This window comes from Pan paniscus, chromosome 3, assembly GCF_029289425.2.
Source record: "Pan paniscus chromosome 3, NHGRI_mPanPan1-v2.0_pri, whole genome shotgun sequence".
Lineage (NCBI taxonomy): Eukaryota > Metazoa > Chordata > Mammalia > Primates > Hominidae > Pan > Pan paniscus.
In genome coordinates this window covers 71,201,451-71,273,539 of record NC_073252.2, presented here as the reverse complement: position 1 = coordinate 71,273,539, position 72,089 = coordinate 71,201,451, and the positions used below count along the sequence as shown (strand labels likewise).

The 72,089-nt window shown below is 34.3% G+C and overlaps 1 long non-coding RNA gene across 1 annotated transcript; it reads right to left on the bottom strand.

The window, feature by feature from the left end:
• Nucleotides 1-29,930: 29,930 nt before the first annotated feature.
• LOC130541490 (uncharacterized) lies at nucleotides 29,931-41,733 on the bottom strand. The gene is made up of 3 exons (XR_008955545.1): nucleotides 41,679-41,733; nucleotides 34,610-34,671; nucleotides 29,931-30,240 (listed from the first exon to the last, which is right to left on the bottom strand). It is a non-coding gene; the product is annotated as an uncharacterized LOC130541490 (long non-coding RNA).
• Nucleotides 41,734-72,089: the final 30,356 nt, after the last annotated feature.

Genomic DNA, 72,089 nt, shown 5'->3' with positions numbered 1-72,089 from the left:
AACCTCCCCAGACTCCAAGGAGCACTAGGGCCAAACAGTACCAAAGAAGGGTGCCAAACGTTAACCAGGCCCACTGCTCGGAAGAGCAGCACAAAAGCCTGTATACATGCAACATCACCCCACTTTCCAATTAGACAGTCAACTTCAGATTCCAAACAATTTTGGGGCCAAGCAGCATTGCAACTGCGAGAAAAAATTCTAAGGAGGTTTTAATACTAGACCTCAGAACCTCTGCCAAGAGCATACTCTTTGGAGAGTTTGAGGTTTGCAGAACCCACAGACTGTCTTCCTTTGGGGTCCAATCTTAGAGTTCCAGATGTCTCTGGCCTTAGGGGAGCGCCACATGCAGGTTTCCCCTCCAAAGCATACTATGAGATTTTTAAGAACAGCCATGAACTGTAATGAGAACTGGATGTCCTGTGAGCCTTTTGTTCCTTAGCCAGTTAAGTATGGTAAGGTAAGGATTTAGCATATGAAAAGAAGGTTTAAGTTGCCTGAAACACGTGTGAGTTTGCTCAGAGCTGCATCACCATAGGGATTAGGAACCATGCTCAGAAAAGAATTTTTTTAAAAACATCCTTACCCCTTTGGGGCAGAGCAATTATTCCCATTTGTTCCCAGGCCTTCAGGCAATACTGGGGAGTGACCCCAGCCAATTGCCCTCAATTTCCAAGGAGAAACTAGGAAAAAGCCACTGTAGGACTGAAAAAGAAAGAGAGGAAAAAAATAAAAATAAAAAAAGACCCAGATTCCCTTAAGCAAAGCGGGCGGTGCCAGTTAGGCCTCTCCACATGAAAACCCCTTAGTTTCATTGGCCACGGCCAGAAACCTGCAGTTGCTTCAGTGTTTAGGTGCTGCCTTCCAAGGGTCCCAAGTTGGAAAGGAAACCAGAGAGAGAGAAACAGAGAGAGAGAGAGAGAGAGAGAGAGAGAGAGAGAGAGAGAGACCCTGAATGAAGCAGAAAGGAAAGGGAGAAAAATGAATTCCAAACTTAGGGCCTACCTCTTCCTCCAGGATGCCTCGCCAAAATCTGTTAATGGTGGAGGGGGTCCAGGTTCTTGGCATCCTGAACAAAGAATGGGACAAAACACACAAACAAAGCAACGAATGAATGAAGGGTTTCATTGAAAAAGAAAGTACATTCTACAGTGTGGGAGCGGGTCTGAGCATAGGGGCTCAAGGGCCCTGTTCCAGAGCTTTTGTGAGTTTAAATACCCTCTACTTGGGATACGGCTTATCTAAATGAAGAGGATGAAGTACAGTTACAAAGTCACTTACAGTGTATGCCCTATAGAGAGGACATTTTGTGTTACAGCTGAAGTGTGAATGGGCCTTGTGTTTCCTGCCTCTAGATTCTATTTCCATCCTCAGTGCCATAATTTCACATTTATAATGCCAGGTATTCGTTTAATTTGTCTGCTGGTATATGGGTTACCTTTTTTTATTTTATGTATTCATTTACTTATTTAAGAGACAGGGTCTCTCGAGGTTTGCTGAACCCATGGAATGTCCTCCTTTGGGGTCCAATCTTAGAGCTCCAGATGTCTCTGTCACCCAGGCTGAAGTACAGTGGCAATGTTATGGGTGGGTCTTTGTTCTTAGAGCTCCCAGGATGGTGATGGGCCGCTCCCAAGATAGTGGCGGCCACTCTCATGATGGCAGCAAGCCTTTTGTTCTCTGACCTGAGGTTCTTGGCCTCACGGATTCCAAGGAATGGAACTTTGGGCCATGCGGTGAGTGTTATAGCTCTATTAGAAGCCGTGGGTCACAGAGAAGAACCGCGAAACACAGCGATTAGTCTTTAGCTCAATTAGGACGAACGCGGGCCCTTAGCTGCTCAGGAACAATGGTAAGCCTCTAGCATGAACGGGAGCGGCAATGGGCGCCTCCCTAGATCAGAAACGCAGCGGACATCCTGCCAGATCCAGAGGGGTGGAAGTCAACAGCGGGTCTGCAACAACCGCGATCAGCAGTGGTGGACGGCGAGCGATAGCTCAGCTCAGGCTGGAACAAGCAGGGAGCAGAAGAATGTGAAGTGGCAAGATTTAATAGAGTGAAAACAGAGCTTCCATACAATGGGAGGGGACCCAAAGGGGTTTGCCCATCTGGCTCAAATGCCTGGGTTTGTATACCGATCATTGTCCCTCCCTCTGTGCTCTCAGGTGATAGATGATTTCATTATTTCTTTACCTCCTGCTTTTAGCCTAATTGGTATTTTAGTGAGCCCTCTTTACTACCTGATGGGGCGGGTTTGAGCTGAGTTACAAGCCCGGTGTTTAAAGGTGGGTGTGGTCTCCTTCCCCAGCTAGGCTTAGGAATTCTTAGTCAGCCTAGGAAATCCAGCTAGTCCTGTAGTCCAGCTAGTCCTGTCTCTCAGCACGATAGTGGCTTAATGAAGCCTCAATCTCCCAAGCTCAAGTGATCCTCCCATCTCAGCTTCCTGAACAGCTAGGAGTACAGGTGTATGCCACCATACTGGCTAATTTTTTATTTTTTTTAGAGACAGGGTATCTCTGTGTTACCCAGGGTGGTCTCAAACTCCTGGGTTTAAGAGATCCTCCCACCTCAGCCTCCTAAAGTATTGGGTTTACAAGCGTGAGACACTGCATCCAGCCCCTTTACGTTAATACTGAGTTTGTTGTACTCTAATGTGTAATATCATACCTCAAAGCTGTAACTTTGAAAGAATAATGTGTCATTTCTCCCACTGGATTCTCAAGAGTCTCCTCCCCCTTTCTGCCATGGTGATTTAACTCTGGCAGAAAAAAGATATTTATATAAACTGTTTAATTTATTTAAATAATCTGCTTTTACTAGGTTTTAAAATATTCAGTAGCAAAATGGAAGCCTCTAAAGCATTGTACACTTCAAAAATAAATAAAATTCTAACTGTTCTCCACTTTAAAATCCACTGCTCTTGGTTTTAATACTACAGTGGGTGTCTAATTCATTCTTCTTTCACCTTTTTTGGTGTGTCTCTTTAAACTTACTCTTTCCATTTGAGGGACTTTCTTTTTTTAACCTATGATTTTATTAACAACATATTATTAGAAAAATGGAGCACTCTGTTGATTCATTTTTATTCTGTACAATCAGATTTTGCACAGGTTTTTTTAAAATAAAAGATAAAATTTAAAACAACAAAAAATAGGCATTCCTCTATGGTAACATCATATGTTACTTCTTAAATGTGTGTCTCCTAAAATAATATGGCATCCTTTTCCAAAATACTAAGCATTGTCAGAGGAACAACCCAGGGACTTACAGGATGGGAGGCATTTTCATTGGAATCTGCAAAGCTAGGGTATCTCAGCCTATTTTTGCTTTGTATTTATTTTTGCTGTAATTTATTAAAGTAGCACATTCTAAGAGACTAATATTAATAAATTAAAAAAACAACAAAGAGTCTTGCCAGATGCTTAACTCTTGAGGTCAAGGTTCAGGGAAGTCTTATTCTTAAGTTAGCTCCTTTGCTTAAAGTAACATAGAGAAAATAGGCACAAAGCAGGGTCAATTCCACTCTAGATGAATCATGATGAAGTAGATTATGCAAGTTCTTAGGATAGCTGTAGACAAAATATACTCTCTTGGAGTATATTTTCATTTTGGAAGTAGCACATGCAATTAGACAAATTTCATAAAATCGTCTATGTGAGTTTCATAGGCTCGTGTAAACGGTTGTTCTTCCCATAAAAGGCTGATGGGGTTAATAGGTTGTGCCCTCAAATCAAATAGTTATATCAGTCTGAAAAGGCCAAGTTATGCTGTCATGATAAACAAAATCCCAAACCTTAGCTGCCTAAACCAACAAAGCTTTGTTTCTTACTCTATGTGTTATTCACCGTAAATTTTGATTGCAAGTTAGTGGTGGCATTTTTCAGTGTTTCCATTATTCTCACCATGGGACCCAGGCTGTTGGAGGAACTGTAATCTGGAACAATTCCACTTGGTCTGATAAATAGTAAATAGCACTCCAGAGTATGTTATAGAACCAATTAAATTCTCAACTCAGAAGTGACACAGTTCACTTTCTCCTCATAATTCATTGACTAGAATGAATCATGACCACTAGAGTGGTTGTATGGTTTCCCCCAAGTACAGAGGCAGAGGGAGTGAAATGCTACCAGATGACAGAAAAATGTAAATATCTAGTAAACAATAGTATTCATTCCACAATAGGCAAAGGTCTTTGTGTCCCTTATGGCCATTTATTTTGTATAGTATGTACAAATCCTTGGTTAACAGCACTTTTGGTGAGAAATTAAGTTCATTCTTTTTTTTTTTTTTGAGATGGAGTCTCACGCTTGTCAGCAGGCTAGAGTGCAATGGTGCCATCTCGGCTCACTGCAACCTCCGCCTCCTGGGTTCAAGCGATTCCCCTGCTTCAGCCTCCCAAGTAGCTGGGATTACAGGGACCCGCCACCATGCCTGGCTAATTTGGTATTTTTAGTAGAGATGGGGTTTCACCATGTTGGCTAGGTTGGTCTCAAACGTCTGAACTTAGGTGATCTACCCACCTCGGCCTCCCAAAGTGCTGGGATCACAGACGTGAGCCATCATGCCTGGCCTCGTTCATCTTTGTGTTTTTATAAAATAATTCTTAACAACAGTGTCTCAAATATTGGAAGAATACATTTGAGTCTTTTCATAGACTCAAATTTTTCTGCCTTGGATAAAGTAATAAAAGTTGTAAGTTCACTTTTTTCTTAGAAAGTCATCCTATTCCCCCACAAAAGTGAACTATGTCAATTGTTGACTTTAGACAGTCGGGTATTTGAAGAATTTCACCTTCAGACACAGGAAAGGAACAATGTGAGCAATATGTGGATACCACTTGACACTGCATTTGAAAAGGAATAAAAGAAGAAGAAAAATCATTTTAGATGTTTTCTGTCTGCTTCTCTATTGGCATTTCTAGCTCCTTAAAAAAAAAAAAAACACTGAGCTTTGCAAAGGGGTGAGAAATGCTTGATTTTCATTTTGATGGGATCACATAGAAATTAAATGAAAAGAGAATTACCTTTGTAATGTAAAAGAATTATGTTCTAGCACGATCCAACCAGTTACATGTCCTTAGGTAATTATTTATCCTTTCAGAGCAGAGGTTGGCAAATTATGTCCTGTGAGTCAAATTCAACTTGCTGCTTATTTTTGAATGGTTCTCAAACCAAGATGGATTTTACATTTAATAATAATAATTTTAAAAATCAAAAGTAATAATATTTCATGACCCATGCAAAACATATGAAATTTAAACCTCAATGAAACACAGCCATGCACCTTCATTCGCATATTGTCTATGACTGTTTTCATGCTACAGTGACAGAGCTGAATAGTTGCAACAGAGGCTATGTTATTGTAAACTCTAAAATATTTACTATCTGGCCTATAGCAGAGTTTTCCATCTCTTGTTTTAGAGTTTTACTTTACTTATCTATGCAATAAGAATGACTTATTTCATAATATTGCAATATTTTGGAAAATTGATTTTTTTCTAATTTCATTTTATGATTTATTCTGGCTCTACTCAAAATTATGATTTAATCACAAATCACAGATGGTTTTTCCTCTGTTTATAAGAATTGAATATCCATTGTGCTTTTTAAGTTTATGATTTAGATAATTAGGCTAAAAAGGGCACCCTATTCCACACATACTTTTATGTGACTTTGCTCTGTTTCCCACTTGGGAGACACTACTGCACCTCTTACTATAACTAAAGCCCATGGAGGAAAAAAAAGAATGAAGATATCCAAGTTTTGTGATTAAAGATGGTAGTTGTCTTGACTGTTTTAATTAAAATTCCTTATTCCTTCCATGTGAAGTACCACACCTGACAACAGTTGTATCGTAGTTTACATTTCTTGGAGGTAAAGAGAGAGGGAAGAACACAAAACCTTACACCTCCTTAGAATAAAAGAATGCAAAAGAATGCAAAAGAATAGGTGTAACAAATCCATAAGTGGGTCATTGTTTGCATTAAGTGTGATAATACAGAGGCCCCATAATCAGGGTTGTACTTGAGCCACAGGTAACGTGTAATGCTAAAGGGTCTTATTGCTAGGTAAAGTGGTTAAATCTAATTTCCCAAAATGACAGCCATAAAAACATATTAATCCAGATTTTCAAAAAGACAAGATAATAGATTAAAAATAATGAGAAATAACACATTTTTGGAAGGAAAATTGGCAAAAAAAGTAGTTAATAACCTAGAAGCAGAGAGAACATTAAAACTAATGTCTGTAAACTTTCATGCCAACAACAAGTAAACAAAATTGTCTTCTGAATCCTGAAAATTCTTAGGAATTAATGGCACAAGCTACCATATATGGCTAAAGTAAGATGTAAAGTTGAAAATGTACTTTTATACACCGGCCTCTTCCCTTTTCCTTGAATGCACCATTTCTCTGCATTTGTAATTCCTTTGTACATAATGCCTTTTCCACAGAAATTCCCATGGTTTCCTTCCTCAATATTTTTCAGGAATTTATCCGATTATTACTGAGAGGATAACAAAATATACAGTCACTTCAATGTATCATCCATAATGTCTTATAACCAATAAAAATTTCTAGACATTCAATAGAACAAGAAAATATAATTCATAATAAAGAAACCAATACGATGATCAGATATTGGAACTAGTAGACAAAGAAAAAGCAACTATAATAAATATGAGAAGATTAAAAGAAGAGATATTTAAAATAAGTATATGGATATAACTATTAGTAGAGAAATTAAAATTATAAAAAAGCAAACAAAATATAACATTTATTATATGGGTTTAATGATTAGTTGCAGACAGCAAAACAGGGAAGTCAGTGTATGTGAAATTATATCAATAGAAATTATCGGATCTGAAGAACTAAAGTGTTATATATAGAGAAAACTGAAATGAACAAGAGTTCAGTGACCTCTGAAAAAATATGGTTCAGTCTAATACACATTTAGAGTCCCAGGAGGAGATGAGAGGACATTAAAAAATATTTTAAAATAAAATTGCTGAAACCTTACAAAGTTACCCTGTATCAACTTTTGATTAGGCAACCTCAGCAACAATTCAGCATCTTAAACCCAGAGAAGACAATGTCTAGACACGCTGTATCTAAACCGCTGAAAAACAAATAAAATAAGAAAATTGTTGAAAGTGGCCAGAAAGAAATGCTACATTACATACAAAGAAATAACTGTACAAAAGATAAGAAACTGGTAGTAAATAATAGCATCATGTCAATGTTGTATTACTAATTGAATAATTATATTGTGGTATATTACAGAATGACTTTGTTCTTAGGAAACACATACTGAAACACATAAACAATACAGTGTAACTTTTAAATGAGTGTGAAAAAATATGTAGGTATACATGCATGGGAATACATTTCTTTTTACTATTATTGCAACTTTGTTATAATATGAAATTAGTAAAAAAGAAAAAGAACAAAAAACAGCAAAAATATAAATGTATAACTACATGTGTATAAAATAAAAAGTAAATTAAAAAATGTAATGCGTAATGGTAGAAACTATGAAAACCTTAGCAGAGTAGGCAGCTTCTTTTGAGCTTGATTGTTGACATAGAGAAATATGTGTTCATGATAGTTAGATCTTTTGATTTTTTAGATAGAGAAACCTGAAATTTACAATTTTATGTGAAATTTCATAATTTTATATTTCAGTACAGTATACACTGAATACCTGATGCCATGATTGACTGTTCATTAAAATAAACACTTTAATTTGGAAACTTTCTATATTAACATATATCAGTAATTCTTGAATAACAAATGATAATTCTGATATTATTGTTTTGGTTGCATCTCTAAATGTAGCTCACATGCTTAATATTGTCTGTGTATAAGAGATAAGCTAGTAAAAATCATGTCTAAGATTTTCTAAATTCTGTATTGTTTATATATTTTGTATATCTATATCAATTTTTTTGTATTATTTTATAAACATGAATTTGCAATCTAAGTTATCTACATCCCATATTTTTTCCATTCTTTTCTTAATTTTAAGGGCAGTGAAGGTAGCAAAGATTAGGATGAGGAGGGAAGTGCTAGGGAGTGTATCTAGGACTTTGAAGACAGTACCACACAGGCCACAGAAACTGAAGATGGGAACTAAATCATAATAATTTCAGAGACTAAAGAGTCAGATGGAGACAAAATCAGTGTTATACATTGGTTTATAGAGTCTGGCTTATGGCCCAGAAAATAAGACAATACACAAATAGGGCAAGAAGAAGTCAGTGTGTGCTACTGTCATCATAGTGGTGAGTTAAGGCGATAATCAGGTATTGAAGAAACAAGAAAATTCTGATCAGTTATGGAAACACCTGTTAGTGTGTCCTTGCCTTTGTTTAAAAAGCTGGCATGAAGTGTGGTGTATGGATGAGTCAGCCTGACTTAGAAAGCCAGAGGTAAAACAGATACTCACACTACAGATAACACAGCCAATAAAGTAAGTCAAATCCGTTTACCCATATTAAACTTCAGAAGCTCATCTGATAGCAGTGATGTGATTGATGAATTCCCACTGTACTTTTATATGTAGGGCAGGTGCTGGCTCTGTGTAAGCTGTGACAACTGTGTCTTGTTCTATAATCTTAATAGCCTGATTGATGGTATGACTGTCAACATTATGATGCTGTTTTGTGAAACTTGAGCCTATATTATATCAAATTCAAAATACCTGTATCAGTCTTAATATACTGTAAAGTATGTAGCATCTGTCTTGTCTTTCTTATTAAAATATCTCTTACATCTTTACCTGCCCTAAGTCTATACTCAGAACCCCTAAGGCTCTTAGTTCTTGGGACACACAAAGGGTCTGTTTACATTACTAAGTATTCTCCACCTTCAAAAATTGTCTATTCTTCTTTCCCCATTCCTGTATATTATCAAAGTATTTCTCTTTACTACAAACTTAAATATATTCATGTGATTAAAAGTTAAAGTGATTTATCTCTATATTTAACAACCATTCCTCTACTTACCAAATGGTTTAAACATACCAAACTATTGCTTAACAACTAAATATATTCTGAGAAATGCAATGTTAAGTGATTTCATCATCATGAGAGCATTATAGAGTGTAGTGTACTTACACAAATCTAGATGTATAGCCTACTACACACTTAGGCTATATGGTATGGCCTATTGATCCCAGCCTACAAACCTGTACAGCATGTTACTGTGCTGAATATTGTAGGCAATAGTAAGTAACACAATGGTAAGTATTTGTGAAGCTAAACATATCTACACAAAGAAAAATTACAGGAAAAATACAGTATAAAACAAAAAAAAAGGTATACCTATATAGGGCACTTACCATGAATGGAGCTTACAAGACTGAAAGTGGCTCTGGGTGAGTCAGTGTGTGAGTGGTGAGTGAATGTGAAGGCCTAGGACATTACTGTACTCTACTGTAGACTTAGGCTACATTAATTTATTTAAAAATATTTTTTTCCTGGAAATAAATTAACATTAGCTTCCTTTAACTTTTTACTTAATAAACTTTTTATAAACTTTAAATCATTCTACCATAAAGACACATTCACATATATGTTTACTGCAGCACTATTTACAATAGCAAAGACTTGGAACCAACCCAAATGCCCATCAAAGATAGACTGGATAAAGAAAATGTGGCACATACACACCATGGAATACTATGTAGCCATAAAAAACAATGAGTTCATGTCCTTTGCAGAGACATGGATGAAGCTGGAAACCATCATTCTCAGCAAACTAACACAGGAACAGAAAACCAAACACTGCATGTTCTCACTCATAAGTGGGAGTTGAACAATGAGAATACATGGACACAAGGAGGGGATATCACACACTAGGGCCTGTCGAGGAGTAGAGGGCAAGGAGAGCAGAGCATTAGGACAAATACCTAATGCATGTGGGGCTAAAAACCTAGATGATGGGTTGATGGATGCAGCAAACCACCCTGGCACATGTATACCAATATAACAAACCTGCACGTTCTGCACATGTATCCCAGAACTTAAATTATACTAGTAAAAAACTGTTTCAACTTTTGGACTCTAGTAATAACATTTAGCTTAAAACACAAATACATTTTCCTTTTTTTTCTTTTTGAGACAGAGTCTCACTCCTTCACCCAGGCTAGAGCGCAGTAGCACAATCACGGCTCACTGCAGCCTCAACTTGCTGGAGGCTCAGGTAATTCTCCCAGCTTAGCCTCCTGAGTAGCTGGGACTAAAGGTGTGCACCACCCCACCAGGCTGATTTTTTTTGTATTTTTGTATAGATGGGATTTTTTCACGTTGCCCAGGCTGGTCTTGAACTTCTGGGCTCAGGCTATCTACCCACCTCATCCTCCCGAAGTTCTAGGATTAGAGGTGTGAGTCACTGCACTTGGCCTAAGGTTTTTCTTCATATCCGTAATCTATATGTGGTTTTCTATTTTTGATTTTATTAATTTTTACTTTTTAAAAAATTTTTTAACTTTCTTGTTAAAACTCAGACAGGAGTCGGGCGTGGTGGCTCACGCCTGTAATCCCAGCACTTTGGGAGGCCAAGGAGGGCGGATCACTAGGTCAGGAGATCGAGACCATCCTGGCAAACACGGTGAAACCCTGTCTGTACTAAAAATGCAAAAAAAAAAAATTAGCCAGGCGTGGTGGCGGGCGCCTGTAGTCCCAGCTACTCGGGAGGCTGAGGCAGGAGAATGGCATGAACCCGGGAGGCGGAGCTTGCAGTGAGCCAAGATCGTACCACTGCATTCCAGCCTGGGCGAGAGAGCAAGACTCCGTCTCAAAAAAAAAAAAAAAAAAAAAAAAAAAAAAAAAAAAAAAAAAAAAAAAAAAAACTCAGATAGAAACACGTACAGTAGTCTATGCCTACATAGGGTCAAGTCATCAATACCACTTTTCCATCTCCACATCTTTTCTCACTGGAAGGTCTTCAGGGACCATAACATGCATGGAGCAGACAGGAATGCCTTTCTCTGGACCTGCTCGAGACTATTTTACAGTTAACTTTTATTTTAGTAAGTAGGAGTGTACTTTAAAATAACAATGAAAATGTAGTATAGTAAATACATAAACCAGTAGCATAGTCATTTATTATCAAGTATTATCCACTGTATATAATTGTATGTGTTATATTTTTACACAATTGGAAGTGCAGTTTGTTTACATCAGCATCATTACAAACATGTGTAATGCATTGTGCTATAACGTTAAGACGGCTACGACATCACTAAGCGATAGGAGTTTTTTAGCTCCTTCATAATCATATGAGACCACCGTCTTAAGTACAGTTTGTCCTTGACTGAAATGTTATGTGGCATACATTTGTGTATATCAATATATTTATGTATGTATATTTGTCTGTATATATATGTATATAAAATAAAATCTGTGTGTACGATCCTCTACAGTAATATAGGACTTCCATTCAAAGTCTCTGAGTCTTTTTGAAATCTAAGGTTTTTTTCTATTCCTGCCTTTTTTATTTTTTGTTTATTTTGAGACTGGGTCTTTGTCACTCAGGCTGAAGTGCAGTGGCACAATCATGGCTCACTGAAGCCTTGAAGCCTTGACCCCCCCAGGCTCAAGCCATCCTCCCACCTCAGCCTCCTGAGTAGCTGATATTACAGATGTGTGCCACCAAGCCTAGCTAATTATTTTATTCTTCATAGAGATGAGGTCTCACTGTTTTGCCTAGGCAACTCTTCAGTTCAAGTGATCCTTCCACCTTGGGCTCCCAAAGTGCTGGGATTACAGGAGTGAGCCACCTCACCCAGCTGAAATATAGGATATGTATGTGTGTGTGTGTGTGTATGCACATGTATATATAAATATATAAAATTATTTATGTATATATAATCAATGTATAAACATATACATTTAAAAATATAATTGGACCAGGCATGGTGCTGTAATCCCAGCACTTTGGAAGGCTGAGGTGGGAGGATTACTTGAAGTCATGAGTTCAAGACCAGCCTGGGCAGCAAAATGATACCCTATCTCTACAAAAAGTGAAACAAAATCATCTGGGCATGGTGGCATACACCTGTAGTCCCAGCTACATAGGAAGCTGAGGTTGGAGTATCCCCTGAGCCCAGAAATTTGAGGCTTCAATGAGCTATGATCCTGCCACTGAACTACAGCCTGTGCAATGGAGCAAAATTCCCATCTTAAAATTAAACAAAAATTAAAAATAAAAATAAATAATGAAAAAAACAAAAATATAATTAATCAACAAATTATTTCTGTTATTCAAAGGCTTTTTAATATTACTGTAATATGCAACAATAATATGAATGGTCTTTAATTTGAATACATTTGGATTTATCTATGTACATATATATATATACACACATCTCTTCTCTCATATTCCTTTGTCACAGAGACACATACACACACACAAGCACAAACATATGATTTCAGAGTCCTACTTTTAATAGGGATTGAAAGTATATAAAGAACAGAATAGCAAGACACTCTTTAGACATTCCTTAGTTCTTTTTTTTTTTTTTTTTTTTTGAGACGGAATCTCACGCTGCCGCCCAGGCTGGAGTGCAGTGGCTCACCACAACCTCTGTCTCCTGGGTTAAAGTGATTCCCCTGCCTCAGCCTCCCAAGTAGCACCATGCCTGGCTAATTTTTGTATTTTTATCAGAGACAGGGTTTCACGATGTTGGCCAGGCTGGTCTCTAACTTCTGACTTCAAGTGATCCACCCGCCTGGGCCTCCCAAAGTGCTGGAATTACAGGCATGAGCCACCACACCCCACTCATTCTTTAGTTCTTTATTTGGCAGGAGGTGTGGTTAACTCCCTGGAATACATATGTATTAGAGACTGCAATTGTAATTAAACTTAACCCGGGCTTGATGGAGTTGTTGTTGAAATAGGAGAGGTATCAGAAAAGCTGATTTTTCTATGCCTTCTAATGCCATTAGAATTGATATTGACATAATTATTAAGTTAAATGGGACAGGTTAGAAAAAAATTAGTTCTTTCACCTTCTGATTGCTTCCTGTTACACCCTGGCTCTTGGAAGTTTCTTGTCACATAGAAGTCCTGAGAGCAGATCACTGAGGAGATTTCAGAATGGGCAAATACAAGAGGCACATAGCAGACACCAACTATCCGTAAACAGGACTGATATTGCTAATCTATTATAGAACTTTTTCTTAGAAAAACAGTATTTGCCCACTCTACTCAATATGGAACTCCAATCTTTCAAGTCCACAACCTATTTCTCAGTCTGGGAGGACTGAGAGTTCAAAATACCGTGGTACAAGGCTTGATGTTTTTTCTGAAGTTTGAGCCTGGACTTTTTCTTATGACTCCATTAATGTAAAGTGTCTATGAGAGAAATTCCTTGTACATTCAACTGACAGAATATGCAAAATCAACCAAATAAAACAGCACACAGAAGACTGAGTTGCCAATCATGGGTGATTTAGATAGTTTAGAAAGGGCTCTCATAATTACATACTTTTTCTTCTTATGCAAAATAAACTGGATTCTAAGAATTTTATCTACCTCTATTTGCAAAATAGAAAGTGTCTGGTTGTTTCAGTGATTTGTGCAGGTAATTTTCTAACTATTTATTTAAACTTCATATGCATAATGAATTTATATCTAATCCTAACCATGATTATAAATATAAATGTATTGTAAATTATCATATGAAATACAAAACTAGAGAATAATATCTTACAACTAGTGCTAAATATAAGAAGCAAAAATGAATACTTACAAGTTGGTTAATTATTGAAATGATGACAATAAATATGTCTCTATTTTGGATGGACTCCTGCTTCTGATTATCTCATGTTAACTTGTCCCTCACTTTTAAGAACTCATTTAATTCAAATGAATCCTATAGTGCAGAGAAAAATCATTTTAGAATAAAACATATTAATTATGTGCCAGATTTTAAAGGTAATGCTGCACTAATACCATTCTAAATTGTGAAGAATTGAAATAAATATGTAGGCTAAATGAGACAGACATGTGGCACCCATACATACAAATATAACTAGGAAATCACAGAACCAAGTTTTCAAACTTGGCCAAGATAAAAGACTAGACCAAGTTAACCATGGAAACATATTATTTGTAAATTTTCATTTCATCAGGATTGCACACATGCACATAGACACACACACAAACCCATACACACAGGTTCAACCATTGCCCTTTGCCCATCATTGGCAGTTAGGACCACTTCACCGTATACCAGTTCATTTATCTCATTCCAAAGCCTGAGTCCTACTCTGACCTCAGCAAAGCACAACATAAGTAGTTCTAGGTTAATAAATAATCAATAACATGGATAATTATGTAGGAACTCTTCAATGTGTTATGGTCAGACAACCGAAAATATAGTTAGCTTGTGAGAGTTAGTCTTTAAAATATACGAGCATGTGATTAGTAAGATTAGTGACTTTTCTAGAAAGCATATAGATCTGTACTCAAATCTTTGCTCCCACACTCCATGTTGGCGACCCTGGGTAAATTAAACAGTCCATTTTGGACTTCATATGTTTAATATATAGAGTACAGGTATACATTTCATACAAATATATCAATACATAATAGTTATCCCATGAGGATTTTGTGGAATTTAATTAATTAATTTACCTAGCATGCTCATTACAGTCTATAACACGTAGTGTGTGCTCAACAGGTTTTCTCTCTTAAGGCCTGATGGCTTCCTAATCAAGAGAGAGAACAGAGAAAATATCATAGACTTGATTGTGAAAGGCACTATTGCTTTTAAATGGCATAGTCAAATTATTAAAGATAAGTAAAATGAAACTTTAAAGTAAGTAATTTTAAGTAAAGTGAGATAGATAAAGTAAAACTTATGAACAGCAAAGAACTTGACAAGGGGACAGTAAATGTTTGGCTGTTTATCCAGCACAGTTTAGGCAAGAGGTACAATGAAGCCAGGGATATGAATGTTTTGCTGTGGGGTAATGATAGCACATCTGGCTTTTCCAGTGGACTGGAAAAAGCTTACATCCACATGACATTATGACATCCTTGATTCCTCCGTTTCCCGCACATGCCACATGCAAACCATCAGCAATCCGGTTTTCATCCCTTCTACCTGCATTATTCTAGTCCAAGCCAGTAGTATCATCACAACTTCTAGATTGGCTCAGGTTATTCTCAATGCAGCCACCGGAGCTGTCCTTTTAAAATGTATGTTAGATCGTATCGTTCCTCTGCAATAACCCTTCAGTGTTTTCTCATCTTACTCAGTAAAAAGCCAACATTCTTTACAGTAGCATACAAGCCCCTTTTAAACCTGGCTGCTTTGTCACCAATGTTTCCTCATTCTCTACCAGTTTCTTGTCCATTTTGCTTCAGCTGTGATGGTCTCCCTGCACACTCTTGCCCTAGAGTTTCTGCACTCGCTGTTCCTTGTGGCTTCTCATTTACTACAGGTCTGAACTGAGATGTCATTTTGATAAGTCTCTATAAATAGCATCCAGCCTGCCCTGTTAATAGACACTGTAATTTCCTCCTCTGACTTTTTCCCCTCTGTTGTATTTATCTTCTTCTGACATAATACATATTTATTTATTTATTTTTTTGTTATATGTATCTCTACCTGTCCCCCATGCATGCCTTCACAAGGTAAGTTCTATTATGCCAGGGACTTTGCATTGTTTATGATTATATACTTAATACCCAAAAGAGTTTTGGCTAAACATAGGTGTTTACTAAATGTTTGTAAAATTAATGAATTGAGATTATACAACCCTCTTTATTCTGATGACACGTTCTAAGAGCAATATTACAATTATTTTTTCCTTCTTTCCAAATACCATAATGTAGGAAAGGGGCACAGTATACTCCTGGCGCAATTAATCACAGGAAAAGAACACATCTTTTTTAAAAATATAAATTAGTACATTAACAAAAAGATTGCAAGAGGAGGGAAAACAAATGCAAAACATCCATTTGATGAATTGGTGGAGGAATTTCAAGATCAAGATCTGATGATATTTGACTAATGAAATTTTTTTCTTAAAATATAAAAAGGAACATCCAACACTTTCCCGTAAAGTTACTTGAGTAGAAAGTTCATAAATCAGATTTTCATAATGAATTCAGTCTATCCTTTCAACCTTAGCAAGGTTATATCTAATTATTCCTAGAGTGATTAGTATGTATTATTTTTAGGATTCTCTTATGTATCTTTTATATCTTATATATCTTTTCTAAAAGATGTAACCATTAGAATTTTAAAACTTACATGTATGACGTCAGTATCCTTAGGAGGACATGTATTTGGATGCACAATGACTTTCATAAATCACATAATAATAATCACTAAATGTGTTTCAGTCTTACCAAAGTTCTTAAATGTTTATTATTAGCACTTCCGATACCATCTGGCTTATTAACTCCCTGCTATATACCTTGCTTAATTTGTTTTTTGGGTTATAGATATAATACTAAGTAGATAAGATGAGAATAATTGAGAACTGGTTCTTAATTATTTTCATGAATGACAGAATTTACCTTTGGTATGCCTATTTCATACAGCGAAAACTGATGGGAAGGACTGGAAAAAAAAATCTCAGGGGAGCTTGGCTTTTGTGTCAACTTCCCCAAGGGGTGACTACATCTCGATTAATTTTGTTGCTGCTACACTTCTGTGGAGTTCAGGAAATTACTGCCCCTAGAAACGAATATCTGAGATCAGGTAAGATATTGGCTACAGGATTTTCTAAAGAATAAAGGCCAAACTTTCTAATTTACTCAGTGCACAGGATTCGCACTTTTCTAGGTATTTTGTAAGAAACAAGTCAAATACATAAGCTACTATTTAAAGACATCTTCACTGTATAAAATTAAAAGCATCTGCTATTTATATTAGCAGACTTTTCATTGTTAAGGGGGCTTCATTTTCTTCAAGATTCTCTAACTACCTCTCAAATATATATTAAACAGATTTGCAATGTTTTAGTACTGCATACTTGCATGCCAAATACAGAAATATATTAAATGTAACCCATGTACTAGATAGTAGTTTAGGAATTTTATATCTATTAGTTCATTGAAAATACACACACACACACACACACACACACACACGTACACACACAAAAAGTAAAGAAGAGGGATTGAAGCTCAGAAATTAAATAGTATGCTCAAGGTCACAGAATCAGTGTGTTCAGAGAAGGTATTTGTGCTTTGATCTTCTGGCTCAAAAAATCCTGTAGTATTTCTCCTATATCATATAGATTTAGATCTTTTGATGATCTAAAATGGAATAAATACATTCACACTTATATTTCAATATTATGTTAATCTTGCTAGTATTTTCAGTTATTATTTACCTATGTCCTATCATGTCCTTGCAAACAGTATCCTTGCTTTACCTGGGGAAAAGTAATTGTCAAAGTTTGTTGCTAATGATATCATTTCTTGCTTGTTCTACTTCTGAGTTATTTTTATCTTGTGGTTTATTTATTTTGGCACAGCAAGATTCACAGCTTCCTCCACAATTTCATAAAATGTTTCTTGCTTCATAACCTTGTTGGCTGCCCTAATTGCAATGTTCCTTTAAAATAAAGTTAATTTGGACCTTTATTTAAGTACTCGTAAAGGTTTTTGTTTAATCTCATATGCTTTAACCACATATAAAATAGAGTATATTTCTAAGTGTAATGCACAATCATTTTCATGGAGACTACTATATCCTAAGGTTTTGGCTTCAGATAATGTCTAGTACATATTTTTGATTAGTTTCTACATTGGATTGAAATAATTTATTTTTATAGTAGCAGAAAACATTTCACTTTATGAATTTCAATTTTCATTGCTTGTGTGTGTGTGTGTGTATATATATATATATATATTTTTTTTTTTTTTTTTTTTTTGAGACAGAGTTTCACTATTGTTGCCCAGGCTGGAGTGCAATGGTGTGATCTCGGCTTACCGCAACCTCTGCCTCCCGGATTCAGGCAATTCTCCTGCCTCAGCCTCCTGAGTAGCTGGGATTACAGGCTTGCACCACCATGCCCAGCCAATTTTGTATTTTTATTAGAGACCGGGTTTCTCCATGTTGGTGAGGCTGGTCTTGAACTCCCGACCTCAGGTGATCCACTTGCCTTGGCCTCCCAAAATGATGGGATTACAGGCGTGAACCACCATGCCTGGCCCATTGCTCTATTTTTGAAAATGCTAGTTAAGCAGAATTTATTACAGCAGCTATATGGTCATACTTGACATACCTGTTTAACACTTGTATTTTATACAAATGACTATCCACCTTTGGAGGATACTGCCCCATCATCCATTCAGCAAATGTTTGTTGAGTGTCTGCAATAATGAAAATTGTGGGAAGTTTTGGGAAAGTAAAGATAAATAATAAAGATCTACCCTCTCAAGGCTTATGGTATAATGAAGATGGATGTATGTTAAATATTGCAATGCGGTGTTAAGTCCATTTCAGGTCATCATACAGGGTGTTGTGGGTTTACAGAACAATTGAGAAGAACAGCAAATGCAGGAGAAAATTGATGTGTAGAATGCCAGATGTCTGAAACAGAATTTTGATGTCAGGAATCTGCAATTTCCTTTCACTACAGTGAAAGTTGCATGTGCGTAAATGGGAGACTTGACTAGAGCTCCAGAACCTAAAGCATAAAATTTAAATTTTTATAAAAGATAGAAAAAGCTAAATATACTATCTATGGGTTTACTTGAAAACTTTTCTATGTATGGTAGAAGGGCTGATTTCCCAGTGTGGTTAGCTTTTTGATGATTAATCTATAATAAATATCTGAACTTTCCAATTCTCCCACTGTACACTTGGCTAGCTCTATCAACTCCATTGAGGCCTAATTAGAAATACAAAATTTATTTTAATACTAACTGCTGCAATTGGGATTTAAAATAAAAAATTGGAGACTTGAGCTCCAATAATTTGCTACTACATGGATTAAGGAAAGGATATGTGTCAGACACCATCTTGGGAATTTATAAACATTTTTATTTCATTCTTACCACCGTTCAGGATACTGGCACTATTATCTTCATTGCGTGGATATGGAGGTTTTCTCAAGCAATTAAGTGTAAGTATCTTCACCAGGTTTGCAAAAGTAATAGGTGACAGACGAGTCTTAATCCAGGTGTGCTTGATTCAGAGTCTGCACTTTCTATCCCTCTTTCCTTCCATCCCCAGTAAGCCTAATTACTTCTGCAAAGTCATAAATTTTATTACATCAATAGTTCTTCAAAATGTAATTCCTAGATCAGCATCATTTGGGGACATTTAGACATAGAAATCCCTGGGCCATATCTCAGACCTACAGAATAAAAAACTCTGGAAGTGGAATCTATCAATGAGAGTTTTACAAATCCCTCTAGCTTACTCTCGTGCAAAACAAAATTTGAGAACTACTGTATCAGGGTTTTACATTGTGTTTCTCAACCCTGACTATACATTGGAATCATCTCAAAGGCCTGAAAAATACCAGTACCATGGCAACCACCTCAGCGATTATGATTTATAATTATTCGGAAATGAGAAATGTGTGTGTGTGTGTGTGTATGTGGATAAACACACACAATACAAACATACACATATACATACATTTTCCAAGGTGATCTTAAATGTGTATTTAAAATTGAGAAACACTATGGTATATCAGTGTTTCTCAAGTTTAGTGTGTATTTAAAGCACCTGGGGATCTTGTTAAAATGCGTATTCTGGTTCAATGCGTCTGGCTGAAGCTGATATTCTGTAATTTTGATGCTGAAATTCCACAATTCCAAAAACCTACCAGATAATGGTCATTCTGCTGGTCCACAGTACACACTGAATAGTAAAGTATTATATTTAACATGCCACTCACTGTAAGTGAAATATATGATTTTTGAAATCTTTCAATTCATTGCCAAAAGGAGGCAATATTGCTTTGTCTATGAGTGTGGGCTGTGTTGTTAAAATGGGTTTGAGATTTTGCTTCACTGGGGATTAGTTGTATAACCATAAGCAAATTTTTTACTCTCTCCATTTCTCAGTTTCTTTATTTTTAAAGTAATTTTCAAAGTTAGTTTTTAATGATAATAATGGTAACTACCATAATAATTTTCTGAATATTTAATACATAAATCAATAAAAATGATTATTACAGTGTCTGCCATTTCATAAGTGGTTAATAATTCATTATTATTTTTATTAATAGTATCATTATAAACTTTTCATTTCTAGTTTGACCTTCATTAGAGCAATTCAATACTGACATATGTTCTTATGACTTATATTAAGAACAAGATTATACTGAAAAATTACAAACATAATTGAATTAAAAAAAGGAGAAAGCCACAGAAATTTATTTATTCTCAGCACCAAAATGTTAGACACTCAAGTGGAAGTATAACATTCAACAATGGATATTTTGCAAAACAATGTAATTTGCTACTAGGTACAGCAATTTTAATCACCCTACTAGAGCTTTAACAAATTTAATATAACTCTTGTGACCTGTTTAGATATGTAATCTGTTCTAAAACTACTTAAGTCTGGAGACACATGGCTTTTAGCAGAACTATTCTTTGATCCAAGTGCTTCCCTATTATAAAGGATTTCTTAAGCATTTCTCCACAACCAGTGGTCCAAAACAATATTAATAAAAGTTTGTTGAATATAATAACTAATTAAATTCATAGTTTCTGATTTTAACAGACCCCAAATTGCTTTATATTTTCTATTAGAGAGTTTGACCTACTTAGTAGATTAGAGAACTTTGTGATCTGGATGATATTCCTGCCTGACAGCAGGAATTCACATTCCTTGAGGACTTACCTTAAGTAGGACTCATTAGTCCTCTGTAGTCCAGTGCCCCAGCTGCCTATGCTGAAGACAAAAGGGTAGCCAATTTAATTAACCACAGCCTCGAGGAGCATAATTCATTATCAATTTTTCCAAGTAATTTAAGACTGTATCAATGCTCCCAACGAAAGGATAGATGGAGCCAAGTGGTCTAATAAAGAAAGAAATCCCTTAAATCTAATTGCTCTTTTGACTATTTAATTGAAGGTAAAATTAGAGGCCATGACAAGACCACAAAACATATCATCAGAGTAGAGAGACCTATATTTCTTTTATGTGATAAGAAGTCAATAAAGTACACAACCAAGCTTTGTGGGGAGAATTGTCTGTGACTCGTTGTACAAAATACTGTAGCCTTTCTACTGCCCTTAGCTTATGTAACTAATTTCATAGCAAATGAACAACAGTTGAAAAAAAAATAAATACATAAATAAATAAAAATGAATTCTAAAAAAAAATTTGAAACATTTATTTTCATGTTATTTACAACAATTGACACAAATCAATAGCTAGAAATAGCTTCTCAATGACTAATTTAATTTACTTACTCGAATATTAAGTGCCTACCTCGTGCTGTGTTAAACAAAGAAAAGGCTAAGTAAAATATTTTTATGCCTTTGAAATGCTGACACTTTACTAAGTGATGAGAGGTAATCATATATAAAATGATATGGTTAAAAATAAGAGAAATGATAAAGTTATAAGGATTGTGAGAATTGTAGGGGAGACAACTTATATAAAGTGAAAATTATTTGAGTTGGGCCTGAAACAAATATTTATAATTTACAAGGGAGAAGATATGTAAAAGAGATGGCTGAACACAGGGAATACAATGCCCCTAACTTTTCTTGTTTGAACGGCTGGAGAATGAATGGGAGTAAGATAGATAGAAAATTAGACTGTTGACACCAACTACACCCTGATTTTATGGATCATGTGCTTGAATATGTTCTTTCCATCAGTTAGTTCATTCTATTCCCTCAACAGATATTAAGGTATGCAATCTTATCTTCACCTTGATGAACTGAGAATTAATTTGAGAAGGTATGTGGAATGCCCAATGCCATTTTCTTGATCAGTGGAATCCCAAGGCTTAACTCACAGGACTTTCTGCTTCAAGCCTGCAAATCTTTTTATATACCATACTAGCAAGAACTTGTATGTCATATTAGGTGGAATGGAATTCATTCCATAGACTACTATTAATACATTTTAATTAGGAGATCCATGATTATACTTGATTTTAACCAACATACACACACAAACACACACACACACACACACACACATAACAAAAATGACAAAACTAGAAATCTAGCAACAGATTAAATATTGAATGGAAACGGTGTTGATTTTTAAAGGTGTATGGTTTTTAAAAAATACATTGCTCTTGTCATCATGAAACCAGCATTGAATAAGCAAGAAAGACATAAAACAAAGAGATGCTCTAGTCAGTACATTTTCATATAAGTCTCATTGACTTAAGAGAGCAGTAACAATAACATGCTGTGTGTTACTCAACTAAGTAGAAGTATAACAACAGCTTTTGGAAATTCAAGCACAATTTTCAAACACCTCAAAAGAAAGTGCTAGGAATACATCAGAAGAAGGAATTAAGTTTTGCTGCTTGTTTTCTAATAAATAACAAACTCTGTAATTTTCCTAAAGTAACTAGTAAGTAAGATTTGAGGGCCTATATTGATTTTCATCTACATTTCACTAACTCTTTGAAACTAGATGTGATTATTTCAAATTGGGGCATCAAATCTCAAAAATGTCTGCGTGCATGGTCTGACAGAAACGTAATAATATAAACGATTAGGAAAAACTAGTTCTGACAAGCTCCTCAACTCAAGAAGTTCCAGTTTATTTATACTGAGCTCTGCTTCCTCCTCAATCCATAAGCCACTGAAATGTGTGTTATCTCTCTCAACTCTCCAACCTAATGTACAAGCATCTGTTTCTATAATTACAAAAATTTAGCAGTAATCGTATAGAGTTGTATAGTCAATAATATTAAATTCTTGCTACAGTAACTTGAAGATTGATTAGATAATTGTATTATTGAATATACAGTGGCTATGGCTTCACTAGATAAAAAGAGAAGAAAACATGGGTTTAGAATTATAAAAATAGAGGAAAATATTTAAATAACGTAGTTGAGTGGAGAACACTAAACAAAGGTGGAAATTCTAAATATTTTCAAAGATGGAATCTGAATTTAAAGGGGCCTTAGTTATCTATCGTTATATAGTAAATTACACCAAACTTAGCAGCTTAAAACTACCCATCTTTATTGTCTCATAATTTCTGTGTGTCAGGAATCTGGGTACTGTTTACCTAGGTCCTCTAGCTCAGGGTCTCTCACAGGCTGCCATCAGGTGGAGGCCAGGCCATAGTCATCTCAAGTCTCAACTGGAAAGGGCTCTGCTTCCAAGCGCCTGTGGCAGGATTAAGTTCCTCATGTATCTCTTCAACATAGCAGCCTGCCTTATTAAAACATGCCATCCATGAGTGCAATAAAGTCTCCAGCATTACAGAAGTCAGTAACCTAACCATGAAAGTGATGTTCTATTATTTTTGCTGTATTCCTTTGTTTAAAAGGAAGTCACTAAGTTTATCCTATGCTCAAGGTATGAATAAAATTAAGGAAGGGAACCAGCTTATAGTCTACCTACTACAGTGCTTTTGTGTATATCTATGTTGTAAGAACTCTCTAGAGACTATAAATACCCACTGGTATAATTTTGGTATTGAAAAGCAGAAATACTGTAAATTACCACTTACCAATAAAAAATCCAAATTATTGTTTGAACTTTTAAATGTAAAAATATTTGCGTGTGTGTGTATTTTTTATATATATATTTAATCTGATACTTATCAATTATAAGAATTTAGAGTTTTTTTCATTTTTGTAATTTTAACAGCAATGAAAACATAGAATTACCTTAAAGTTGTAGTTATTTGAAAATTGCAAGGCCAGACGTGGTGGCTCGTGCCTGTAATCCCAACATTTTGGGAGGCTGAGGTGGGTAGATCACGAGGTGAGGAGTTCGAGACCAGCCTGGCCAAAATAGTTAAACCCCATCTCTACTAAAAATACAAAAATTAGCTGGGTGTGTTGACGTGTGCCTGTGCTCCCAGCTACTTGGGAGGCTGAGGCAGGAGAATTGCTTGAACCCGGGAGGTGGAGGTTGTGGTGAGCCGAGATTGTGCCACTGCATTCCAGCCTGGGCAACAGAGTGAGACTGTGTCTTAAAAAATAAATTAAAAAAAAGTAAAAAAAAGAAAATTGCAGAGATGGATATTTGTGATTATTTATTACGCCTTTATGCATTGCTATAAAAAATCTGTGACTGGATAATTTATAAAGAAAAGAGGTTTAATAGGCTCAAGATTCTGCAGGTTGTACAAGTATGGCACTGACCTCACTTGGCTTCTGGGGAGGCCTCAGGGAGTTTTCACTCATGGCAGAAGGTGAAGTGGGGCAAGCACATCACATGATGAGAGCATGAGCGAGAGAGAGAGAGAGAGACGGGTTGGAGGTCCTGCCCACTCTTAAAGGACCAGATCTCACAGGAACTCACAATTACAAAGACAGCACCAAGCTATAAGGGATCTCCCTCCATGATCCAAACACCTTCTACCAGACTCCACTTTCAGCATTGGGGATAATAATTCAACAGATTTGGGCAGGCACAGATATCCAAACTATATCATTTATCATTTTATCAAAGCAACTGCAAATGGGATCAAATCTCTTTAAAATTTCATGCATAGGTTAATTAATATTACTTTAAAACTACATATATATGTGGATGTGAGAAATATTCAGGGATACATAGTTAAATGTTTGCATGTATTAAACAGAAAATAAATACCATTGCCTATTACTATGTACCAGAAACTGTTTTATGTGTCTATCAGTAAATAAAACAGAAAAGGTCCCTGTTCTCATTTTACTTGTATCCCAGAGTGGTAATAAGACAAGTATTGAACAAGTAAAAAGTCAATTGTAGATAGTGATATGAAGAAAGTAAAATAGTCGATGAGGGTGACAGTGGTGGGCAATGCTACTGAAGGAAGTCTGGGTATTGCAGGTCTCTGGGGATAATGGCATTTGAATGGAAATCTGAATGATAGCACTGTTAATATCTGGAGGCTGAGCTTTCTAGAGAGAGGGAAAAACAAGTCCAATGATCCTTAAAGCAGAAATGCTACGAGCCTGCTTAAGGACATGAAAGAAGAGTAGTGTGGCTATACATAGTGATAAGTAAGGGATGTGGAGTAGTCAAAATGAATTTGGAGAAGCCCCGGGGTGTACTTTATAGAGGTTATTGTAGGCTGTGTAAGTATTTTGAAATTTATTCTAATTCAAAGCGGAAGCTATTAGAAAGTTCTTAGGAGGAGAATGGCAAGAACTGGAGACAGCCTTTTAGGAAAATCTTGTTAGCAGAGCACTTGTGTTTTGAAGAGCTGTGAAGTAAAGTAGATATTTGTGAAGACAGAAAAGTCTAGAGCATTTTGTTTAATGATAGAAATGACTCAAGAGAAAACGATGTTCCAGAAGAGAGGTGGCCAACTGCAATTTTGAAGGATGCAGAAAGTAATTTCCTATTACAAGTGGAGAAGTTGGGCTTTAGAGACCCTGAAGGTCAAATCAGTCATTGAAACAAGAAGACAAGTAGAGTGGTGAGGGTGGATATGAGATATTGTTGTAAAATGATAAAATGATAAAATAGCTTCTTTTTTTTAGCAAGCAAGCAAGATATTAGATTTTCAATATTTCCTTATAGGTTGAGATTCTATGATTCTCAGGTGAACATTTCTTTAATTATGCATTCATTGAGATTCTATGACTTGTAAGATTAACATTCCATTATGCCATACATTTTAAAATGGAGGAATAATCTAAACCAGCCATTTGCAAATCTTAGTATACAGCTAGATGCACTATGAGAAATATGAAAATACTCTTTGGTGAATTTTTCATGCAGCAAATTTTTCATTTATTCTGAGATTATGCTCTTTTCACTACTTGTGTCTTAATGCCTTGTTTTTATTAAATGATGATGATAAAAGACAGGAGATATGTTCAAATGTCGTTAATTTGGAAAGGCTTAATAAAGCTGATGTTCATAGACAGAGGGCACAACCCTTCTTTTCTTTTTTATTTCTGAGCATCAAACATTTTTTGCCATAGTGCTTTTTTATTTGGGTTTTAAAGAAAAATAAAATTAAATATTTAACTTCTTTTGTAGAAAATAAAACATTTTGAGATAATATAAATTAAACAGAAAATAATTACTTCATGAGAGAACAAATGAAAAGTAAAAAGTTTAGTTGACTAATTTCAGTACTTCCATTATAACTTGGTTGTTCAGAGAGGCCATTCTAGGTTCTCATTTTTAAGCATTTAAAGCATCAGTCATTGAAGAAATAAGACAACTGTCACACTTTAGCTACCTTTTCCAGCACATGAAATTTATTTTACTACCTAAAACTGATTACTTGTCAATAATGTAATTCATCTGTGTCTCTGTTTAAAAATCAAGAAATGGAAACATGCTATCTTAAAAGGAAATGTTTTATTTTCCTTTTCTATGAAAAAAAATGCAGGGTAAGTAAATACCCTAGAAACGATTAGTATGTGTCTATGTATATTAGAATAGAAAACTATCAACTCAGGGTGTCCCATGTATTTAAAACACCCCACTAAGAAAAAAAAGACGTATGATTATTGATATAGTTTGGATTTTTGTTCCTTCTAAATGTCATGTGGAAATGAGATCCCCAATGTTGGAGGTGGGGCCTAATGGAAAGTGTTTAGGTCATGGGACAGATCCCTCATGAATAGCTTGGTGACTTCCCTGTGGTAGTAAGTTCTCCTTCTATTAGTTCACGTGACAGCTGGTTGTTTAAAAGAGCACGGCACCTCCCCTCTCTCTCCTGCTGCCTCCTTTCTCTCCATATGATATCTGCTTCCCTTGCATTCCACCATGATTGGAAGCTCCCTGAGGTGTTCACCAAAAGCAGATGCTAATGCCCTGCTTCTTGTACAGTCTACAAAACTGTAAGCAAACAAACCTCTTTTCTCTATAAATTACCCAGCATCAGGTATTCCTGTACAGCAACACAAAACAGACAAAGACATTATCTTTCTACTCATTTATCTTTGCAGCTGGATACCTAACATGTGCTATGTATGTATACATGTGTAAATGTATCCTCTCTCTCTCCTTCTGTCCCCCATATGTGTGTGCGTGTTATGTGTTTGTGTGTGTGTATATATAATATTGTGTGTAACAGGCACCATTTTAAGCACTCTCCAAATAATAATTTTCCAAATATGTAGGTTAAAATCTATAGTAACTTTATTGTAATAATTTCTGAAATTGTAATTAAGGAAATAACAATAGAAAAATGAAATATAAAATAATTGTAATGTCATGCTGGTGCTTTCACTTATAATTTACACATCACTTTTAATGATTACTGTGAGTCAAACCTCCTTTTTGGGAAAACTAATGAGATTATGCTGTAATCTCTTTAATAGTCTCCTAAACGTAAATAACATTTTCTGCAATTAAATCCAAGAATGTCCAACTACTCACTTGCATCTCAAGTCCAAACCATTTATTTATATAGTGACATCTGAAATTTTATTGCTGCTTCTCTACTTTTGTGAAAGCATTGCATTGTGACCAATCAATTAGGCTCAAGATGTCAGATTTATTTTAATTAATAATGGCCAACATTTATTGGAAATCTGTTATATCTCAGTCATTTTCCCCATCCATTATTTTAGTCAATCTTTATAACATCAAAGGTAATTACCATTATTTATTTGCTTTACTCAATTGAGAAAGTAAGACTGCAGAAGTTCAGGGACTAGGTAGAGGCATAGGGCTACCCCATGATGGAGTCAGGAGTTGAACTAGGTTCTTTTGGTTCCTAAGCCCCAAATTCATTTCAAAATAATACATGCTGCAGCTGAAGAGAAAATGGTTACTGGTATTTCGGAAAGCAAATGTTTTATGTTGTTCCCTCTTTTGGAAGTCAATAAAAACTTCTGCTAAACAAGAGTCATTGAGAACATATTATGGATAAAGATCCATGGCTTCTGAGTAATATTAAAATAAACATTTCCAACAAATTAACAAATATCTCTCAAAACCAACATATTTTTCCTTCACTTTTGTTACCTATCAGATGTTTCTCAGGCTTCCTTGGGGTACATGCAGGAAGAGATTCAGATTTTTTTTATATGTCAAAGAAAATCAGTTAATTCCTTTCAAAACAGGTATTGTAAAATTTATCCCAGCCATTCATAAACTTTTTAATTTCTATTTTAAAATTATGACTAATTATTGTATTCCAGGTTTGTATATCTTAAGTTTGATTTTCAGAGATCATGAGTAGATGATATTAAAAATAAAAAAATTATTTGTTTCTAAAAAGTCAGGAAATCATTTGATCTGACACATTTGTTTTACTAGTATTTCATTATTTAATACTGACTAGATTTCCTTTTATTATTTTCCATCCTAACAGTATTTCTTTCAAACTTTCTCATTTTCTCCCTTCCCTTCCCTTCCCTTCCCTTCCCTTCCCTCCCCTCCCCTCCCCTCCCCTCCCCTCCCCTTCCTGTCCTTTTTCTTTCTTTCTCTCAATGTGAGTGCTACCATAAATATATATTTTGCTTACACATTTCACATTATATTTCTTCACCTTTTCCAGCAGAGAAGGTGGGCACATGAAAAAATAGAAAGGACACCATACTGGAAACCAAAATATCTAGGTTCTACACTTGTGTTAAATAAACAGTGCAAATTAAATTATAATCTTTAGTATCTTGGCCTCCATTTGGTCATTTCCTCAATGAAATAGTAATCTGTCCTTACTTCTGGAATGGTAAGGATGAAATTGTACAAATAAAAGACAGAAAAGTGGAAATACTGGCATTTGTAAATGTTGGAAGTGCATATATTTTAGAGGTATTATTAAGAAAACATTTCCTATGTCTGAAATTATTCCATCTGCTTGAATCACTCTGTAGGAAATGGTATTATAACTACAAACAGTAAATTCCTCCTTGTCCTTGTCCTCTTTCATAGAATATACCTCTCTTCAACTAAAGGAAATTACTTAGAAACTACATTTTTTGTCATGGTTTTACTCAAAATCTCTTTTCAATGTAATAGACTTAACATTTAAAATTCTTTAGAAATGTACAGATTCTAGTGATTCTGGAATAAATATAAATTGCAGTAGTACTGGGATATAATTTTCCCTTTGAACACAGATATTAACAATTCTTTTTAAAATAGTGATTTTCTTCAACAATGCAAGATTTTTTTCTTTTCTTTTTAAGGAAGAAAAGTGGTAGATAAGCATAGTATAATTTTTAAGACATAATGATGTGGACCATTACTGCCAATTTCTGTGCTTAGATAGTACGGCGACACTGATCTAAAAAGTAAAACCACCTAATAAAAAATACATGAATACATTTTATAGGTTTTCTTCCTACTTTCATTAAGGTTTTAGTATATTCATATAAAGTATTGAATTTAAGCAGTTTGCATAAGATAGCATGATTCTTGTTTTTGTTTTGCATATTTTGGTTTGGTTTGGTAAAGAAATATTTAATTTTAGTAAAGTTAATAGCATCATTTTTCTTTGGAATAAGTTAGAGTCAGCCAATTTTTTATCAGTGTTATTGAGCAATTTTTCTATACAAAGAACTGATTTAGGTGATTGAGATAAATCGGTGAACAAAACAGACAAAGATTTCTATATTTGTGGAATATACATTGGTCAGGGGAAGCAGATAAGAAAAACAAACACTAAAAAATATAAATGTCAGAACCTCGAAGGCACTGTTGATTAAAGGTTGTTTAGAGCAAAATAGGGAGATCAGGGATACCTGAAAAAGGGTGGAAAGGTGAAGATTTACACTGGCCTAAATTTCCTATTCAATCTGGCTGTTGGTAAATCAATATAATCTTCATCTATATTAGCTATGGTAACAATAGCTACTCTAACAGAAACATCTCTAATTTCAATGATAATGTTAGCATAATTGGATTTATTTCTTACTCATGCAAATTCCAAAATATATTTCTTGGTAAATAAGAGCTTCTCTTTCAAGTAGTAATTCATTCCAAACTTCTGCCATCTTGTGCTCTGCCATCTTCAAGCCTGTGGCTTCTTAGGTTGTGAGTTCCTCTGCTTCAAGTCAGAAGCAACATATGAGTATTTCCGAGTAGGAGCATTGAGGGCTACCTTGGGAGCACACATATCACTATAACTGCATTCCACTGGCTCAGACTCGCTGTAAGATGACTTCTATAGAGGCTTGAAAACTGCTCTGTATGCCTAGAAAAGAAGAGGAAAATAGCTGGGTAATCAGGTTGCCCTGTTTAAAATGATTATCACCTATCACTCCCTCTCTCTTACTTGAGCCATACTAACTTCTTTGTTGTTTTTAGTGTACTCAGATGCACTCCTGCAAGAACTTTGCATTGAGAATTCTAAATGCCAGATTACTTTTCTGTAAATATATATGTACATGGCTCCCTCCCTTGCTTCATTCCTGCCATAGATCAAGGGCTACTATACTACAGAGGTCTTCCCTCACACGTTATCATTTTACTCTCTCCTTTTTCTGTTTTACTGTTTTCCAAATATGTATACATACACACACACACACATACACACATACACACACACTTATGATACATAAATTATATAATGTGTATGTAATACATACATAATTAACATATAGTATTTTTTTAAATAAATAATGTGTCTCTGTTTTTATTTCTATCCAGTAATTTCTGCTTTGGAAAGTTAAATATTAGATTGAAAGGTTATATTCTGCTTAATTTGCCTGAATATGTGTATCTTCCTAGAATATTTATTTTCTGTGTCCTTTACTTAGCAAAAAGCTATATGAGTTTGGATTTTTACATTATTTCATCACAGTATCACCAGCATAAAAAATAAATGTCTGTACCACATCATAGGTGCTCATTAAGTATGTGTTGAATGAATGAATGTGTGAATATCTCTATAACGAAATTTATTCTATTTGTGTTTTTATATCTATGTCTCTCAATAGGCTTCCTGAAGGCAAAAAATTTATCCAACTGTTTTCTCCTATACTTCCAGAATACAGCTGTTTTCCTAATATGTGGAAGGTGCATGCTAAACATTGGATGAAGTGATGAAGGAATTAAAAAAAAATCACACAAGGAAAGTGATGCTGGGAGAGTTGAATACATTTTCCATCACAGCAATGCATAGAAACCATGTCTTTACTCATGTTGGTCTCACTTTAAAACTCATATATTGTATTCTCTATCAGATTGTTTCCAAGCACTTACAAGTCTCTTATCTTCGTGTTGCTAAATGCAATAAGGCTTCGCTCTTCATCAGTACAATAACCATAATTTGACATTCTTACTTTATGTATAATACATTCAATTGAACAATATGTATTGAGTTATAAAGTATGAGTGTGGCATATATCCTAAATGAGGATTTGAATGAAACTAGAATATCTTTATCTTTGAAAAGAAAATGTATTCATGTAAACCAATAAGTCATTATTTTTAGCCAACAAGAGAGAATGTGCCCATATTTTATGATATTCAAAAATATGCTAGCATTTCTTATCCAGTCTCATTATTTCCTTTATGATAAGGCATTCCACTTTCATTTACTTTATTAGAGTATTTTAAATATTGCATAAAATGCCTTAGCCAACTTGTAACATAAATAGAATAGTTACATTTGATTATCACTGTTTGGGATTGGATTTTCTGGAGAATTGGAAAAACATCTGTGTCTTAATTTTTATCCCTAATTTATGTCATTTTGACCTTCACTGAACTTTTAATATCATCTTATCTTTCTAAATTACAAAATGCTGTGACCTTTTATTACAAAAGAAAAAAATAAAGTAACTTATTTGAAATGAAACAGAGAACCTCAATTTGTTAAATTCAATACCAAGAGAGCACATATGACTCATTCAGGGCATAAGAACTTTAAATTGCCCAAGAACAGGAATCATAATATAATACTTAATACTAATGAAGAGGGTATGATTGTGACTGGCTTTTATAAGTAATTCAGGATACTTTTAGTGTAAGTTCTTGAAAATGATATCTATCTTTAGAAAAATTAGCCCTTAAAAATCGAGTGTCTTAATTTTCTAAAATAAAAAAAAATTAAACACAACCTGGAAATAATCAAGGCAGTAGACAGTCCTTTTAAGCTTTGTGGATTTGGTGTCCCTATTTCTGTAACCTAAATTATTTTATCCATTTTATACCATTGTTCTGAGACTAATTTAATATAGTCAGGTGCGCTGGCTAATTTTGTGTGTCAATTTGGCTGGGCTATGGTGCCTACATATATGGTTATTCTGTATGTTTATGTGAGGGTGTTTTTGGATAATATTTACATTTAAATCAGGGGACTCTGAGTTAAGCAAATTGCCTTCCATAACATGGGTAGGTATCATTCATTCAGTTGGAGTCTGACCTACCCTGAGGGAGAGTATGGAATACCACTAGCAGACTACTTTTGGACTTCACCTGCAACACTGGCTTTTCCTGGTTTGCTATGGGTCTGTATATGGGTCTGTAGACTTGGAGTGCAACTCTATCTTTATTCTCCAGCCTGCCAGTCTCCTTCTCCCATCAGATTTTGCATTTGCCAAGACTTCATGATTGTGTGACTCCATTCCTTAGAACAAATCTCTTTACATATTTATATACACCCTATTGATTCTGTTTCTCTTAAGAAACCTTACAAATATACCACATAAAGTACTAATTTTGAAATTTGTTAACATAATCTTTTCTCAATACTTAAATAACTGTTTGAAAAATTTTAAAAAATACATCAAACTCATCTAATGGGATCAAGCCAGGAATGGCGGCTCATGCTTATAATCCCAGTACTTTGGGAGGCTGAGGCAAGAGGATTAATTGAGGCCAGGAGTTTGCAACCAGCTTGGGCAACATAGTGAGACCTAGTCTCATTTACTAGGGAAGCTGAAGTGGGAGAATTGCTTAAGCCCAGAAGTTAGAGGCTGTAGTGAGCTTATCATGGTGCCACTGCACTCCAGACTTGGTGACAGAGCAAGACTCTGTTTCTAAATATATACATAAATGGCTATAAAAATTATTCTCTATTATCCAGAAATTAAACATTTCTTAAATTTTAATTATTTTTCATTGTAAGTAATAGAGAGGAAGTACATTGTTTGCTTACACTGTACTAGGCAAAATTATAGCCACATCAACTCTTAGTTTTTTTTGGTTTTTTTTTGAGACGGAGTCTCGCACTGTCGGCCAGGCTGGAGTGCAGTGGAGTGATCTCTGTTCACTGCAAGTTTCACCTCCCCGATTCATGCCATTCTCCTGCCTCAGCCTCCCGAGTTGCTGGGACTACAGGCGCCCGCCACCACGCCCAGCTAATTTTTTGTGTTTTTAATAGAGACAAGGTTTCATGGTGTTAGCCAGGATGGTCTCGATCTCCTGACCTGACCTCATGATCTGCCCGCTTCGGCATCCCAAAGTGCTGGGATTACAAGCGTGAGCCACCGCGCCAGGCTGGACTCTCAGTTTTAGCTTATATTCTCATTTCCCATCATAGGTAACCTCTTTAAAAGACAGTCGTGTTATTTAGTTGTTTCAGAACTACTGATTGTACTGCCACTATTAAAATAATTTTGTAAAAACACCTTAACACCTTCTTCATACTTACAAGTTGAGGTTTAACATTTGTATTGTATATTCAATTAATGACAAAGGGTGTAATTTCTATTCAATTTAAAATGTTAATATTTTTAAATAAAATAATTATATTTGTTGTTTAACATATTTTATAGGTGTAATTATAATTAGTGATTATAATCTTTTTGAGCTATTTTTTCCATACTTGTTGACTTAGAATTTTATTCTAATGTAATAAATTGTGTGCTTCCATTTGTACATTTTCTCCAACAAATACATTTTTTCTTATTCTAAGCCTCTCTATGTTAACATTTACTCTTTTTGGATTGAGTTAATATTATATTAATTATTAATATATAATTTATCATTATTATATAGTTAATAAAAATAATGTGAATGTACTTGTTAATTTGGAATATAGTTTTAATTTGATGAGTTTTTTTTCAATTAGTTCATGTATCAAACTAGATTATAAAGGTTTCACTGTTATTTTACTTTATTTTTAAAAAATTCATATGGGTACAGCAATGCAAGTCAATTATTTTTGTCGCCATCTGAGTTATATACCAAAAATAACACTGTTCTATCATCAAAAATTATTTTGTGATTTTTAGCTGAAAATTTGATTATTTTTCCTTCAATTTTCTTGAAAGGAAAGAGTTAGAAACCTCCTGCTTTATAAAGTGATTTGTTACTCACTCATTAAAGTCATTCACTTTCTCACTACTGACACCAATATTTCAAAGTGTTACATTTTTGGCACTCCTGATTGTTTTGCATCCTGGGTAAAATCAAAATTAGGGAATGTGTTAGAGGCATATCTTCCTTTTAGAATCTGAGAGAAGGAAATTTGTGACAGTCAGATGTAAAGGACACAATCACCAATGTTTTCTTAGGAGAACTAGCGTTAACAGAGAGGAGCATTGGAAGTGGATATCTCAAAAGCAATGAATGTCTCTTGGAAAATTATTACATACACCCAGTGGAACACTCACCCCATGTTGAAGATGGCAGCTTGTTGACTGAAGTACCCAAAACATCTTAACACTGCTTGTCACTGCTCAATTTGAGAAAAGAATGTGTGACTAATAAAAAAATAAAATATAAATGAATAAATGAACAAAAAAACTATTTGAGATTGGTATTACGATTATCCTCATATTTCCAAAGAGGAAAATTAAATTGAAGTTGGGAATTCATCATATTTATTACCGTAGATTAGCTGCTCTAAAATGTTTTGCCATTGTTGTACAAAACATACTTGATTACACATAAATGATGGTTCCTCTGAGACCTCATGAAAGTGACTCCTGCTCTGGAGCTATTCACATAGAATCAACTCCCAATTGATTTGGATAATTAAGGTTACTAGAGGAAATTTCAAATTATAAAAATGTGGTTATTCCTGCACCCCCAGCACACTTGGTGTGAAACTATGATTTATACATGATAGCTATATAGGCAGAAATCTGTACATTGCTTCCATATATATTTTTCCGGGGCACATACACACAAATCAAAAATTTTGTTTTCTTTTCTATTAAATATGATGACTGCTCATAACTTACACATATATGAATACTGATGTTTATATATCTCAAAATAACATTATATACTATGCAATCATTATATAATATATACACTAAAAAGTATTATTTGAGCCATTCTCTCTAGAATGTTGCATAGTATTACCATCTACTTTGTCTTCAAATATAAAATTCTGGAAGAGATTATACAATCTTCTTCCCATGAGCTTCTTTACTAATGATAGTAATTATTTATGTACTTTCTTCATGTTTCATTAAAAAATGTATTGGAAAGTATGCATACCAATTCATAATAATGCAGTTGACTTCTAGTCTTTATATGGAGTGTAATTTTGGCCCACATTACATATGGAACATAAATTTAGGAATAAATGCAAATATAGATATGTATAGATATGTACTATGCAGGTAGATACATAGTTAGAAACATCATCATTTTGTTGTTGCTGTTTAGAGACTGGGTCTCTCTCTGTCATCCAGGGTGGAGTGCAGTGGTACAATCATAACTCACTGCAGCCTCAAATTACTGGCCTCAAGCGATCCTTACACCTCAGCCTCATAAATAGCTGGGATTACAGGCATGAGCCACCGTGCCTGGCTATCATCAGAATTTTTATTTTAATGCAGGATTTTTATACTGAAAAGCAAACGGGTGGTTTATGCAATATCACAGAAATTAATAAGATAGATATGAGGTTGAGGTGGAGATGAGTGAAAAACATTCAATACTCATTGTAATTTTGAATTTCTTCACCCAATATATTCACAAACAGTAACTACAGCTCTATGTGACCAAGTTTATACAGAGATTATAGGAAATATTACCACACATTTCAGAGAAGAGCAAGAATAGCAAGATAACTTTCTTAATGTAGAATTAAAAAGTAAAAACAGAAATATTTTATTCTTAATCTACACTTTAGTGTATCATTCTATTTCTTAGACTATGAACTTGAGATCCAAAATAATGGCTTTAAAAATTTTATTCCACACATATACTCAGTATGTGGTGTTTGAATGAATATATACTGGATATGGTTAATGACTTATTTGCACTATATGGTCTATATAGTATGATTTTATTAACTACATATCGATTTTATTCAGTTAATTTTTATTTAGTTTTACTTGGTGTTTCTCATAATGCTGGAGGTTTATTCAGAAACAAAATTTGATTTAAGTATTTCATTTTTGGGCTTGGTGATATCCAGTCAGTTACACATGTATGTCATCAGACCAATTAAGTTAAATACATAATCACAGTCTATCCTGCATTATATAAATTGTTTGTTTTACAGTAATATATTTTTTCTCTTGATCACTACTTCAACTATACCTTTATTTCTCCTAAAAAGACAAGTTTGGTATTTTTTTTTTTTCTGGTACTCATGGATGTGCTTTAGGGAGATATTAAGATTGAGTCTATAAATTTTAGTAATGAGTTTATGGTAATGAAGTTTAAAGGCTCACCTATTCTATATGTGTGTGTGCATGTGATTATATATATACATAAATACATAAACATAAAATATAAAAATATATGTCTTTAAGTATAACCATTTACTTTATATAAATATATGATACATGTATATATAAATATAAAAAGTATGTAATTATCTGGTAAATGCCTTCCTAACAAATATTTACTACCTGTAATCATGTTCTTCTCTTAGCGACTATAATCCTAAAATTATAGAAGTTTATTTCTCTCTGTGTTAACATAGTCTAAAACAGAGCTATCAAAGGTCAAATACTTATATGGTAGCTCTATGATCACAAAATTCAGGCATCTTTCTGTGACTGCTTTAGTATTTGACATGTAAGAATTGTGCCTCATGTTTTCAGATGCCTTTCTAAGTTCCAAACATAATGTCCACATTCCATTATTAGAAAGAGAAATATATAAATACATGTGTAACTTCTTCGTTTAAGAATACATGTGTATAACATTTTTACTTATATTCCACACAGCAGATGGTTCTGCTTGGCCACAGTGAAGGTTGGGATATGAGGTCTTTATTCCATGTATCTCTGTGCCAAGCTAAAATGTGAAGATTTTATTAGAAGAGTTTGCATATTGGTAAAAATGATCAATTTATGGTACTGATTTATAAAAACCAAGTGATCAAAGAATTAAAAAGGAAAATATTTGATATGGATTATAATAGTAGTTTACCATATCTATAATATATACATATCTGTAAACCTACTGGTGTGAAAATGATATTGAATAAGAAACTGTATTTTTATCTTTATTTTTCTAAATTTTTTTATTTTTAATTTTTGGGCACATAGCAGGCATCTATATTTTTGAGGTACATGACATATTTGTACCTCATTTGATACAGGCATGAAATGCATAATAATCACATAGTGGAAAATTAGGTATCCATCCCTAAAAGAATGTCTCATTTCTGTTAGAAATAATACAATTATATTATTTTAGTTATTTAAAAATGTACAACTAAATTATTATTGACTATAATCCCCCCATTGTGCTATTAAATATTATTTCCTATTTATTCTTTCTAAGACTTTCTTTTGTACCCATTAACCAGCCCACCTCTTCCACACCCTACCTCTGCACTTTCCAGCTTTTTTGGTAACTATTCTTCTATTCTCTTATCTTCAATTGTTTTGATTTTTGGATCTCACAAATAAGTGAGAACATGTGATGTTTGTCTTTCTGTGACTGGCTTATTTTACTTAACATTATGACCGCCAGTTCCATCCATGTTGTTTTGCAAATGACAGAATCTCATTCTTTCTTAGGGCTGAATAGTACTTCGTTGTGTATAAATCCCATATTTTCTTTATCCATTCATCTGTTGATGGTCACTTAGGTTGTTTCCAAATCTTGTCTATTGTGTACAATGCTGCAACAAACACGAGAGTGCAGATATTGCTTTGATTTTTCACTTCCCTTCTTTTGGGTATATACCCAGCTGTGGGATTGCTGGATAGTATAGTGGCTCTATTTTTAGTTTTTGAGGAAACTCCAAGCTATTTTTCATAGTGGTTGCACTAATTTACTTTCCCACCAACAGTGTATAAGAGTTATTTTCTCCAGTATTTGTTATTGCTTGACTTTTGGATAAAAGCCAGTTTAACTGGGGTGAGGTAATATCTCATTGTAGTTTTGATTCACATTTCTCTGATGATCTATTATGTTGAGGACCTTTTCATGTGCCTGTTTTCCATTTGTATATCTTCTTTTGAGACATGTTTATTCAAATCTTTTGCCCATTTTTAATTGGATTATTAGATTTTTTTTCCAGAGAGTCATTTGAGCTAGTTACATATTCTTGTTATGAATCCCTTGTCAGAAGGGTAGTTTGCAAATATTTTCTCCATTCTGTGGGTTGTCTGTTCACTTTGTTGATTGTTTCCTTTGCTGTGCAGAAGCTTTTTAACTTCATGTGATACCATTTTTCCATTTTAGTGTTGCTCAAGAAATTTTTGCCCAGACCAATATCTTAAGAGATTTCCCCCAATGTTTCTTGTAGTATCTCATAGCCTGAGGTCTTAGATTTAAGTCTTTAATTGATCGTGGTTTATTTTTTGTATATGGCAAGATATAGGAGTCTAGTTTCATTCTTTTGCATATGAATATCCAGTTTCCCAGCACCATTTATTGAAGAGACTGTCTTTTCCCCAATGTATGTCCTTGTCAAAAATGAGTTCACTCTAGGTGTGTAGATATGTTTCTGGGTTCTCTATTCTGTTCCATTTATCTATGTGTTTGTTTTTATGCCAATATCATACTGTTTTGATTTCTATAGCTCTGTAGTAAAATTTGAAGTCAGGTAATGTGATTCCTCCAGTGCTGTCCTTTTTGCTTAGTGTAGCTTTGGCTATCCTGGGTCTTTTACAGTTCTGTATAAATTTTAGGATTATTTTTTCTATTTCTGTGAAGAATGTCATTGGTATTTTGATAGAGATTGCATTGAATTTGTAGAATTTGTAGATAGCTTTGGATAGTATGAACTTTTTTTTTTTTTTTTTTTTTTTGAGACAGAGTCTCTCTCTGTCACCCAGGCTGGAGTGCAATGGCACAATAGCGGCTCACTGCAACCTCCGCCTCCTGGATTCAAGTGATTCTCCTACCTCAGCCTCCTGAGTAACTGGGATTACAGGTATCTATTATTATACCTGGCTAAGTTTTGTATTTTTGTAGAGAAGGGGTTTCACCATGTTGGCCTGGCTGGTCTTGAACTCCTGACCTCAGGTGATCCACTCACCTCAGCTTCCCAAAGTGCTGGAATTACAGGAGTGAGCCACCGTGCCCAGCCAGTATGGATATTTTAACAACATTGAAACTTCAAATCCATAAACATGGAATATCTTTCAATTTTTCTGTGTCCTCTTCAATTCTTTTCATCAGTGTTTTATAATTTTCATTGTAGAAATCTCACTTCTGGCTGGGTTCAGTGGCTCATGCCTGTAATTCTGGCATTTTGAGAGGCCAAGGTGGGCAGATCACGAGATCAGGAGTTTGAGACCAGTCTGCCAACATGGTGAAACCCCATCTCTACTAAAAATACAAAAATTAGCCAGGCGTGGTAGTGTGCACCTGTAATCCCAGCTACTTTGGAGACTGAGGCAGAAGAATTGCTTAAACCCTGGAGGTGGAGGTTGCAGTGAGCCAAGATCACACCATTGCACTCCAGCCTAAGAAATTTGGTTATTTCCTAGGTGTTTATTTAATTTTTGGCTAATGTAAATGTGATTACTTTTTAAATTTATTTTTTACATTGTTCACTGTTGACATATAGAAATGCCACCAATTTTTGTGTGCTAATTTTGTATACTGCAACTTTGCTAAATTTATTTATCAGTTTGAATAGTTTTTTGGAGGAATACTTAGGTTTTTCCAAATATAAGTTCCTATCCTCTGCAAAGAAGAATAATTCTTCTTCCTTTCCAATTTTGATGTTCTTTATTTATTTTTCTTGTCTGGCTGCTCTAGCAAGGACTTCTAGTACTATGTTGAATGACAGTGGTGACAGTGAATATCCTGTCATGTTCCAGATCTTAGAGAAAAGGCTTTCAGTTTTCCCCCGATTCAGTAGGATACTAGCTGTAGTTTGTCACATATGGCTTTTATTATGTTGAGGTATGTTCCTTCTATCCACAGTTTTTTGAGGATTTTTATCATGAAGATGTTGACTTTTATCAAATGGCTTTCCAACATCAATTGAAATAATCATACTGATTTTGTTCTTCATTCTGTTGATATGTTTCCCATTGATTGATTTTCATATGTTGAACCATCCTTGAATTCCTGGGATAAATGTCAGTTGGTCATGATGAATAATATTTTTAATGTATTGTTGAATTTGATTTGCTAATATTTTGTTGAGAATTTTTGCATTAAAATTCATCACAGATATTAGCGTGTGATTTTGTTTTGTATCTTTTTGTGGCTTTGATATCAGGGTAATACTGGCCTCATGAATCTGGAAGTATTTCCTCCTCTTATTTTTTTTAACAGTTTAAGTAGGATTGGTATTAGTTCTTCATTAAATATTTGGTAGAATTCAGCAGTGAAGCCATCAGGTCCCAGGCTTTTCTTTACTGGGAGACTTTCTATTACACCTTTGACCTGGTTACCTGTTACTGATCTCTTCAGGTTTTGGTTTTCTTTATGGTTCAATTTTTATTGGTTGTGTGTTTCTAGGAATTTATCCACTTATTCTAGATTTTCCAATGTATTGGCATATGGTAGCTCATAGTAGACTCTAATGATCCTTTGAATTTCTGTGGTATCAGTTATAATGTCACCTTTTTAATCTCTAATTTCGCAGGTTCCCCTTTGGGTGTGTCTAGAAATGTCATCTGGGAGCTAGGGCCTGGAATGGGGGCCTAATGATTCTGCCCAGTGCTGTATCCTACTTTGGCAAGTAGGATGCAAGACAAAGTCCTCTTTATTCTTCACTATCATCTCCTTAAGCAGAAGAAAGGAGTCACTTTTGTTGCTGCAAGTTACATTGCCTGGGGGGATGTATGGCTAACACACTTCCTTAGCCACCTCAGCTGGTGTCTCCCTAGGTCATGTTCCACCCTAGTTTACTGGCTGTAAGCATAGCCTAGCACTAGGAGTGGCCCAGGAATTACAGTCCTTGTGTCCTAGACTGCCTTTAAAATTTACCTAGGACCCCACAGCACTTCAGCTCATGGTGGTGTGGCTTGCTGAGAAACTCAAGTTTTGACCACTAAAAAGGGCAATACCCCTCTGGCAAGGGCTGCTCCAAATGCTCTCTTCATGTATGGATGCTGGCTGATCCCGGCAGAGATTTTTTCTTTACTGTGACAGGGCAGCATAGAGTTTAATGTAAATTTCCTCAGTTGGTGTACGGTCCCTTCCAAAGGCACACAGATTATCTCTCTGCATCACTCCGCTGCTGCCATGGGGATCGGGGAGGGGTGGCATCAGTGATTCAAGACTTTCTCTTCTGCCCTCCTCAATACCTCTTTCAGTGATATAAAGTTAAAACCTGATACTGTGATCGCTCACCTGATTTTTGGTTCCTGTGACAGTGCTTTTCTGTGTGCAGACAGTTAAGATTTGGTGTTCCAGCAGGGGAGATGAAAAGTGTAGGCTTCTATTTCACCATCTTGCTCTGCCCCCAAAAACATATTTTTAAAAGAGTAAATACATATGTCTAACTTACAATGCTTCCTGTCTTATTTCCATTGAAATGAAAAGTTCAAAAATAGTTTTTATAAATATTGGAGAGCAGGCAAATATGGCGTAATAGCTCTTGACTAAGCAGGGTTTCTTTTAAGACATAAAGTTTAGATAAATGTTGCAAAATGTAAGATAATATAGCCAATTAATAACAGTTAATGTCTCCCGTGGACACCCAGCTTTAAAATTTCTCTCTTTTGTACTCTGTCCCTTTATTTCTCAAGTCAGCCGACGGTTAAGGAAAATAGAAAAGAACCTACGTGACTATCAGGGCAGGTTCCCCGATACATGTTTAGGGTTACTATATTTTCTTAGAGAAGAATTGACCTACTTATCATTAATGACCCACTTTATCTCTAATTATCTTCCTTGTTTTGAAGTCTATTTTGTCCAAAATTAATATAGTTACTCCAGCTTTTTAAATTAGTATTTACATAGTTTATCATCCTTTATTCCTTTTCTTTGAGCTTATCTAAGTCTTTATAGTTAAAGTCAATTTATTTTTTTGACAGCATAGATTTGGGCTTGCTTTTTGTATAAAATCTGATGATATTTTTTAACTGGTCTGTTTAGAGCAATCCCATTTAAAGCGATTACTAATATTGTTGAATTAAAATCTACCATCTTGCTGTTTGCTCTTTTTTACATTTGCTCTATTTTCTTCTCTTTTTCTGCCCTCTGTTTTTTTATCATTTATAATTTATAATTTTTTAAAAGTTTTTGTTTATATATTTTTTCTATGACTACCATAACCAATTACCACAGACTGCATGGCTTATAATAACAAAAATTTCTTATCTCACATTTCTGGAGGCTAGAAGTCAAGGTGTTGGCAGGGTCACTCTCAGAACTCTCTAGATAAGGACACTTCCTTTTGTCTTTTAGCTTCTGGTGGTTGCTGGCAATTCTTGATGTTCCTTGACTTGTATCTGCATAACTATAATCTCTAACTTAAACTTTACATGGTTTCCTGCCCTGTACATCTGTATCTTAATTTTCCTTTTCTTAAAAGGTCACCAGTAATATTGAATTTTGGACCCATCATAATCAAGCATGACCTAATCTTAACTTGATTACATCTGAAAAGATCTTATTTTTAGATAAAGTCACATTCATAGATAATGAAATGGGTGGACATGAATTTTAAGGCAGTCACTATTCAACCCAGTAAATTGTTCAAGAATTTACAATATACATTTTGTAATAATATAGGATCATATACAAATAATACAATACTGCACCATGTGTACTGAAGTTACATTATAACATAATATTCTTGTCTTCTCCCTCCTGTCTATTTGACTAGTTTTCACTTATTACACTTTTACATTTTCTTCAAATATCCAATACAATATTGTAATTATTTCTTTAAACAATCAGTTATGTGTTAGAGCCATTAAAACTAAGGAAAATAAGCTTTTATGCTTTTCTTTTATTCATTCCTTTCTGACACATTTTTCTTCACTATGTAGATTCAGCTTTCTAAACTACAATAGTTTTCTTCTGGCTGAAGAATATGTATTAATACTTATTGTAGGGTAGATCCGCTGACAATGAAATAAATACTTTTTTCAATTTTTGTTTGTATGTTTATCTCTTCTTTACTTCTGAAGAATATTTGTTGAATATAGAATTCTGACTTGGCAAGTTTATTCATTTCAGCACGGTAAAGATCTTACCCTATTGTCTTTCTGCTTGCATAGCTTCTATACTAGTCAGGGTTCTCTAGAGAGACAGGACTAACAGGATAGATGTACATATGTAAAAGAGTTTATTAAGGAATATTGACTCACAGGATCACAAGGTGAAGTTCCAAAATAGGCAATCTGCAAGCTGAGGAGGAGCAAGGAAGCCAGTCCAAGTTCCAAAACCTCAAAAGTAAGGAAGTCAACAGTGCGGGCTTCGGTCTGTGGCCAAAGGCCCGAGAACCCCTGGCAAACCATTGGTGTAGGTCCATGAGTCCAAAAGCTGAAGAACCTGGAGTCAGATGCTTGAGGTCTGTAAGCAGCCACCATGGAAGAAAGATGGAGGACAGAAGACTCAGCCAGTCTAGTCCTTCCACATTCCTCTGCCTGTTTTTATTCTAGCCATGCTGGCAGCTGATTAGATGATGCCCACTCAGATTGAGGGTAGGTCTGCTTCTCCCAGTCCACTGACTCAAATGTTAATCTCCTTTGACAATACCCTCACAGACACACCCAAGAACAATATTTTGCATCCTTCAATCCAATCAAGTTGACACTCAATTTTAACCATCAAAGCTTCTGATAAGAAAACTACATTTCTTATCTTTCTTATATCTAGGTAAAGTGTCCCCTCATTCCTTGTTTTGGGTGCCCGAAAGACACTCTCTTTGTTTTTTTTATTTTCTTTAGTTTGACTATAATATGATGAGCTGCAGGCTTTGTTGTTGTTGTTGTTGTTGTTGTTTGTTTTGTTTTGTTTTAATATTTATCCCACTTGGTGTTCTGAACGTTTTGGATCTATGTTTTGATATTTGTTAGTATTTTTGGAAAAAAAATAGAGGCCTTTATTTCTTTAAATATTATGTTTTCCTTGTTGATTTATTTATTCTCTTTTTGATATTGTAATTAGGTGTATGTTATACTGTTTGGTATTATTCCATAGTTCTTGAATGTTCTGTTCTGTTCTTTTATTTTTTTTTGTCTGCATTTTAGCTTGAATCATTTCCATTCATTTATATTCAAGTTAAATTAATTCTTTCTTATCCACGCTAAATTTACTGATGAACCCGCAGAAGGCATTCTTCATTTCTCCGCTTTTTATTTCTAGCACTTTCGTTGGATTTTGACATTATCTATCTGGTTTTGTTATGTTTTCTGTTCATTTCAACTAAAGGCTCAACATATTAATGGTATTTATTCTTATTGACCCAAAGGAAGAGGCTGAGGCACAAAATATAATTTTAAAGAGTTTACTTCAACCAAAGTGAAGACAGCTGCCCACGACACACTTCCAGGTTGCTTTGGGGAGTGCTCTTTTCAGCCTTTTTTGCAAGCAGGTTTTTAAAGGCAAAAAGAAACCAGGAGTGGGCCGATACAAAGTTGTTTGACAGGGATTCTCATTGGCTTACGGAGGTAATATTGATTAGTGATTGGCTATACCCTGTTTTACTATAGGGTATGAGTTATGGTGTCTAGCACATGGCATTTTATGACTGCTTGGTATCAGTTAGTCTAGAGCCCATGTAGCAAGGGGCTTCAAGAGGTAATTACTTAGCTCAAGGTGGTTGTAGGACATCACTGCTGTCACATTTCAATGCTCCTCTGGGATGGATAATTTAAAGGGGCTTGCATTCTCCAGATAAAAAGTTGTCTTTTTTTCTTATTCTAAACTCCTTGGTAATTCCAATGTATGTGTCATATTTGAACCTGGTTTGGTTTATTGCTTTGTTTCTTCAGACTGTTTGGTTTTTACTTTTTGGTATGTTTTGTGTGTTTCTTTCATTGGAAGTCAGTTGTGTTGTAGATAATTAAATTAATAGGACTTTAGTATGAGGAAATATGCTCATCTGGCTGTGAGTTGTGTTGTGTTTGATCTTATAACAATGAGAACAAGCGGCTTCAAACTCCCCTTGTTATTTTGTTTTCCTTTGTACTATTTTCTTTGGAGCTTCCCTATGAGCTGCACTTCAGGAGAAGTCTCTTACAACTCTCTTCTCACTATAATTCACTGTGACTATTACTAGAGTTTTATTTTTATTAATGTGGTAGTATGGTGTGAGGGAGGGTTGTTCTCTAGTCTTTGAATTGTGTGGCAATCTTTAACGCACAATGGGCCCACATGTTGAGATTATGGCCTTTTCAAGTGTTCTGGGGCTCCTCAAGGTTGAGCTTTATTTCCCTGCTCCTTGGTCTCTTCCCATACTGCAGCGGGTATGCTCCAACATCCCTAGCCTGTGTTAGTAAAGCCCTGTCTCTTGCATATTAATATTTTCCCCGCTAGATGAGATAAAGTTGGAAGTGGGAAGAGCAGAGTTTTTTCCTACAATTGAGAGAAGTTTCTACTACTATCCTCTAGGGATGTCCGAACCCTACAGATTTAGTCTTCTGCTACATAAGAGAGAAAATATTCTGAGTTTTCACAATGGCTACACTTTCCTTCCTCTTGCCAGGACCATGACGGGGAGGGAGTACAGGCTTTCTCCATATTTTTCCCTATTATCCTTGGGAAAGCCTGGCAGAATTCCTACAAACAACAACAAAACAAAAACCAAACAAAAACCCTGCAAAACTGCCCCTTGCCCCACTGCCCTGTGACTGTAGCCCCGCAGAGACTTTTACTCTCACTCTAGCCCACACTTGTCCTCCAGTAATTAATTAAAATATGTAGTTTAATGTTCCTACTGGCTTATATGACTTCTGGCTGCCTCTCTCAATGTAAGGAATGGCCCAGATCTTGGGTTTCCTGGAGATATTTGCCTCACAAGATGTCAGGATGATGGTTTTCTCTGTGACTTCACTTCTCTAAAGAAAAGTTGTTGCTTTTCAGTGTGTCTATCTTCTTCTTCTTGTGAGAATGGGAATGAGGATTCCCAAGTTCTTTCCTCTCTACACCGAAACCAGAACCTCTGTGTGATATTTCAATTAAACACCACCAACAAATGGATAATGATGAACTGTTTGGGCATTACCATCAAAAAAGGAGTAATTCTATCATATAATTTAACAGCTTTTCACTTTAGTTAATGGAACAAGAAGTGGTATTATTTTCTTCTTTCTACTGTTGGCCATTCTTTCTTAATTTCCCATAACAAACAGATAATTTCTAATGAATTTCATACAGAACATTTGAAAGCATAAGTATGTTTAACTAAATTTCAAAACCTTGTTGAAAATACACTGTAAAAACAATATAGATATTTAGATGACCCGAAAATGAAGAAATGAAGAAAGTCACATAGGCATTCAAAGTATAATTGTCAACCTAATAAATGAGACTGAAGTTTGCATTTGTCTCTAAACTTCCAGAAGGCAAGAAAATAACAAGTGAGGTAAACATGATCAATTATCTAGTGTTCTTCAGAAAGTCTTCAGAGAAACAAAAACTTTTCAGTACTAAATTGCACAAGTTTCTCAGTTGTAAATATTTATAAGAAAGATGATAAAATAAAGTGTCCTCAACAATGTGACAATGAATTTTACAGTTCTATTAATTCTTAAAACCTTAGAGAAATGTCAAAAACCAAATATAAATGATATTCACAGTCATAGATAATAATGAAGATACCTCCAAGTAAACTAATATGGGCCAAGTATGTACAATTTTCATTATTCATTTTGATCGCAGAATAGAATTGATAAAATCTACAGAAGGAGGTGTTGCATATTGAATATTGCAGTAGCCCAGTTCCAGGATAACTCCCAAAGATCCCCTGCTTTTGGTATGCACAACATTGTGTAGTCCTCTTTCACTTGTATTAGGTTTGGTCTGTATGATCAATAGACTATGGCAGAAGTGTTGGTATGTGGCCTCTGAGACCCAAATATAAAAGGCCTTGTGACTTTCTCAATGTTTCTTTTATTTTGGATGATTTGCTCTGAGGAAAAGCAGCTGTCACATCATAGAGCACTCAAGCATTCCTATGAAGACAGCCACATGGCAAGGAACTGGGGACTTCTGGCAACGACCCATCTTGGAAGAGACTCTTTTATCCCCAAATAAGTGTTCAGATGACTTCAGTAGCAGCCAACATCTTGACAACAACCTCATTAGAGTATCTGAGACAGAACCACCCAGCTAAGCCACTGCCAAATTCCAAACCCTCAAAAACAGTGTTGTTTTCAGCTAAGTTTTGGAGTAATCGGATATACAGTGATAGATAACTAACTCATCTTCCTTTTAGCAAGTCTTTCCTAAATTTCACTTGTCTCATCTAGATTTGGAACAGGAACTGAAGAACAGCATATGGTGGGACTTCTGAAAAACTGCTTTTTGGCATTGTTTTTATTCTAAAATGTTGGTTAAATGCAGTATATTTTGCTTTCAAAACAAGATCTTATAACAGTTTAAAAACTTCACTAACTCTTGCTGAAACTAAAGATTATCCAAACAACCACACAAAGGTGAATTATGTTCATTAATTTAATATATATTTATTTATACCCTGCTCTTTCCAAGGCGTTGTGTAGGTCATATGGGCATACAGACTTACCTTCCTCTTGTGTGGAATAGATCTGTGCCTGTTGCACCTTATATATACGTTCTCAGTTGAATAATTAGAGGCATTACTTCCAAAATATGGACAATAAAATATTGGGCTTAGAAATTTTTAGTTGCTTTTACAACATTGGAAAAACAAAATCAATACATCTTTCATGGAATATCTGATTTTAAATAACTTGGTTTCTTAGTGTTCCTGCCAGGATTAATTATGAACAAACTATTCCTCTTTATACCTGAATTAATTGACTTGTTATGAAGTAATTTGATATAAACCTGCTGATCTTAAAGAAGTACCTATCATGTTTATTTAAGAATAAAAATTCATTGATTAAGTCCCTATTGTTGGTCATGTAATTTATATAAAAATTTCAATTAAAAAAATGAGGAAGAGAGGCCAGGCGCGGTGGCTCATGCCTGTAATCCCAGCACTTTGGGAGGCCGAGGCAGGCGGATCACGAGGTCAGGAGATAGAGACCATCCTGGCTAACATGGTGAAACCCTGTCTTTACTAAAATTACAAAAAATTAGCCAGGCGTGGTGGCGGGTGCCTGTAGTCCCAGCTACTCGGGAGGCTGAGGCGGGAGAATGGCGTGAACCCAGGAGGCGGAGCTTGCAGTGAGCCGAGATCGCGCCACTGCCCTACAGCCTGGGCGACAGGGCAAGACTCCATCTCAAAAAAAAAAAGAGGAAGAGAAAGAAAATGTGTTTGGAGACTTTTTAATGAACAAAAGTTAGCTATGTTCTGATTCTCAGAAATAGTTTATAAAATGAAAATGTGTAGTGGTAGTTTCTGATAGCCTCTATTATTTTTCAGGTAGAAGATATTACCTAATGGACGGGAATAAGTCATTATTTATTTTGAAAATCCATGTCAATATAGTCAAATATGCAAAGTCACACATTTTCAAAATTAAACACTGAAATTTCTGATATAATCATTGTTCTCCCAGTGTGCCCATGTGATTACATCCACACACTCATCTGCCCTAGCACCATCTCTAATGTCTGAAGCTGACTGAAAATTATTCATAATTACTTTGTCAAATCTGCCATGCTTCACCCAGATAGATGATAGCTACTTAAAAGGAACAGCATCAATGCAGAGAAAACTCAAAAGCACTTCCATAATTTGCCATTACTGGGGCATATGATGTTTCAGGTAAGCAAAATTTTTCTGATTATGGAAAATTGGCTTGTTTATCACTGAAAGGGCTACCACTATTTTTTTTTTTCTTTGGAGGAGAACAGGGAAAAAGTAAAAATGGAGGCTCCCAAACTATTAAATAAAATACATTATATTATTTGCCCGAGAGTTAACTCGATAATTACAATTTGAAAAAAAAAAAAACTTCATGATTTTCTATCATTGAAAGTTGGCAGAATAACAAAGATTACTGAAGGTTATCATTGCACATGTCGTGAGGGTTCTATTAATACTTCAGTAATGTTTGGACGAATACTAAAGATACATATGTAAGGAAATATTCCATATTTATCTTATAAAATGCACTTTCCTTGGTTTCGGTTTATCAAAATTGCTAATAATGTTTTTATACTCATTGTTTAGTCTTGAAGCTTTTTATTAGTTTTAATTTTTACAAATTTTGCTTTGTGGAGGCAATAGCAATTAGAATTCTTTTAAAATTTCTAAAGCATTCCTTAATTCATGGAAGTAAAGCATGGATTTTATAATCAATGTTAACATATTGCAATGTAGTTGCATAAATTACATTTTTAAAAAAATCACAGACAATAATGCTGTGAACATCTCAAAACACCATCATAAAAGTTGGCTTAATAGGCAAAGCAGATTATTAGAGTAATTAAATAAAGAAGAATATCACCTTGACTGAATTTTTGTGTCTCAAAAAGAGTTTAAGAAATATGTATTTATACTTATGTCCGTATATAAATACATATTTTATCAAATATATTTACATATTTTATGTAATACATATTTTATATGTGAATATATAAATACATATCTATATATGCACAGACGTAGGTATATATAGAGAGAGAAAAAATGAAAGAGAGAGAGAGACAGAGAGACAGAGAAAGAAACAGAGAATTTAGGACTGAACTCAATAGTGTAGAGAAAGTCAGTCAGGAGACTGATTCAGAAATTAGGCTGCTTTGTGACATGATAGTTTCATATTTGTGGACATTGCAATGTCATAAGAGTAAACTGTCTATCTCAAAAATAGTTTGAACAGCAAAATTATGCACTAATTTACAGTTTTATCCTGTTAAAGAACATATTAGAATAAATAATCACATTGTGTTGACATAGATGGTTGTTGGTATCATTACAAAATGTTTCAATGTAATTATATGTGACTATCACATAGATCATAAATCTCACCGTCTTATAAAAAATCTATCTATCTATCTATCTATCTATCTATCTATCTATCTATCTATCTAGTCTATCTATCTATCATCTATCTATCTATCTATCTCTACTGGTTCTTCAATTATACTCTTAACATTTTTATTGCCAAATTTTTACAGCGAAAACTAATTTCTAGAATAAAACTATTGCAGAGTAATTTTGTGATTATTTTTACAGGAATCTTCCTCTTCATAGTCATGCAGATTGTTTTAGTGTTCTTGTAAATTATCACTTTTGTTGCATATATGTTATGCTCAGAGTTTTTTAATTAAGGGAAATGTCTTTAAATGTTTTAAAATTATGTTTTAATCATTTAAAGTTAAATAATAACTTTATTTATTCACAAATTTTCTAATAAACAGTGTGAGTAGAAAGTAAGTGTTGATACCAAACAACTACAACAGAGAAAATGTTAAATTAATTTCATGTTTTGGCGAAATACCACAATTAGGGTTAGCTCTTTGAGGATTTTCTGTGGGATTTGAATGGGATCTTCCCTCTCAACTTGTCTCGTGCATCTTATATCTAGTCTAAATGAAGCCTAATTGCTTGAACAGAATTTAGATAGGACTACCATAATGTTTCCAAGAATGATTATTATGTCAGATTCAATGCATGTTTTTTCAAGTTGTCTCACTTTTAAATACAAAGATGCAAGTTGAAATTAAAATTTGCAGTCTCTAAATAGTAAACAATTTTATTACTAAGTATAGATGAAGTACAAAAAAGTACTCTAGATTTTTTAGCAAACTTTGATGCTTATTGTTTTGTTTTGTTTTCTTTCTATTTTTCCTAGAACAACCACAGTAGTAACATTTTTATAAGTTTACTCTCAAAAACTTTTGTATTAATTTCAAAAATTAAGCGTTCTTGTTTCAGTTCTTCACTTGAGTCAAAACTTATACATTTTAAAACCTTATTTTCATATTTTCTTTTAATAGTTCAACAATCTACAAAATAAATATTTGCTGTTCAACAGGTTTTTACCCTGATATCATCTAATTAAAGTGAATAATATTATGTTTAAATTCTTATGGTTGACTTTTATCTTAGTATATGGACTGATAAATTAATAATATCATTTTGGTTTCAGCCTAGAAAGTGATTGTATTAAAATTTTCATGTTTATTCCATGTGTTCATTTATTCTAGTATCAATTTCAAAATTATTTTAAGTAAAGCCAATTTTTCTATTGTTTCTGTATACGTATATTGCTTCTAGTAACACAAAATATAAATATAAAAGAAACTGTATTTTAAAATAAAGTTACAATTATAATTTATAAGGGTACCACTCTGTCTTTGATAAATTCTGTTAATGGTTTGGAGTTTACATTAGCATTTTTTCAAACCTACAATTTCATGACTGCTGATTTGTATACAAGTAACATTTCATAATTAACAATTAAATCTTTTATAATTTGAAGTTACAGAAATTACATCTGACCTGTTTAAGTTGTGAATTTGATGAGAATAATTTTCTTACTAATTTTCTTTGTTTTGATCCATAATTAAATCTTCATTAAATCAAGGATTTATAATATCTTGATTGCAAATTTTATGTGAGTGATGTTGGAGAGAAATCTGCTCACTTTGTCTCCAGATTTTAAAATGTAAGCATACTGTGTTTCAAAGTTTCCTTTTTTAGCTTTGCAGTTTTTAAAAATAAACTAAATTTCTATCTTTCATTCCTTATCTTATTCTAACTTACACTAGCTCTGAATAACAATCTAAATAAAGTAAAAAATAAAAAAAATTGTATTCAGAGTACATAAAATTTAAATATCCACGTATCACTAAGGCAGTGCAAAATTAAATAGTAAAATCATTTTTCATACATTTCTAAAGCAACTTATTTCTTTTCTAAAATGTTAAAAATTTCTAAGATATCCAAATTTATACAAATTATGATTAATATCAAAACATTAAATAAAACTTTAAAAATCAGAAAATTCTAATTTACATAATAAAAAAATTAATGAAAATATATTATTTTTAGAAATTAAAATTATTGGGTTAATCTGCCACTAAATGGTACTTCATGAACTAAAAAAAAATGTAGTGCATTCTATATGTTATATCTAGCCTTCTATTATAAAAACTTCAAAGAAATATTAATTATTCATTAGAAAATGTTTCTTAGCTGCTATGTTCATCTAATATCAGTGTGGTGTGAATTCATGATCACCTCTCTTAGGACAAAGTGGAACAAAAAAAAGAAGCAAGAAAATGGACACAGCACCACTGACAAAAGATTCTTTCCTGTGCAAAAGTCCATTGCACTAACACATATCTGAAAAAAAATGATATGATAAAGAATTTTCTATAAATAAGTGCTTGTGCTGCTTAAGTCCTCCCTACGCTTCAAAGCAATGCTATCTCCAGCACCGGCAGTGCCACTGCACTCAGACTTTCACTCATTCTGTTGCTTTTAGTCCTAGGGAAGTTGAAGAAAACAAGCCTTTCCCTGAGGCTTGAACCTTGCTAATCACGAAAGTGAATGTCTAGGATGGGGGCTACAAGTGTCAGTGTTGAGACAGATGTCAAGGGACAGAAGTGCCAGAAGTTCCATAAAGGATTTTATAGTAAGTCACATTGGAATTTGTAAAACCTGGGCCCAGGACGAGGGCTTTCTTGATGGAATCATACTGTGTCCTGCTACTAAAACTGCATTTAATTGTCAATAATATGCATTTTCATGGGAAAATATTTTAGAATATTTACTATAAAAATTCTTGTTAAGACACTTTTTTTTGTGGCTGAAGTCTGGCTATGTATAAACCAGTTGAAATGAGTAAATTAATATAATTTTTCTTAAATTAAATATAATAAGATATATCAAGTGTAGAGAGACATGTGTTATAATAAAACAAAAATTGAAGATCTAAAATTAGATTTTTCTGAGTTTGTGTTTCCATACCAGCATTTCAGGACACTTGTACTTTTCCCTTCAACTAGACTGTCATGCTGGGCACACCTCCAATGGGGGGCCACTGGGTTGCCTGTGGTGTTCTTCTCTTCTTCTCTCACTGACCTGAACTCCTGGGTTTTGGGACCTGTTCTTTTCTTCCCCCAGGAATCCTTTTCTTCATCTTGGCTTCTGGTTCAAGTTTTCAGACAACAGATTTAATCTAATGTTTTCTTCAAGAAACCTGGAGTACAGCAGCAAAAGATGCAGGAAAATCTCTTTTGGTTTAGCCCCACAGTAAAACAACTCCTGGCTGTTTATTTTTATTGCACTGAAGCAATACATATTATTTCAAATTTCTATTATTATTTGTAAAGGGTTGCATTATAAAGACTCCTTAAAGAGTCTTCAATTCTTCTGTGATATCGAAGAATCTTTCCTATTATCTTGGCTGATTTTAGACCAGAGTCCTTGGAAACTAATGGTGAAATGCCATACCTCAGAAAGGAGTTAGGGCTGGGGGAAAAATGTATTTATTTAAATACACCCCCGCCAACACACACATATATATGAAGTTTAGTTACACTTACCTAGCAGAGTTGTTGAGAACAATAGAAACAATGTCTGCTAAACACCTTGCATAAAGTACGTATTTAACAATTTGTGGCTATGATTCTATGTGAAGAGAAGTTTTACTTTAAGAAGCAGAATCACACTAATGAACATTAATTATTACACTGTAGTATCTTAAAGTTTAGGTTTTCTTTCACAAAGTAATATTTATAAAATACTGTGTCTAATTTGATATGGTTCCTTTCTTCTGCTGCCAACTATCAGTTTCATTTTTCCAGCTTCCAATCTATATTTTTTAATGTGATGAAAATTGAAACAAATATAATCAAAATTTCACTTTGTATAACATCTAATTAAATTGAGCTTTAAAGAAAATATCAGGTCCAGACTAAATTTATTTGATGTGGTAAGCTAACATTGATGACAGCAATCTTGAAAGTTGATGAGGAGATTCATGGTTATATATAGGTTTAGACTGAGAGCGTGACAAGGAATTCACACGTCCACCAAGGGCTCAAAGAAAGGAAATTCTGGCAAAGTTACATTTGTTAGGTATATAACCTAAATTTACACCCCATTGGGCTACATGATTGATATTTTGGACTTTGTATCAATCACAAATCTCAATGACTAAAAGCAATGCATTATTTCTTTCTTTGATACATGATAATTGTGAGTTGGTGAGGTGTCATGACCGTCTCTGTTCAAGTTTAATCAGGAACTGATGTCTCTGTGGCAGGAGTAAGAGTGTATTATCACGTGCTTTCTCTCAAAGACTTCTACCTAAAAATGACAAGTTACTTTTTCCCTCATACTTCATTGGCTCAACTGATAGGGATTAACTTGAAGGAGTTGGGGAGCTCATCATATGCCAAAAGAGAGGAGGAAGGGGAATATGGGCAAATGACTTCTAATATCTACATTATGGCATAACGGCATCCTGACATCATCGTGGCTTTTCAAATAAATTTTTTTTGAACTTTTATCAGGTGGCTGTGGTTATCAGAAGTTTGTTATTTAGAACATTTTTATATTTTATTTTTATATTGTATTGTTAAATAAACAGTGAACCATTTTTGTATTTCATTGTTAAATAAAATTATTAAAAATTAAAGTAAAATTTTAGATTGATTTTTCCATTTTCCAACTCATTAAAAAGTCAGACGTATGAAATTATTGAATCTATTTTCAGCATTTCAGCAAGTATAGGAAAAATAATACCTTCATACCCAGAAAATAACTATTAGTATTAGTGTAATTTTTTCTAACTGCCACTTCTTCCATGCCATGTTTCAATAACAATAATCTATTTCAATTGTCTTATTTTTTTCATTTAGATTAAAATTGGAACTGCCAAAAAGATAGTCAAATGAATTTATCTTACAAAAGAAAAAATAAAATAATGTTTGGAAATCATAGCAGTAGAAGGAAAAACATTTTGTTCTTACATAGTTTTAAATAGTGTATTATTTTTCCAATCAAACTTCAAGAGAAAATCAAAGTTATATTAACTTATAATTATATAATCAATATAATGTTTTATAGAATAATTTTATAAACTTGAAGATTTATTTTCTCCTTTGAAACCAGTAAGAAGGGAGTTAATAATATATTAAATGTACACAGGAAATGGTACTTCTAGTAAACATAGGTAGGTCACAGAACTGAAAATTACCTTCGTATTTGACTTTTTGCTGTTTTGAATCTCAATGTGGCTTTCTGTGTGTGAGTGGGGGATGAGGAATGTGGAAAGATGGATATATCATCAAAAACAAGGTTTCTTAATAATTTCATACATTGCATATTACCATAGTAAATAACAGATTGATTTGGGCATTTTAATTACTGAATATTACCAACTTTTGAATACTGCATATATCATTAGATAATGATGTTTCTAGACTCTTTCATAGAGGATTGGCAGATAAAGTGAAGGTGACTACAATGAGCTATTCAATTTGTCATTCAGGGTTTTTGACCTGTCCAGATCCATCGTAATTGTGAATTAACAGTAGTTATGCAAACAAAAGTATTTTAAACCATTTGTGTGATAGGTGTTTTTTTCTTCTTTCCTTTCTTGGAAAAATCAGAAATATTTAGATAAAATATCTTCCATCCTCTGACAGTATGAGATAGATAGACACTTGGCGAATCAGGATATAGGAAACCAGAAGTAATGCAGATTGAAATTAAACTAACACCTATCTTCTGAATGTCTGTGTGTCCCCAAAATTCCTATGTTGAAACCTAATCCTCAATGTGGTGGTATTACAAGTTGGGCCTTCAGGAGGTCATGAGGGTGGGGACCTCATTAATGAAATTTGTTTTCATATGAGGGGCTGAAGAGACTGGGGTCCTTTCCTTTCAACATGTGAGAACACAGAGAAAAGGTGACTATTTATGAACCAGGAAGCAGGTGCAGTGCTCATCAGACACCAAACCTGCTGGTACCTTGGTCTTGGACTTCCCAACCTCCAGAATTATGAGAAATTAATTTCTATTTTTCATAAGCTACTTACTTTATGGTACTGTGTTATAGTAGTCCAAATAGACTAAGACACTAACCCAATATGAATCAACCTGTAGGCATCTCTGCTGTATATTATCAAAGTTATTAAGATATACTGGGGTCATTTTTGGCACTACTTAGTTGCATATAAAATTATGTCTTCTTCTCATTTGATAACTACACAGTGCCATTAAACATATTTGCTTTAGACAAAAAATAATAGTTTTTATGTGCAGAGTTGTTTATATTGTCACATCATTTACTCTTCATTGTAAATGTCCCTGCAAAGTAGTTGTCAATATACCTAATTATAATGATGAATAGTAAATTACTCAGGGAGCTTATATGGCTTTCTTAGAACCTCCAAGCTAGTCATCATGAATTTAGATTAAATTACTAGACTACAAAACACATTCTTTTTCTGCTATACCCTACTGAATATTTGGTAGATTAGACTAAAGACAAACAAATTAAAGAGTTTAAAAAGAATTTCTTTTCTTGTTACTCCAAGTAAATGGAATGCATTTCTTATTTTAACATTGTGGTCATGGATATATTTCTATTTTATTATAATTATTCCGACAGATTTTATATTCCAATAATGTCCACAATATCTCGTATCCCACATGCTCTTCTACCAGCATGACTTAAACACTTTTCTCATTGACAGGTAGGGTCTAGCTTTCCTCCTATCGAATCTGGGAGGGGTTGTGACTTTGAATAAAGTGATGCTATGTCATTTCCACATTTAAGTCAGGAAAGGCAATACAGCTTCCACTTGATTGTCATGAGATGCTTGCTCTTGAAATCTGGCCACTAAGCACTTTCTGGGTAAGCCAAGCCATGGGGAGGAGCCAGAGCCCACAGCCCCTGCTAAGCTCCCAACTGAGAGCCAACCCCAGCTTGCCAGCCACATCAAGGAGCCACTTTGGAAGTGATTCCTCCAGCCTCTAGTTTAGCCACAGTGACTGACACCTTTTAGAGAAGAGATAATTGTCATTTTTGAACTCTGCTGATATTGAATATTTGTGAGAAGAATAAATTATTGTTTCAGACACTAAGCTATGGGATGATTTGTTATGCAGCCGTAGATAGGAAGTTATCTAAGGTACAATTTTCTCTAAGGAAGGTTTAACAATTTCTATCTTTAAGGTAAAACAACAAAATTATTTAATGAGTATTCATAAGGGTTTTTTATTTGCTTGCACTCATAACTATTCATCTGATGGGACTGCCTTTTGTCTAAACTACTGTAAAATAAAATATATCTAACAATGGATCATTACCTCATTACCTCATTAAAAGCAGCTCTCTTATTGAAGAAGAATACATTTTAAAAGACAGCATTTTTATAAGAGAAATGTTTTTAAACCTCTGATTTGGCAGGAAAATTCAAAGCTTAAAAGCATTGGTTGTATTTTTGAAGCACTTTTTATATTAATTGTTAGAAAATGCCAAAGACCCTTGTGGTACACAAGGCAAAACAAGCTGATTAAGAGGCTTAGTATTATTTTTAAATTACTTAATTGCCATTTAATGAAATAGGGAGCTCCAACTTCCACGCTACCTAATAAAATGGTTACCCTGCAAGGAATGAATTGCTGGTTGCATTGACCTTGCAGAGCAAGCTGGGCTTAGAAAAGCCACATAATACATTTCTACAATGATGGTATAGGGACTGAAAGCCATATTACTGGAAATGTGCATGTTAGCATTTATATCCCTTTTATAATTGCGGAAATAATGGCCAATATACATTAAGAAATGTCTGGGTATTCCACTGGGTGCCCTGACTGCAGTCAAACCACACATATGAACACCTCTTAATTGCCAAAGTAATTTCTAAAGAACTAAAAACACAGTTCATTTGCTTTTCCACCCTGCCCTTGGGAACCTGCAATTTTGCTTCATTACAACCACTCAACCTTTAGCCCTCATCCACTTCAGAAAGGTTTGCAGTGTTTTATGTACAATAAACCAGCATCCTTATGCAGCCATGCACAATTCCATTATGTTTGTTAGCACCACTATTTTTAAGTTTAGAATTAGCTAAGGTCAAAGACAGAAATTTAGTTATATCGATGCATGTTTATAAGATGTGCCTACTTGGAATACAAGTGTGTCCCCTTTCACTTAGCAAGACAACTGCATATTTGGGAAGAAAGACTAAGTTACCATCTGTTTTGTTTACTGCTTCATCTCATGACACCAATTAGCTGGATAAGAAAAAGGAATTTGAGGAATGCACACTGTATATCAGATTTCCTGTAACTACTCCCAAACACTAATTTGTATGGTAAATTTACTTATCTTTATCCATACCTACACACACATACACCATCATGTGTATATGTAGCTATATATGAATATACACATACATACACACAAACCATTAGTAAATTATTAGTGTGTGTGTATATTTATCATACATATAACAATTATATACACATCTTTTGCTTGTGATCAGTTTTTGTATCGTTTTTTATGTTCATCTTATATTTACTTTCTTTCTTCACTTTTCTCACATTATCCACATTGTTTACTTTTTGCTTTTGTCTTGTAGCCTGATATCTGTCACTGTCTAAATCACCTCCTACCTGTATATATTATGTGTCTTACTTGTTGGCGACTGATCAAAATTAACTCCCCTATTCTCAGACACTAGTACCCAGATTTTCCTGTCCTTATCCACTCTTAGTTCATGAACTTCAGGTGAAGGAGACAGTCTCTACAGTTGGCTTCCCACTTTAGCTTGTTTAGTCAATGCAATCCACTGTCATAACTACTGTGATTGCCTCGGGTTGGGTTTGTGACATACAAATGGCCAGTGAAAAGAATCTGGAAAAGCTTGTAGCTCTTCTAGGAAAGACATATTCACTTTCTAAAAATGTGCTAAGCTGGTTGTATTAGTCTTGAATACCGTGTGGTCATCTTTTTCATAGCCTGAGATAAGCATGACTAAGAATGAATACAAAGAGAGATATGAAAACAGATTTTTAATAGTGTGCTTAAATATTTGGATCCAACATGCTTTAGGTTATAGATGTTCCAGTTATATAAGACAACAGTACCTCCTCCCTCCTCTACCCCACAAATGGGGTATTGTTATTATTAAGTCAGTTGGATTTCTCTTACTTGCAATGAAAACTAAATTCTAAGTATAAAATTCTTGATTATTTCCTGTTTCTATACTTATGTCCCTTTGGATTTCTATTTGTTGTCTAAAGTATCCTTATTCAACCAATGTTCTCTTTTATTTCGTTCAGGCTGCTTCACTTTTTCTCTTTTCTTTCAAGTTTATGTGGCATTACCTTTCCCATTTCCTTTAGTCTTCTGCCCATTACTCTGTTACTAGCTCTATTTTATTTTATTTTTCTGCTGCAGCCACATCTGATGAAAATTGTTTCTTCTCTAAGATATATTTTCTGACTTATGAGCAGGGTATACAGCTTTAGTAAACTTGGCATATTTAGAGAAATTCTAGTCACAAAATAGAGAAACTCTATGTTTTCCTTAAACCACTCAAGGGTAACAGCCGTCATTGCTTTCTATCTCCTGTGACATTTTCCTTCAGTATCATTGTCGCCTGATTTTAGCAACTAGCCCATTTCAGAAGTAGTAAAGTCCAAAATCCTTTGGAACCGACAAATTATTCCCAAATATATATGTGAATTCAGTATAATTAGAAGTTTAGGTATATAATGATAATGCATAATAAGCAAATAATAAAATTGTATTTCATAGATTACACACATGAAATATAGAGGAGCTACAGTAACAATATATAATGTGTGGTATTTCTTACATTAGATTGTATCTGTTCACATTCAAAACTCTTAAAAATTTTCTTCCAAAATGTCAATGAAAATGAACTATATTTATAAAATTAAATTAAGTGTAAAATAAAGAATGATAGATAAATGGCAATAGAGATGTTGTCATCATGTCTATGATTGTCTGTGACAATCAAAATTCATTATCCTTCAAATAGTAGTTGACCTTCCTTTTCTTTTGGTTTTTGGCCCAAAACATTAATTTATATTCAAAGATTGCTTAGAAATAAATAAATAATTATGGCTGATACTGAAAAGTTTCACAGATTTGGGTGATATCCAAAATTACAAATGATGTTTGAGGGTTATCCAACTGCAGTAGATCAAGAAAGTACAATTTGACAAACCTTTCAGAGCTTCTTGTTATGATGTGGGAAGTAAATGTTGAATATGAAATAATCCTATTCCTTAGCTAGAGTCTATTGCAGGAGAAGATTAATCCACATATCGGCATGTAATGGGATTGGCAAAAGTTGTTTTGGGAAGGCAAGACTAAGGATATTTCACTATTTCTGACAAAGTTAATGAAAGATGACACAGAAAGAAATTATGTTTAAATAAGAGCAAGAGGATATATCAAATACTGGGTGGAGGTAAAGAATCTATTTCAAGTACATGAACAAGAATATTCAAATAAATGAAAATCTAAGGGCATATTGACAAAGTCTCTCTCTTTGACAAAACTTGGGCAGTCTCCTCTGAGCCCTCTTTTCAAGCAGGCATAAAACAAATAAATAAGTTGTGGTGTTACCAAGAATGAAATATTATGTAGCATGACATGAATGAATCTTGTGTACATTATACTGAGCAAAGCCAAGCCAATACCAAATGATTCATATTGTGTGATTCCAGTTATATAAGTTCAAAAATGTTATAAACTATTTTATAGCAATAGCAATCAGAATACAGTTCATGTGGAGTAGACATTGACTAGAAGTGGGCTATAGAGGATGTCCTAGACTGACTAAAATATTCTGAATCTTGGTTGAGTTTATGAAAACATTTACATTGGTGAAATTTATTAAATTTTAAATTTAGAATTTGTATATTTAACTGTTTTACTCAATTAAAAATTTAACCAAAAAGTAAATGCAATTAAAATCACAGAAAATGTTATAAACAACCAGATATTTACAAAGTGTGAGAAAAAGACATTTTAACATCTACAAGATGTCAAAAATGTATTTCCATAAACCTTTGTTATAAAGCTTCTTGAAGTTGTGCTCTATCAAATTAAGTGAATATTTCAATACATACTAAGACACAGAATACAGAAAACTGAGACTACAACTCAGATATTAGGTATAGTGAATCCCCAGGGTTATGATAAAAAAGATTCCAGGTCAAAAAGTATGCATCAATATTACAGAACAGGTAATTCAAATTGGTTGGGTTTACAGTCTTCTAGAGAAATTTCTTTAGGTAAATGAAATGGTAACACCATCAGTAGGAGAGCCAGGAGACTCCAACTACAGAAAATATAATTGACCAGAGGTCCCAGCAGCAGTGTTCAGAAATCTTTAGTTGGATTTACAATTGGGCCACCTCAGGACATTACTTGTTTTTAATATTTTTAAAAAGTATACAGCAGGAATGTATACTAATTATAACTGTATAGCTCAGTGAATAATCACAAAGTGAACACACTCATCTTACTGATAGCATACTCAAATGCCCCAGCCTCTGCACAATCCCAATATCCTCTCTCCTCTCAAAGTTAACCATTTAACTTCTAACACCACAGAGTGACTCTTTTAGTGTCTTTGAATATCATATAAATGGAATATAGCATTATATTCTGTTTGGTTATGCTGGCTGCATTAATAGTGCTCTTTCTATTCTCTTGAAGAGCTTAAGATACTTTTTTTTTTTACTTCCTTAAATGTAGAGAAGTAAGTGGAGAAGACATCTGGTTCGCAGCAGGATAAAGTTCCAAGTATCCAGGAAGCTTGCTTGATCAAGTAGATCAAGTATATTTTGTTTCCTTTCTTCTTTTCCCTGTTTCATTTCCTCATTCTCCAAAGAGCCTTTTCTGGGATCATCATTTAAATTAACTCTTTGCACTTGAGATCTTGACTCAGAGTCAGTTTTTATGGGAAAACACACCAAGGCAATTTTAGTGGATGTTGTTGGTTCTACCTTCAGATGTTCTTGCATTCCTTCCCCTGGTTCTTTGCCTTCCTCCTCTATTATATGTTTTTTTCTTTCTATGTCTACACCTGTTTTTCTCCTCAGGGACCTTACTTGGGCTATTAAACATGTTTTTATGGAAGTGTCTTAATAAATCACTTACATAGAAATCTCTCACTACTTACTTTGAGGCCTAAGACAGCAATCTTCTCCATATTTCCCCTACTCAACCATCTCTTCCACTATTTATTATAACTATTATTTGTATGTTTTTAACCAAGTATTCCAAGTTATATAATTTCTCTGATAGCATAGGAAAATAATAATCTATACAATTTTTTTCAGAATGAATTTTTTTGGTTATTTTCCATCTTGATATGGGCCATTCAATCTTTACTTTTGTAGTATTTTTGCATAAAACTTAGTTTAATTCTTTTCTATTTAATATTCATTTTTAAAGAGAGCCCGTTGTAGATTAATTTATCATATATAGGGTGGGAAAATAGCTAAGAAAATGAAATGGGGCAGTTAACCACTCCAGTTTACAAGTTTGTCTTAGAAAATGTCATTCCTGAATCAGGTAGTCATCTTTGAAATGCTTTTATGTGGCTTAACATTAGGATTTAAATAGTTGTTATCCAACTTGCAGAAATGTTCTGTAGGCAAGACATTCTCTTTTTTCGTATGTTTTCATGTTTATGGTCAAAACCTGCAAAACTGATTTATTTTCCTCTTTCCATGTTTCTTGCCTTTCAAAGAGTATATGATTTTTTTCTTAACTGAGATCAATATTTTTTAAAATAATTAAATATGAGAATAACATTACCTCTACTTATTTATTTATGATGGAGTCTCGCTCTCTTGCCAGGCTGGAGTGCAGTGGTGAGATCTTGGCTCACTGCCATCTCTGCCTCTTAGGTTCAAGTGATTCTCCTGCCTCAGTCTCCCGAGTAGCTGGGACTACAAGTGTGCACCACCACACCCAGCTAATTTTTGTATTTTTGGAGATGGGGTTTCACCATGTTGGCCAGTATGGTCTCCATCTCTTGACCGCATGATCCGCCCACCTCAGCCTCGCAAAGTGCTGAGATTACAGGCATGAGCCACCATGCCCGGCCCATTACCTCTATTTAAAGAATAATTTAAATTCTGTTTAATCCTACGTAAAGGCCAAGTTTAGAATCATAAAGTAACTCCTAGTGTTCCCCATTTTTCATATTCTCTGATTTATCTAAAATTTTACAATGAAATCTTACTTTGCTCATCAGCTAAAACTGGATTATCATTCTTTGTTTTAAAAAAATAATAGGATAATTTTTAGGTCTCTGTGTTTATGATTTCTAAAATTCAACTTTATAAAAATATGTTAGTGTAGCAAGAGCTAAGTTAAAGCTACGAAGTTTCTCTACTTTTATGAAGTTACAGTTTAAAAGTTAAAAAATGTTTTTTTTAAAGAAATTTTATGAGAAGCTCAAGATTTAGATAATTACAAATTTCTAGGTGTTTGGGAAAAAAATGTAATTTCCACTAACCTACTTAAACGCACTCTATGGAAGTTTATTCAAATGGGAAATTCAGATAAATATATTATACAAGGACATAGCTTGAGGTGACTTAGAATAATGACAATGAAATTATCATCATTAAACTCTGTCACACCTGAATTAATAGCAAAGCAGTGATAGTTCTAAGGTAGCCTATTTAATTCTAAATGCCACTTTTTAAACTGCCTACTTTGATAAGACTTCTTTCAAACAATAGAATTTATTTAAAGGAGCATAAGTAGTGGCTAGTCCAACCAATTGATATTACAAATGACAAATTGTAGCAGGAAAGGCTCAGTCTTGTTCACTGTCATACAACATAGAATTTCCAGGGTTAAATTTAGAGTCCACATTTGGGATTACATACACAGCTTTTTTCTTTTATTACAAACTTAGGTTTATTTGGAAGTCTTGCTATGTTGTTCCTGATTATTCACTCTAAAAAAATTGTAGGATTGAATTTTGGATTAAAATATATGTAAAGCTAATGAATAAGTATTTTTGGACATTTTAAATGTACACAGGAATTTCTGAGAAAAAAATACTGACAATAATTTAAATCAGTTATTTTTTGGAATAACTATATGACTTAGGCCAGGAAATATGACATGAGGAAATAATAAATAAGTGACCTTAGCTTCTGCCTGTAATTTATCAGATTTCAATCAACCTCTTCTCATTATTTTGAGGAGAAGTATAATCAGATTAAAGAAAAAAAAAAAAAACTATGGTGTCAACAATTATGTTAACATCCAGTACTAGATTTTGGGTTCCATATTCATATCTGATGTTAAGGATGGAAAATTATATGCATCTGTCATAGCATCTGTTGTAAAAAGTTATTTACCAAATTCCAAATTATTTGCAAGAAGGCAATAAGGAAATTCCAATTTACGTAAATAATTATGCATACGTTGTTCCTGAAGTATAATACTAGAATGTGAAGAAAGAGAAAAAATGTTTTTTTTTTTGGTTGTTTGTTTTTGCGTCTCACTCTGTTGGCTAGGCTGGAGTGCAGTGGCACGACCTGGGCTCACTGCAAACTTCGTTCCCCCGAGCTCAAGCAGTTCTTCTGCCTCAGCCTCCTGAGTAGCTGGGATTACAGGCATGCACCACGCCCGGCTAATTTTTGTATTTTTAGTAGAGACGGGGTTTCACCATGTTGGCTAGGCTGGTCTTGAACTCTTGACCTCAGTTAATCCACCCTCCTTGACCTCCCAAAGTGCTGGGATTACAGGTGTGAGCCACTGCGAGCCACCAAAAAGTGTTTTTTAAAAAGCAAATTACAAAATGGGAATACCATTCCAAGCTTTTAGTTGTTTTTGCATAAGAATTAGCAAAAGAAAAAAAAAGGTATGAAATTTTGTTGTTGTTATGTTATTGTTTTAATGCCCATTGAGGGCTCCTGAAGCAAATTCAGGCCTCAGATAGGCTGGGCATTAGCAATGGCTTAGCATTTCATCCAATTATACTTCCTAAAGGTAATCTCAGTTGAAGCATAACTTTCTCAGATTTTGTTCTCAATTTGAACCTAAGAAAATGGTATAATATTTAAAGGAAAAAGATCTTACATCTGTCATGTATATATAATAGTGAGAATCTAATCAAGATCTTGCTATCAAATAGTAACAAGAATAAAAATATATTATCACTTTTTTTTAACTTTTTACTCTTACTTGAGACATTTAAGAAAAAATTAGACTTTTTTTATGTGGGGAAGTGGTGGGTAGTTGGAGAATGAATTAAAAAAAAAAAAAGAAAAAACTACATTACTCTGGATGACAAAGGGACAGGAGTGGCCAGAGGGGTTTTTAATGCAATGATAGATGTGAATGTTTTTAGTCACTTTAAATTATGTCCAGCATCAGAAAGAAATGGCAAAATCTATTGACTACCAAACTTGTCAATTTTGGGCTACCAGAAACAATATTTCTGAATTCTCTAAGTATTCTTAAGGAGAAAGAATTGGTTGCATCTAGTCAGTGTTGAAATGCTGTTTACTGTTGTAACACTATAATAAACAGTATTTTAAAAAGCTACATTTCAACAGATGTCAAATTCTTGCTCCCATTATAAGAATAAGCCTATTTTGAAGTCCAATTATAGATATTGTTGGAGAACTTCTGGGTGCCGCCTAATTCCGAGCCTCGACATTCTTCCTGTCTCTGAAAGGATACTAAATCCTACATACAGATCCAGCTCTGCTTCCTTCTTAAAATCACTTTCAACCTCAGCCAGAGGGATTTTCAAAGCTGCTGCCTAACCTAGTAATACTCTGAATCATGTTGCTCTTGACTGCAAGTCAGTCTTCATCATGTGGTTTGTCTCTTCAAACACGGTTTCTGTCTTTTTCTCTGAAGACTCTTTGCTAATTTGTTATAGTAACAGGCTTACTAACTTGCTCTGAATACCCAAGTCTCTGTGTTAGTAACCCATGTAAGATCCCATTTCTTTAGGATTCAGTTCCTGTTTTGCTTGGTTTTTCAGTGCCTTTTTTACTCAGAACACATTTGTGGCTGGGATGTAGCTATTCTAATAGTATTCCAGAGCATAAGGATTTCAGAGTGTGCCTCAGGGCTGGAAGTATGGAGAAGTCCCATGCTCGGAACTTCAGAATGCCCACACCCTACTTCATTTATTACAAATTTACTTAATTCATTTTATATGTTAGGAACTATTCTAGAAAGTACATTCATTCAAAATAGTTGCATTTTTAAATTCTGTAGTTTCACTATTTGAAAATATTTTCAAAATCATTGTGAGAGTATAAAATGCTAATATTTCAAATTAGTAAGAAAAGGAGCAGAGATTTTTGTGATTTATGCAGTTTCACACAGCAAATAATGACATCATTTATGAGTTATTCATATGTGCCTAACATTGTACTGGGTACTTTAGATGTGATCATTCTTTTCATCTTCTCAATGAATGAATTGGGTTAGTACAATTATCATTCCCATTATAAATATGAGGAAAAGCAGCACGTCTATTAGGTGATGTATCCAGGCTTTGCATTCTGGAATTTGCCTCCACCTCCTTCAGAAGTCTTTTACCATTGTGTTAGAAACTCTGACTCCTGATTCAGAGACATTTTTATGGTCACCAACTCTTCCTGCCTACTCTAATTATTGTTTTGCATTAGAAATATTCCCAAAGTTTATTTCTCAAAAATTAAATTATTCATTAAATTATTTACATATCCTTGCTTGAGTAAATATTTATGGCCTAAATGTCACTATCAACAGAGACTCATTGTTTCTTCTTAAATCATTCTGCAAATGATTGTACAAATCTTCTGCAAGTTAAGAGACTTCAATCTTCATGCGTAATTTTGTTAGAGATGAATTATGGCTGAATTTAATAAAACATTTTTGACATGTTAGGTTATTAAATCTTACTTGGAAATGCTTAAATTGATTTTCACATGATCCCTATTTCATAGACTAGAGGAGATTGAATGGTATTGAAATACATATATATGTATAAATACATATAGTATTGATTTCTCTTTATTGGATTCCATCAAAATGTATTTAACAAGAATTTTTGTAAAGTAAATTAAGTTTCCAAATGAATTCCATCGTAAAATTAGAGACACAATCTTTTGGAATAATGTTTCCAAAAGAGCAAGTGAAAAACAGTTATTTCAAAAAGTAATTTTTATTAGAGACATTTCATGGCATAATCACAGCTACTGGAGATGTATTAGTACCCTTTGAGACATGTGTAACAAAAGACTCTGAGCTCCCAGAACATGCCTTTCTTTTCCTTCTGTCTATGTTCAATTTAGTAGAGCCTGGAACCAATAGATGTCAGTTAATCCACTATAGAAGATATGCTTACTGATAATATCATAAAATTATGTCTGAGATAAAGGTAAATATTAGTAGAGAAATATATGTAGAGGAGATAAAAAGGTTTAGTGTCCAAGTGTTTGCTGAAAATGATAATGGAAACATTTTAGTTTATATCTTCAAATACACATACACATTTTAATAGTTCACTTATCTCTAGTGTTAAAGGGAAAGAAGCTATTAACACATGTAGATTTTTGAGATATTTAAAATGTAATTTATAGAACTATGTAATAAACCCAGATAAGAATTGTAGTAACAGGATTGAGAGTTAATATAGCTCTAGTTTATTAAATTAAGATTACATCCATTTTATTTTGTTCATTCACAGGATTACATTTTATAGAAATATTTAGAGATAAGAGCTCATCAAAGTGATAATGTTTGGAGTGAGATCTGAAAACCATTCACATTTTAAGAATCGCTAAAAAAGGAGAAAGTACTGATATCTGTTTTCAAATAAGTGAATGCCCATCACATAAAACAAACAAACAAAAAAGACAATAAAAGTTGACCAAGTCCTAAGAGATGAAAGTATAGTAGATATTCGGTCACTTTAAGAAGCAATTTTCTAATGATTATAATTGCTCCTAAATGAATCCTTGTGTTACAAGTTTAACCAGAGGACAGAAAACATTTTTTATTACAGACCATTTTCCTTTAGAGAAACTCCATACCACTTTTTAGTAAGTTTTGTTTTCAAGTAGGGATATATATATTGGAGAAAATTTAGAAAGCACTAAAGTTTAAATAATATGTAAATTTAACATGAGTTCCAGGACACAAATAATAAAGAAATCTTTACTTATACCCAGAGTTGAAGATGATGGTGTTTGAAATAGCTCAAAATGCTAAAGAAAACTTAGTAGGTTGGAGAAGATTCCTGGAGACTTGATGTATAAGGAAGGGATAAATATACCAAAAATAGCTGAGAGAGTGTGCAAGGCAGAAGAAGCAGAATAAATAAATATATGAGAGAGAAACACATGGAGAATTGAGGGAGTGCATGGTATGAGGAAGATCAAAATGTGAGACAAATCCAAACTTTGAAGAGTTTGTTTCCTGGCTAAAGTACACACCTATGGATGGTTTTTGATACTCAACCAATGGCAATTAAAAAGGCCTTACCTGGCAAGCTGGATGAGAAAAGCTGCCCTCTCCACATATGACTTGGGGCATAGCCAGTGTGTCGCAGTCTCTGAGGTGAGTTGCAGTCAAGGTTTCAGGTTGGGCCTGGCACAGTGACTCACACCTGTAGTCACAGCACTTTGGGAGATTGAGATGGGAGGATCACTTGAAGCCAGGAGTTCGAGACCAGCCCAAGTAACATAGTGAGATCCTGGATGCAAAAACAAATAAATATATAAAAATTAGCCATGTGCTGTGGCACATGCCTCCCAGCTACTCAGGAAGTACTGAATAACTATAGGCAATTATAACACAATAGTATTTGTGTATCTAAAAGTATTCAAACATAGAAAAGGTAGAGTAAAAATACAATATAAAAGATAAATAATGGTACACAGGTACAGAGCGCTCACCATGAATGGAGCTTGCAGGACTGGAAGTTGTTCTGGGTGAGTCAGTGAGTGAAGAATTTGGAGGCCTAAGACATTATAGTACACTACTGTAGGCTTTATCCATTCTTATTCTTTATTATTCTTAGGCTTCACTTTATTTTTTAAAAATATTCTTTCTTCAATAATAAATTAATCTTATTTACTATACCATTTTTACTTTATAAACTTTTAAATTTGTTTAACTTCTCTGATTCATTTGTAATAACACTTCTTAAAACACAAACACATTGTACAGTGGTCCAAAAGTATTCTTTCTTTACATTCTTATTTTATAATTTTTTTCTATCTTTAAAGTTTATTTTTGTTTTTACTTTTTAAACTTTTTGTTAAAAATGAAGACACAAACACAAACATTAACTTAGGCCTACACAGTGTCAGGATCACCAATATCACTGTCTTCCACCCTCCATATCTTGACCCACTGGAGGGTCTTCAGGAGCAGTAACTGGTGTGGAGCTGTCATCTCCTATGATAACAACACCTTCTTCTGGAATACCCGCAAAAGATCAGCCTGAGGCTGTTTTACAGTAACTTTTTTTTTTTCTAAGTAGAAGTACAACTCTAAAAACAACAATTAAAATCATAGTATAGTAAATACATAAGCCAATAACCTAGTCATTTATTATCATTATCAGGTATCATAATTGTGTGTACTATATTTTCATATTACTCACAGTAGGTTTGTTTATACCAGCATCACCACAAACATGAGTAATGTGCTAAAATTTTATGACAGGGAGAATGTCATTAGGTGACAGGAATTTTTAAGGTTTATTATAATAAGACCACCATCATATACGTGGTCTGTCATTTACCAAAATGTCATTATGTGGTGCGTGACTGTACTATCACATCACAGTCAATATTGAAATCTTGACTGTTACTTTCATTTTGCCTTGTTATCTTGATTGCCTACTATGACACCTGGCAGCTCAGCTCTCTCCAGCTGAGCTTGTCAGCTCCTGACAAAAGGAAGAAACTTGTGACAGTAAATTTTAAGTGTCAGGTGCACTGGATTACAGGACATCCAGATAGTTGATAAGGCATTATTTCTGAGTATGCCTGTGAGGGTGTCAGTGGCCTGAATAAGGAAGATCTGCCCTCACCCAATGGGAGCAGGTATCATCCAATCAGCTGAGCGCCTGTATACAATAAAAAGGCAGAGACAATGTGAAATAGTTTGCTCTCTGTCTTCCGGAGCTGGGATACCATTTTTCTCTGCCCTTGGATATTAGAACTCAATGTTCTCCAGACTTCGGATTCTGGAACTTGCACCAGCAATCCGTCAGGTTCTCAGGCCTTTGACCTCATACTGAGAGTTACTCTGTAAGCTCCGTTGGTTCTGATGCCTTTGGACTTTGATTAATAGTTACACTACCAGTTTCACTGCAAGTTTCTCCAGCTTGCAGATGGCCTATTGTGGAACTTTTCAGCCTTTATAATCATCAGATGAGTCAATTCACCTAATAAATCTTCTATCTATCATCCATCTATCTATTCATCTATTGTTTCTGTCTGTCTCTGGGGAATTCTGATTAATACAGAACTGATAAATCAGAATCTAGAAAGTGTGGAGTTCTGATTGAAAATAATCCTGTGAGTAATAATGGGTGTCAATACTCTAGGCTCAGGCAGAAGTTATGGGAATGCCAGATGGATTTATTGGCTGTCTAGGAGGCAGATTCTGTATGATTTGTCCACTGATGATGTGAGGGCATGTTAAGTCATGAAGAATCATCAAGATTGACGTTTTGATTTATTTCTGGGGAGATTTGGTGGCTTTTGTTTTTCACTCACATACTAAGTAGAATCAGAGATGAATGCGAGAGAGGGGAGAGAGACAGAGAGAGATAGGATGGGGGAAAGAGAAATAGGCTAGCTATTTAGAATAATCAGGGAGATTTTAGAAATAATTTTGATATCTATGGTAATTAAATCATGGCAGTGTTTAATTCAAGGAAAAATGTGTAGAAAGAAAAGAGAAATAAGAAAATAACTCTGGACATACCAATATTTGAGGCCGTGGCCTAAAGTGTACAGCTGGTGAAGTACACTAAAGGTGAAGTGGTAGAAGGAACATTTATTGATTAATTTTTGCCTCACGTAGTTTTAGTCTCACCATATAAGTCTTTCCAGTTCCCCAAGTTCTTTCCTACTTCAGGGTCTGTGAACAAGTTTATTTCTCTACTTAGAGAATTCTTACTTCCTGTGTCTCCCTACATCTGCTCTGCTATCTGCTATTCACTTACTGGCTTGAATTTAAAAATTTCTTCCTCCCTAAGATGAGTAGAAAAAAATCAGGAGGGTGGAACTAGACAAGCTGTGTTCAAATACCAGCTGTCTCACCTAATAACTCCATGAATTGGAAATCTCTTAACCTCTCTGCACTTCAGCCTCCTCATATGTAAAATACATAATGAGGATTAAATACTGAGAGCATACAGAACAGTGCTGGTCCAGAGCAAGTGCTCAATCAACATTAGCAATTGTTATGTCACTGTGTTGCTCTCTTAGCATCCTGTCCCTTTTCTACAGGAGCTCTGAAAGCTTGTAAGAAGGATCCTGACTGTCTTCTCACTTCTGTGTCTCCAGGGCTTAGCACAGAGTGGGCACTTAGTAAATGTGGCCCTTTGGGTGTTTTTTTTCTTTAGTTTACACTTGTGTAGGAATCTTCATCATCACTGAAAATGTCAAATGCCCAAAGAATATAGCCCATGAATCTGGTT